Below are 72089 nucleotides of genomic sequence, written 5' to 3' on the forward strand. Positions count from 1 at the left end.
CTGCCATACACTTGGTGAACACCCTGGGGATTGTGGTGAGGCCAAAGGGCAGTGCTCTGAATTGAAAGTGGCTCCCAGCTGGAAGCTTAAGTACCTTCTGGATCGTCTGCACATTTTTATGTAATGCTACACATCCTAAAAGTCTGTCGAGCACATCCAGTTGTCCTTGCTCAGAAAGAGCAGAATGGACTGAAACGTGACCATCCAGAACTTGGTGTGTCAAATTGATTTGTTCAACACACTGAGTTGTAAAATTAGTCTCATCTCCTGTCTTCTTTGGCACTAAAAAAATCTTGAGTAAGTTCCAGATTCAATTAGGTCTGGAGGGACTTCTTGGATGACTCTTTTTTTCTAGCAGCTTTTGGATTTCTAGTGCTGCTGCTTCCCTCTGACTGGGTGGAACATCAGGGATTTTTCTGTGTAACAGAGGTGGTAGGGAAAAGGGAATAATATAACCTCTGGAAATAATTCTCTGCACCCAAGTGCCTTTTGTTATGTGTAGCCAGGCTTCCTGGTGCAGAGATAAGTGACCCCAGACTGCCTCCAGTGGAAGGCAATTGGGCCTCCCTTCAGGAGTGCTGGAAGGGTCTGTCAGAAAAAGATTCTCTAGAACCTTGGTTTTGTGGGCCTCCTCTGCCATGGGGATGTCTTCTACCATTATTGCTCCCTCCTCTGCCTCTGGGGGAACTACCTCCACGTGTGTGTCCTGGAAAGGACCGTGAGATTTCCTGAACCACATTTTTCGACTTCCCTGTTCACTCTTGGAAAAGGTTCTTTAGAGGTAACCACAAATTGAAAAAACAATCAGACTGCAAGATAAAAAGCGTACTCCGGCACTATAAAGGCTGTCCAATACCTTAACTACAAACAACTGCCACGAAATAAAGTTTTGAATAATCCAAAATAAATTTAATGGAACACGGAAAACAAAAATAAATTAAAATATATATATGAATACAGATTAAGCGCTTTCGTCTCCATGTAACGGAGACTTCACCAGAATGAATTGCAAATACAACACGCTTCCTTATATATGCTTCAATCCCCATTTAACAAGGTAATCACTTAATTAAGGCAACAAATGGATGTGGGTGATAAGTTATGTCACAATAAAAGCAAAATACAGAGAAATAAAATAAAATGCAATTGCAACCATGAACTACTAGATATGTATTTAAAATTACATGGTACAACAGCATTAATATGCATATGTTGTGTACAGTATTATAACCACAATAAAACAAACTCTGACGAATATTCTTATTTTACTTTCAAAAACTCCAAAAGGTTTTTGAAACCAAGTAAAAATACTTACTAACTAAAAAATGCTAGCTAACTAAAAAATGTACATATATATATATATATATATATATATATGTTCATATATATATAACACTGTGCAAAATATGCTTGTCTTAAAAATATACACGTAGTAATTATAATTTAGACTGATAAATAAGTAGTTAATGAACATATCCAATTATCATTTCACTAACTAAACAAACTATTTATGTATTCATAAAAAATATATATGTAGTAAATATTACAAAATATATGAATACAAATGTAATAGGTTAAAACCAATGAAACATGAATATGAGATTTCATATAAAATTATATAAATATATATAAATATAAGTAAAAATATATGTCTACCATATATAGTATAAATAATATAAAACAAAAAAGTGCACCTATTGAATCATATAAAGTTCCTAGCATTAACATTTATGATTAAAAATACAAAAAACTAGGACAAGTTAAAAATATATATATATATCATGTAAGAACAATCCCAGGAACATAAATTTTATTTACCCATTCCCTCTATGATCCCTGTTTTTGTCCATATTTGTCGGTTTATATTATTACTTCATTTTATTAATTAATTAATTTATTTAATTCATTTTACTAACATTTTGTTATCTTAGGGTCCATTGCCAAGATCTTAAGAGCTGGGGTGATGGATATGTGGTCATTAAGCCCTTTTCCACAACTGGCATCCAACCTAAGCTGTCATATCATCTCTCTGTATTCAATTCTTGTTTCCCAATCACCCCCACGCTCTGGATACTCAACTTCTTCCAGGACCCAAAATTTAAAATCCGCATTTTGACATATAAGGGCGTGTCTGTACAATGCATTATTATCATTATGCCTATTTATATCCCTGATATGCTCATAAATTCTATTCCTGAGATGCCTCTCAGTTTTTCCAACATAAAAACTATTACAGGCCTTGCATGTGACTAAATAGACCACCCCCTTAGAATAGCAACTACTATACCTTTTTGCTGTTATTCTTATTGGAATACTTGGTATTTTCAACTCGCTAGTTTCCAAAATGTATGGACATTGAGTACATCTACCGCATCTGAATGTTCCCAATTTCTTTTTAGCACCATTCTCCTGTACTTTCTTTTTCTCAACCATGTTTTTAATATTAAAATTTCTTCAAAAACTCAATTTTAGTTTGTTGTGGAACACTTCAGTTTTTGATGCTATACTTCTAAACATGTCCCAAGCTTCATACATACTTTTCTTAAACCACCCAATACCATAAAAATAGGTTGTGGTCATATAGGGAATGGCTTTGCACTCTCTAACTGTCTGGGTGTTATCACTTATATCCCTGTTCACATTCATAACTCCACTTTGCTCAATACCTTCTTGGACTGTAGCACTCAACAGTGGAATATATCTAGTCCCCCTCCCTAAAAATAACATAATCACTTACAGATTTAATCAATTCAGTAGGATACCCCCTTTCCATAAATAAACCTTCTACATGTCTGATCTCATTTAAAAACTCTTGGTCATCAGAGATCATCCTTGCCATTCTTATCATCTGGCCTTTTACAATATTCTTCTTAAGCTGGAATGGGTGATCGCTATCATAATATAAATAGCATTTGAAAAATGCTCTTTCCTAAACACACTGGACTTGTAGCATTTATTCACCCGATCTTTTGTGAGCTTAACATCCAAAAAATTAGTAACCTCAATCTCCACCTGGTGTGTGAATCATAAAAATGATGTAGTATTATTAATGAAACTCATAAATTCATCAATACATTCCTTGGTCCCCTTCCATAGGATAAAAATGTCATCTAAAAACCTGAAGTAACTAGCAATATATTGGTAATAATCAGAATTAAACACATATTCCCTTTCCCAGCATAACATTATCATATTTGCATATACCGGGGCGCAAGCGGACCCCATTGCCACCCCTTCTTTTTGATGGTAGTAATCACCCTCAAAATAGATAAAATTGTATCTTAATACTAGCTCCATACATTCAAGCACATTCCTAAAATCCACTGGTTTGAGCCAGTCCATTTCACCCAACATTTTTTCAAACCATTTAAGTCCTATATCCTGAGGTATTACTGAAAATAGCTCCTTCACGTCAATGGTAACAAAAAATACATCATCTGTATAAACACTTTCTCCTATTTTCTTTAAGAAATCCCACGAATCCTTTAAAATGTGTGGCCATCTACTACAAAATTGCTTTGTCATACCATCTACGTATATAGCCATGGGCTGTGTTTTGGAGCCTTGTGACGCAACAATGGGTCTCAAAGGGGGGGTCAGATACTGATTTGTGTATCTTCGGTATTCCAAAGATAGCTGGGATAACAGGCTTCGGTACTTTGAAATATTTGTATAATGTCATGTCTATCAACCCTGTTAACAAATTGTCTTCCAAAATGAGGTCAATCTTCCTATAATAAATGTTTACCTCATTTTTTGTAACCAGGGTGTAATTCTCATCCTTATCAAGAATATCCTTCATTCTCTTAATATAATCCCATGTATCCATCAATACTACCCCCCCACACCCTTATCTGGCTTCATAATACGTATCTTCTTATTATTACCAAGTTCAAGCAACAATTTCCCTTCGGATCTAGCCAAGTTAGATTTTGTTTTTTCATTTTTCTTATATTCATTTCTAATTTTATTAATAACACACCTTTCAAAATTTTGAATTTCGTAATGTAATGGCGGACTGTGGGTACTATGTCTCACAAACTTATTAACATTATTTTCACCTGTCTTTTCTTTGTATAAATGATTAAAATTCAACTTTCGTGCAAATAATTTAATATCCAATATTAAATTCTCAACCCTAGGCTTACTGGTTGGAACAAAAGAAAAACCCTTTATAAACAAGTTAAAATAATTATTATGAATTATAACGTCAGTATAGTTAAAAATATTAAAGTTATACATACTGTGCACAACCTGTTTTTCATTTAATCCATCCTCCAAAAAACATTGGCTATTATCTGTCTGCACCATGTCATAGCCCGTCAATATTGAAAATCCTGGTCCCCATTTTCTCTACCATTATTTCCAAGATTGTCTGTGGCTACTCGTGCATAGGATGCTCGCTGATTTTTGTTCCTTAGTCTTTCTGACCTTCTTACTTCATCGAACCCCCTAGTGGCATTAGCTCTGCCTACACTATCAATCCTTTCTAATACAGGAAATTGCTCGTTATAATGTTGACTAACATTTCCCTCATTCCAATGGTGATCATTGTACCCCCCATATCTGGTCTGCCATTGTTTACCACCAGAAAAATCAGGCTGGTGGTAAATCCTTCTATTCACCGGACGTATCTGGGGGTTTTGATAACTGTTGTTACGTGTATACTTATTCACTTTTTCACCATTATTATATGCAATACCTGTATTATATTCATTCATATCCCTCTCAAATTTCTTTAACTTCCTGTTAATATTAGTATTAGTAAATGTATCAATATCATGAAGCACCCTATAATACATCTGCTTGTATTCATCCACAGTAAAAAATAAATCACTATTAATTTCTTTGTATAATCTATCAATGTCCAATTTAATTTTTTCCATAACATTAATATTATGCTTCATCATAACTTTCAAAATTTCAAGCCCACATCCATTTAAAATTCCACATATTTCCTTAAAAAACACTTGATCATCATTTATATTATTGGGAAATTTACTTAGCCTTAAGCCTAAGGAATATGGACAAAAACAGGGATCATAGAGGGAATGGGTAAATAAAATTTATGTTCCTGGAATTGTTCTTACATGATATATATATTTTTTTAACTTGTTCTAGTTATTTGTATTTTTAATCATAAATGTTAATGCTAGGAACTTTATAAGATTCAATAGGTGCACATTTTTGTTTTATATTATTTATACTATATATGGTAGACATATATTATTACTTATATTTATATATATTTATATAATTTTATATGAAATCTCATATTCATGTTTCATTGGTTTTAACCTATTACATTTGTATTCATATATTTTGTAATATTTACTACATATATATTTTTTATGAATACATAAATAGTTTGTTTAGTTAGTGAAATGATAATTGGATATGTTCATTAACTACTTATTTATCAGTCTAAATTATAATTACTACGTGTATATTTTTAAGACAAGCATATTTTGCACAGTGTTTTATATATATATATATATATATATATATATATATATATATATACACATTTTTAGTTAGCTAGCATTTTTTAGTTAGTAAGCATTTTTACTTGGTTTCAAAAACCTTTTGGAGTTTTTGAAAGTAAAATAAGAATATTCGTCAGAGTTTGTTTTATTGTGGTTATAATACTGTACACAACATATGCACATTAATGCTGTTGTACCATGTAATTTTAAATACATATCTAGTAGTTCATGGTTGCAATTGCATTTTATTTTATTTTATTTCTCTGTATTTTGCTTTTATTGTGACATAACTTATCACCCACATCCATTTGTTGCCTTAATTAAGTGATTACCTTGTTAAATGGGGATTGAGGCATATATAAGGAAGCATGTTGTATTTGCAATTCATTCTGATGAAGTCTCCGTTACATGGAGACGAAAGCGCTTAATCTGTATTCATATATATATTTTAATTTATTTTTGTTTTCCATGTTCCATTAAATTTATTTTGGATTATTCAAAACTTTATTTCGTGGCAGTTGTTTGTAGTTAAGGTATTGGACAGCCTTTATAGTGCCGGAGTACGCTTTTTATCTTGCAGTCTGAAAGGTTCTTTAGAGCTCAAAAAACACATGCCCAGAGGGTCTTTCTTTCACACACCTGGAGAGTGTGCCTTTTACAGTGGGGCCATACAGGGAAGAGCTGTCAAAGGAAGCACTGATGAACAATGACTTGAACACCTTCTCAAAATCACACAGGTGCATCCAGGCATGCCTTCTGATGGAAATACCTGAATCCACAGCCCTTGACATACTTTCTGCAGCATGTGAGATGAGCCTCATGCACAAATTTGCAATAGATTGAAGGGTAGCCAACTGTGAGGCGACAGAAGATTGAGCCTCAGCAGTACTGGTCCCTGAAAGTGTTTTTGAAAGTTCCTTGAACAAGTCCCTTTGCAGTCTCATGAACTGCGCCAAGTAGTTCAACAATCTGACAGTAAAAGTCCCTGAAGCATAAACTCGCTTCCCAAACCTGTCCAGTGCCCTAGATTCTCTGTTAGGGGGATGGACAGTGGAACTCTATTCCATGAGTTCCTTCTTTGTAGCTACTGGCACTACCATTGCATCAACTGGTACCCCTTTACTCCAATGTTCTCTTCTTATTGGTGGTGCCAGAATCCTGTCTCTTGGGGATTGGCTCAATCATATCAGGTTCCTTCCACGCCTGCCTAGAAAGCAAATCAAGGAGTTCATTGATGGGCAGAGTTACCCAAGAGGTAGATGGGCCAGTCCCAAATGCTTTCAGAAATATCGACTCCTCAGGAGTAGGTTTTTGGGCAAAATGACCACCCTTTTGTTTAAGGATCTCAAGAATGTCTCCAAATGAGATGCCATCGGGTGGTGATTTGGGAGACCCTTCTCCCTCATCGAAGTCAGTATTCTCATTGATAGACTGTTGAGGAGAATTCAAGTACCTCCTTTTGCACTTCCTCTTCCTAGGGACCTCTTCGGTGGGATGATCCAGAGAAGAATCAGAAGAGATGATGATACTATGCTGGGTAGACTGGAAGCTTTGGGCAGGCTGTCCCATGGCACAGAATGCTGGGGATCATGGTGCAAAGTCATCTGAGAGATCGAGGGCAAATCCAAGGTGGAAGGACCTGTCTGATCTGTCAGAGCAGAGAAAACCCTCTTCACAATCTCAAAAGCAGATCAATCTGGACAGAAGGAAGTCAACAGAGCTGAGAAAGTGAGTTTCTGGCTCATCACCTCTCTCCACTTTGAGAGCAATCCATCTGAGGAGAAAGCCAGAGCCGAGCTATCCAGTGTCAAAACTCCAAGAGGAAGAGATGGCTCTGAAAACCTCAGAGTCAGTCCTATCCCCTTGGCTACAACCTGGAAGCTTCGGCTCTGAGAGTCATCCAGATCTGAAGATGCTGAAGCTGGTGCACTCAGCATAACAGTTGGATCCGAAAATAATACTTTCTTCGGATCTGACTCAGACAGACCTGTAACACTCAGATCCAAGAACTCTAAAACCACAGGTTGGGTCAGAGAAGGAACTGTTATTGGTGGAGTGGTAGATGGACGATGTTCCTGACCCTAAGAGGTAGGAACCGTGAGAACACCCTTCTGAATTTGCTTTGTGAAAAATGTCCTCATCATTCTTTCCATGTCTGCTTTAGTGAGACTCCTGGCGGAATGAGAGGATACCACTGAAGGCAACTTTGAGTGCCTCTCTAGAAAAGGGGAGGGCACCCTGGAAGGGACCTGATCCAAGCTTACTGAATAAACAGTTCTTGGTAATGTCTGAGGAACCAAGGATGTCAGACCTATAGTACGTGTCATTGGATCAGAGGCTGTTGGACTGAAAACATATCTGGTCGGATCCAAAGACGGTCGGATCCCAGGAGACTTTGGATCCAATTTTTCCTTCGGCTCTGAGGACATAGATGCAGGGGAATCCAAAGATCTAGACCATTCTGAAATGTCCTTAGTTTTAATTTTAGGAGACTGAACTCCAGATATGGCTTCAAAAAAAGGAATTGGTAACAAACCCTTTAAAATTAATTTAGTCCTTCTTTCGGACAAAGCTCTGGGACTAAATCCATGACAAATGTCACAATCTTGGTCAAGATGTTCAGACCCTAAACAATAAACACACAGAGTGTGGGCATCTAAAAAAGGCATCTTATGCCCACATCTCTCATACTTTTTAAACCCTTTCTCAGACATAGTGTAAAGCAAATTCTTATAACCAACAATAACTGGAAGAAGAAGCCAGTAAGAATAAGGTAAATATTTTTTAAAGGAGAAAAGAAGAGTTAAGTAACAACTAAGAAACTAGAGAGGTATAATACCTTGTAGAGAAAAGAGAAATAGGGTAGGAAAGGCCTACCAACAATGGCAGCAAAGATTACATTATCAAGTGTATAAAAGAGTATAAAGGTGTATAAAAGTGAAAGAACACTTAAGGTATAGATTAAACATCCTAACAGAAACAGTTTTACCAAAAATTAGCATTTAAAGAATACCTTTTTAAGAAAATTCACTTATCTTTATAAATTAGCCCGAGAGCTGAAGCTGACCATGTCTAGACTTGAAAGCGGCAAACGAGATCTGAGGAATGTTAGGGATAGTGCATTATAGGTAGGAAAGGAGATTGAGAGTTTGTCAAAGGCCATGAACTAGTGTAACAGCTGGGTCAAATTCAAATATCACATCTGAACCTAATAGTTGAGGAATGAATGAAAGCTGACTTCAAATTCATGCTTTGTGCTGAATACCCATTGCATTTAATGGTAAAAGTGAACAAACGTTAAAGTGCTAATTAATAGACAAAACCTGCAGAAAATATTAATACTAAGTGATAGTGGTCAGAATGGACAATATCAGAGTTTGTATTGATCCACAAGATTTTAATAAATGGATAAGGAGAGAGCATTAGCCTTTGTGAGCTGTTGAAAAAAATGGTTGCAGCTATGTCCTTTCTCAAATTCTTTTCAAAGATTGACATAGCAACTGTAGTAAGGAGAAAGATGTTTCTTGCTACAGTTTTGCAGTTCTTAAGACTTTATTTATTCATCCTTAATTTGTGAGAAATGCGGGACAGTTTTTTCCTCAACTTGCCAGTGATTTATTTCTTGGTACTCAACTTTGGGTTCAGAGAGGGGTGCCTATCTGGGAACTGCCCAGGGAACAAAATGTGCTAGCTACAGCTCTGGGATGAAGCAAGTTCCAAGCTTTGTATATTCAATATACCTTTAGGTTGCTACTATTCCTAAGATTACCTTTTGAGACCTCATCAGCACTGGAGTGTTGAAATGAGCTGTAGCAATCATGAACAAGGGGCTACAGGGACTTGCTAACACTATTGATGTCATTTAAATCCAGTGTACTACAAAGCAGGAACATGACAGATGATCAAATACGTTGTTGAATAGACTGAGATTGCAGGGTTTGAAACTCAAATCTGATGTATTATGCTGTGACACTACTTACAACCCTTCAAGTTGATGCAACTCAGCAGGAATTAGTAGGAATCCTACTATAGAAATTTAGACTAGTTGCTTATACCTAAAAACAACTGACTGATACTCAGGCATGCTGTCCAAACAGAAAAAGAAATGCTTGCAGGAGTTTCTGGTTGTCAAAAGTTTAATGGCTACACATATGGAAAAAGCATTACTCTGAAGTCAGACAATAAGCAACTTCAAAGTAGAAGCCTTGCAATATTATCAGAAGTATGACCAACGGGTGCAAAATAAGACAGAAAAAAATCATATTGCAGTGGTGTAAACTACTATTGCAACTATCCTGATGTTGTTTTTTTTTTTAGAGATAGTACCACACAGTCAGTAATAATAATAAAATCCACATTTTCCACAAAAAGTATACCTGTATAATTACTGTCTGATAATGGTCTGCAATTTTCCAGAAAGGAATTTCATTTTTTTTTTTTACCAAGAAATGGGAATTTGGAAATAGATTTTAAAGTCCCAAATACCAGCAGAGTGTGTTTCAATGAAGGCAAAGACAATTTGGTAGAAAAAAGTAAAAAAATACTGTGGATGATAACAGAACTTTCAGTAACTGCAGAGTAAAGCAACTACATCCTTTATACAGGCCACGCTTTATTTTTGAAGAACTGTCACTTCTTCAAGAATATTTTTATTTTATTTGACATTTGTTTACAGGAAAGTCTAACTGGGCATAGAATCAATTTTCAGCACATGCCTGAGGAGAAAAGCTCTAGTAAAATTATATTTAATACGTGTGCAGTAATACACAATTTGTAATGCAAGTGTGATGATAGAAGATACATCAGTGCAATACGTACATGATACAAATGAGGTGGAAGCAGGAACAGTACACTATTTACATGTCTTTACACTTTTCTGCAACTAACTGGTTAACATATTTTTTCTACAACTTTAACAATCCGAGAGCTTATTTGTTTACAGAACAGAGTTAATATTAGGCTTTGCAGATGAGTCATTATTAAAAAGAGATGGAGGAGATAGTGGACAGTATAGAAGGTGACAGAAGTGATAGTAAGATGGCAGGAGAAGAGATGAATGGTAACAGAGGAAGAGAAGGGATTATGTCTTTGACTAGTGTTAATATCCTCTCAACATCTTTGCTCAAGAATCAGGAACAAAGACCCCACATCAATAATTTTTTAAATATTACTCTAAACTGGTATTTTGCATCAACATGCATTTTCTAAAGAATGAGTATGATACTCTAAACGCCTGGCATTTTTGACTGTAATCCTCAACCAGAAAATTTAACATTTCGCAAGGGCAGGGCAAAAAAACGAAGCAGTATGAGGTACATCCTGCAAAAAATCAGGGAGAAGTGAGAGCTATGACACAAAGACCAATGTTTAAAGTAATTTATGGAAATATCACTAGCGACAACAGTCACAATCACAGAGAAATGCTGATAAAATATTTATTACACTACACAGTAATTTATCCCTGCTCATCTGTGTAATCAAATACTGCTGAAGGAACAGGAATCTTCTTGGAATAACAAAATACAAAGAGAAAGCATAATGTATTAGCCTAATGTTTCTGTAAAAAGTGAACAGCTGATTCAAGTAAGTCGTCTATGTAGCATATTTAGTAATCAGTATTGAGTTCCTAATTCCCCCCTAACCGAAAAAAAAAAAGACACACACACACACACACATTAAAGATGAATCAACACCTTATTAAATTACATCACTGCCATAGCTGAAATAAGGTGATGTGTTCCAGTCCAACAATCTCAATGTCTTGTTGTATATAAACCACTATCCCAGTTATCCTGAGGTTGCTCTTTTTGGAAATAGTACATCCCAGTCAGTAATAACAGTACTAAAATCCATGTTTTCCATACAAAGTACACTTGTATAATTAGTGTCTGATTATGATCTGCAGTTTTCAGCCAGGGATTTCATGTATTTAATACATTTAAATATTGTTTTAAAGAAGGGACTTATTCTATAGTTAAAGGACAAAGTCACATTAATAGAATGCAAATACTGTTCCTTTAAATAGAATTGTAAGTGATTTGTACCAGATTCTGTGAGTAGTAACCTGTGAATGGAGAAATTTCAAAGTACCATGGACTAATAAGAATTGCAAAAAATGTACAATGGAATTTTGACTTCCAAAATATTTAATTTTAATAAATACATACTGAATATACTGCTATTGCTCTTACTCTGTCAAGAATGCAGAGCACAATACTATATTATATACATCCTTTTCCTACACTGAAATCTTGGATAACACAGAATTGTGCAGTATATACCATTAAATGTATTCATGCACAAGTGGTAACATACTAGACTGTATATATGTTAATCAAACCCAAAAACTGCAATGCTATCGATTTTAAAGTTGTTCCTTTTTCATCTATCTCCAGCACATTACAGAATGCGTGATTTAGTACATACAATAAATATCCTTCTACCCTGCAACTTCTTTTTCCTTCTTGATCCCTACTTCCCCACTACCTACCAACTATAACATACAGATCCCTTTATTTAATCATGCTGCTACTTAGCTTATTCTTTATTCTTCTCCTGCTACTGGGCCATCTTTCATCCTACCATGACTTTATAATAGCTCTCAACATATCTCCCAACCTATTCATACTTCCTCCCTTCACTCTCCACACATTGCTCCAAACCTATTTAATGATTCCTCTCACCTTTACTTGAAATACAGACTGATTAACTCCATTTCAGTTCAAACCAAAACAAAATTAAGTGGAAAAATACTATCCAAAAACAAGTATCAATGTTTGTCTTTCGGCTTTTCCCGGTTAGGGGTCACCACAGTGGAACTCCGGTCTGCTAATGATTGGCAGTAGATTTTAATGAACGCCGAGGTGCCAGCTCAACATTCAACCTAGGCACGCCCATTTGCGCATGTCTTTCGAACACCCAGCCAGCTGCGGGGAGGACATGCAGACTCCACACAGAAGGCACTCCCCGCACTCCAGAGAATCGAACGGGAGAACCTCTTGCTGTGAGGCAACAATGCTACCGCTGCACCACCGCGGATGATCCAAAAACAAGTATCAATAATTCCCCAATATAATAAAATCCTTCTAGGAGGAGGCATTCACCCTAATCCTAGCCCCACCTATCACAATAAAAAAAGCGCTTAAACTCTCAATAAATCTAGTCCACGCTGTACTGGTGTTTCTTGTGTTCCAGCTCAGATTGTATTTTATGTGTTTTGGTTACCTGGTTTGTGGAGATGTTGTTAGCTGCTGCTGGTGTTGGACCTGATTCCCAGTTGCCAGGTGGATTGGATGTGTTAACTAACCAAGTTGGGTTATTAACACAACTTCTAGAGCAATTAACCCAACAGGTTTCTGTTATGGCAGCTTGAAATAGTATGGACAATGATATGGAGTCCCAGGCTGCATCTATCCCTCCTGGACAAATTACTACCACTAATTTAGTAATTAATTCTTCTGACCACAAGTTTTTGGCTACACCGAGGGTCGTTGGCCATAACCCTTGTGGATACAATATCAATCTTTCTGCTTGGCTTAAACAAAGCTTGTTTTTTTAACTGTGGCATTTCCATTGAGAATGGAAACATTTAGCATTCCCTAGATTTATTACAGGATAAGCTGCTAAAGATAAGAAAACATCGGGCTGAAAACTGTTATTTTAAAGAAAGTATTAAGGCTCAGAGAGTCCTGAAGGGACTCCATCATTAGAAATTTCCGAACAGTTTGATTGTTAATTCCCCTTTGCATCATGAGTTAGTGGAGGTTTTCAACCATCAGGGTAGTAAATTATTGGAGTTCCTTATTAAATACAACCAAAAGACAACTGATAAATTAATGGAAGAAGCCACTAATTTGGAGGGGGTTATAACAAGTGATTTACTCTTTGAGCAACATAAAGTCAGTTTTTCCAATATTTTTACATCTGTGGATAAAATCATTACGAACATTCAAACAAGGAAGGAGAGGAAGTTTGAATGTGAGCAGGTTGAGTATTCCAAAGGCCAAAACCAGCTGGTTCTTTTGTTCCACCCAGTGAGAATTTTTCCACCTATGAAAATCTTGTGATAAAAACGTCATGCATAATAGTTCAGCCCCTTTAGGCTTGAGTCTTCCCAGGTGGTCAGAGAGAATCAAAAAAACGCCGTTACAACCAATAAACTCAGATGAATGCAACCGAGAGTGGGAATGGTTCTCACTCTCAGCAACATTGGAAGAGACTGGCTTGAATGTGGAATTAACAGTTTTTTTTAACCCGATGAGGCTGATTTGCAGACAAATGATACAGGTTGATTGAGGACTGTCACGAACACCCGAGGTGTCTATTTTCATTACAACTACACTGAGAACTCATTTGGCACAGGAATGACTGATTTATTAAGTAGAGATTTTACTTTTATTCCTACGCCCAGCTCTAGAATTGACAACCTGGTCACTGATTTACATTTTTTTAAGAAAGTTGAATATCAAAATATTATTTAAGGATAGAGATTTAGACAATGGTTAGGATGTTTTTAAAATGGGTAGTTTGTTTACCCCCCCACCCACCCACCCACTTGTATTACTTTTAGTTGTCTTTGAAAAACTATGTGAGTTTGAGATTAGATCCTTGCTATGTAAGAGACGTATCAGGTCAAACAACAATCTTTTAGATACAGAGTTGAAGCTTCTGAGTGAACTGAGCAAGGATAGAAAGACTGAGGGTGATGAAACCTGATAAGGGTGGGGCTGTTATTATGGATAATGTTGACTCTTTAAATAAAATGTATATTTTTTTCATATGATGGGAATTTTTATGAAGAAAACTCCCTAAATATGGTACACATTTCCTATGCTAAGATTGATTGGCTACTCCAGGACATGTTAGACAAGAGTCAAATAACACAAGAAGAATGGTATTTTTGGAGGTGAAACATCCTAATATACCATCTATTTTTGGGCTACCCAAAATTCACAAAGATTTGAGGAATCCCCCAATGAGACCTATAGTTAATGTGTTTAGTTCCAAGACCCATCCCTTAGCTATATATATATATATATATATTTTTTTTTTTTTGGGACCTAAAGTTGCAAAAAGCTTTGGATGGTTATACCCATATTTGTAAGAATACTTGGGAATTTTTAGATAAGTTGAGGAAAGTGAAATATGGGGATGATTTACTTTTTTGCACAGTTGATGTAGTTGACCTTTTTAATGTGATACCCCACTACACCAGCTTGGATTGGTTTCATGATTTTCTTGTTGAGTCGGATGCTTTTTCTAATAATGAAATCAACACTCTAGATACTCTTATGGAGGTGGTGTTAAAAATAATTTTGGGTACATTGGGGGGGCATTGTTTTTTACAAAAGAAAGGTGTTGCTATGGGGCAGCATGTGCCCCAATATTTGCTAATATTGTGATGCTACAATTGATAGAAGAATGTTTTAGGGCAATTTGAGTCGTCATAACCTTGGGAATTGTACATCCGTTTTTTGGATGATGTATTCATTGTGTGGAAAAAGTCTGAAGGGGAGCTACAGTTATTCATTGATTACTTAAATCAGACCACCCCCTTTCTTAGTTTTACTTCCAAATGGAGTCACACTGACAGTTCTTATCTAGATGTGTATCTGATGATAGATACCTGTAATAACAGACTGATAAGTAACATTTATAGAAAATCTATAAATCCAACAGCCTGTTATATTATGACGGCTCCAATCCTGATTATCAAAAAAGGGGGATTGTCAAGGGACAGTTTGTGCATCTAAGTAGAATGGTCTCCGAGGATGATACTTTTCGCAAGGTGGCTGTGATCCTGATGATCATGCTTACCTCTAGGGGTTACCCCCCCCCAACTTTGGTTCAAGACATCTATGTGGAAATAAGTCAGAAAAGGGCTGGTGGCCAATATGTGCCCTTCTTAGGGCTAATACTGATGATGGACTAGTTCTGGAGAGGTTAGAGAGGACTAATAAAAAGGATTTTTCTTTGTCCTTTATAACTACTTACACCACAGACTGTCCTCATTTTTTTGGAATTTTAAGGAAGAATTGGAATATTTTTTCCTGTTACAATGAATTTAAGGATATATTAAGTAATGGCCCTAAGTTGGTATTTAGGAAAGGGAAGTGCCTTAAGGAAATTTTAGAGGGTGTTACCCAAGATGATTTATTAGGAACATCCAGAAAAAATGGTACATTTAAATGTGGCTTTTGCAATTAATGCAAATATGTTATTGTGCAAAATAGGATCATTATTAACGGGGTGCATGTCGATACTAAGTTTTTTGTAACTGTAATTCAGTTGGTATTGTATATCTGACCCTTTGTCTGAAATGTAAATGTTTCTATGTGGGTAAGACCCAGAACATTTTTAAGGAACGTATCTATGAGCATATTTCAGATAACACCAATAATGCACTTGCAAAACACATACTTAACAACCCTGGGCATCATTTTGGATTTATGGGGTTGGACAGTGTAGTTAAAAATGGGAGAGGTGGCCTATGGAATGACCTTATTGAGTTAAAAGAGCTTAGATGGCAAATTAGATTGAATGCTTGTGTTTACCCTGGTCTTAATGACACTTTGTCTATTAAGAGTATCTTGAAGCTTTGTTCCTATGTTTTGTAATAAGGAAAAAATGTATTACATTATTTATATAGGTTATTTTTTATACACATATTTTTGATTTTATGTACATTATTGTCTTTTAAAGAGAGTTTGTACTTCTTGTTGCTTAACTTTTGTGATTTAAGTTTAATTGGACTGTTTCAATTATTGGTTGTTTTGATCATGTGATGATTTCTAGGAGGCGTATTTAAAAGAGGGTTTGTCTATATTATAGCCTGACGAAAGTACTTAAACTCTCAATAAATCTAGTCTACGCTGTACTGGTGTTTCTTGTGTTCCAGTCCAGATTGTATTTTACACAATAAACATCAAGACAATTCTCTTCCACACACTACTGTAACAATAAAACAGTCAACCCTCAATCCAGGTAATCTAACTTTTGCAAACATAAATGTTAGAAGCATAAGAAATAAAATTGCTGAATTAGATGCCTGGGTTACACAACATAAGCATGATATTCTCACTGTAACTGAAATTTGGCTTAAACCCAGCATAAACAACTCTGAAATTACACCTCCTGGCTATAATTTCATCCATAATGACCATATAAAGAGGAAAGATAGTGGTATTGCTTTAATATTTCCCAACTACTACATTTCCCCTTACAACAAACCAATACCAGAATTCAACTCTGCAGAGTTTCTTACTGCTTTCCTGATATTAAACAATTATAAACAAATATGTATTACTGTTCTTTACATCCCTCCTGAAGACAATACAGCTATACTAGAATATATCCTACATTGGATATCCATAACAATTCCACAAGAAATAATACTAATAGATGATGTGACTGTCAATTGGTTGGACAAAAACTCTAACTTCCCTACAGCTAGCGTGAAACTGTGTGGTTTCACACAACTAATTAATAGCCCCACACATTATAGCAAGACATCAAATTCCTTATTAAACTGGATCCTAGTATCCAACCCTAGCAAATGTACCACTTCAGGTACAATGTTTGATTGTCTCAGTGATCATCTCCCAATTTATACAACCAGATAGGGGTCTTGATGCAGAGATGATACAATCAGCAAGCAAAGGAGAGTAGTATTGCTGGAACTGAATTCATCCTCAAGTCTAGGTGAGTACCTTCATGGGGTGGACCTGTTTCTTTACAAAATCTCACCAAGATGACACTGATATATAGACTGTATTTTATATAGCATATATCATGGACAGAAGTAGGTTAAAAAATTAAATGGACAACTGGGCGCTCAAGTCCCAGGATAAAAAACAGCCCAATCCAGATAGACGCACTGGTGCCAGGCTGGAAAAAAATGGCAGTGTAGAATCCTCAAGACACAGAAACATTCCTACAATAGGGTTAGGTCAGCTCAGGGGAAGGATGGCCCCCCTATTGTAGAAGAAAGTAGTAGTACAAAAAAAAAATCGCAAAAACAGACAGGCCAAAAATGATCCATAAAGATGATAGAGTGGACTATTGATGATAAGAAAGAAATTATGTATTGTTACTATTATGCAAAAAGCCCAGAATTTCCAGATAGAAGACATTCAAAAAAATTAAGAGAGAAATTATGGAAAGAAAAACACTCGCACAAGAAAAACTGTCAAAAGCTTCAAAGGCAAATTTGTGTTCATTAATACAACAGATTCAAGAAAAACATTATATAGACCAAAAAACCTTGGGCCATTTGGAAAAAGAAGGGACTGTGAAAGTGCAAAAATATAAAGAACAAAACCTAGACATTTTTGAAAGGTATAAAAAAAGAAACATAGACATGGGAAAGAAAGAGAGACCTGATATGGTATAATATTTATGCAGAGGAGAAAGCCAAACGAATCAGTACAAAAAAAGCAGCTCCAAAGATATTTGAAGAGAAATACAGGCAAAGGCACCCAGATATGGAACATTTCACAATACAAAAAAATAAGATCACAAAGGGGAAATGTAGAACAGAAGGATTAGTAAAGTAGAAGCTAAACAAATAGAAGCTGAAGTTATCAAATACCTGCAAAGTGTAGGATTTAGTGTAGAAAGTCTAACACAGGTTATGTCACAGTATGATGGAACAATGAGTCCCCAAAGGAAGGAGAAACAGGTGGAGCAGGAGACATCTGGACATTTGCACGGTGCAGTGGTGGCATTGTCACCTCACAGCAAGAGATTCTCCGGTTTTATTCTCAGCTGGAATGCCTTCTGTGCGGAGTCTGCATGTCCTTCCTGTGTTCATCTAGGCTTCGTCCGGGTGCTCCGGTTTCCTCCCACTTTACAAAGACATGCATCTGGAACATTTCTTCCCAGGCCTCCACTGAAAATTGGCTTTGTTCCAAGTCAGACTTTCCCAGTTAACAAATGTTAAATAAAATAAAATCTGAAGAAGAAATATGGACATAGGAAAGAAAAATAAATTTAACATGGTGCAATACTTATGCAAAGGAGAAAGCAAAACTAATCAATAGAAAAAAGCAGCAGCAGAGATAGTTGAAGAGCAATATAGGCAAGGGTATCAGATTATGGAAAATTTTACAATACACAAATTAAGAAAACTAAGGCGGAAAGTAGAAAAGAGTTTGCAGTGGAGAAGTTCAAGATATAGAAACCAAAGTTATGTATTACCTATTAAGTGAAGGATTTAGTGTAGAAAATCCAATTCTGGTAATATCACAGTATGATGGAACAGTGAATCCTCAAATAAAGGAGAAGCAGGTGGAATAGGAAGTGTCTGATCAGTTGCCACATGAAGATACTCTGCAGCCTTCAGTCTGAAGCCAATACAAAAGTTCAGTTGGAGCTGTACAGCAAGGGAAGTAACAGGAAACATTGGCAACTCTGATGCAGTCAATGTTGTGGAGTGATAGGCCAGTGAGTTCCCATTTAAAAGAGCAATGGATGATGCAGGACGTAGCTGAAAATAATATGTCACAAGAAGATGTTCTGGAACTTTCTGTAGAATGCCCACAGGAAACGGAGAATAAACAATGTGCTCTCACTTTAGAAGAAAAACATCTAAAGGAATAGTTCCTTGATTTAATAGAGCCGGATAGAAATATTAAGAGCAGTGAAAGAAATGTATTACAGAAAGTGCATAAAGACCTAAAATGTTATAAGTCTGATAAAACAAATGCACACACTAATCCAGACTATTAACAGAAATTCATGTAATGTAAAAGAAGTAAATAGAATATATTACTGCGCAGCAAAATTAATAACATATAAAGTCTTACCACAAAAATACAGGACAAAAAGGGAAAGAGAGGGAAGATATCAAATGCCATCATGGAAGTATTGCATAGAAAAAACTATAAAGCAATTAAGACAAGAAGTGTAGTTAGAAGAGTAGAGAAGAGGAAAAAGATCAACAAAAATACTTAGAAAGATAGATGTAGTAAAAGCAATGTGCAGTGTGAGAACAGACAAGGATCTATCGTACACTATTGCAAATAATAAATTGACAATATCAGCACAGACAGAAAAACTTAGAAGATATGCAGATAAATATGAAGGAAAAGTACAAAATAAACAAACAGCATGTCCATGGAACCACTCAAAAACTTAATAAAACCAAAGGCTTCACGCTGGTAAAATTCACAGTAGGGCAGTAATATCACAGTACAGAAGAGAAATGTCTCTTACAAAGTTGTACAAATTAAAAGCAAACGTTTATTACAAAACATTCCAAATAAAAGGTCAAGTGCTTTGGTCCCTTTAATGTTGGGACTTCTTCAGAACCTCAACATCATTACAAAATAGTTACGTTCCTGTTACAAATCAAGTAACTAAATCACTTTGTTCATAAAATTACTTGTACACTTTTAAAGTGACCGCATAAAAAGTCTCCATTTATTAAACAACTTATATTTCTCAGAAAGGTATAAAATGTAAAATTAAATTTGGTTAAAATAAGCATGTAACTGATGAACACACAATCTTGTAAAATACAAATTGTGCTTCAAAACAATAAAATACAAAATTGATTGCAATGAATATTATCTGTCCTTAATTTCTATATTTCCTTTCTACCCTAGACATTAGATTTTGCAAAGTGTGCTCTAAAATTCTGAAACTAATTAATGCCATCACTTATGGCTTCTTACAACATCTTACTATAATACCTGTACTCTAAATGTAAGAATGGGAAGAATTAATAAGTGTTCATTGATCCCTGGTGGTACTGTGGCATTGAGTTTAAATTGCCAAAACAATTCCCTTCTTTCTAACTCTGATTACCACCATCCACCACTTGGATCCCTGGGAATCTCAGATTTAAATTTGGTACAACCTGGGCAGGACTGAAAATGCTTGCACAGTGCATTGTTGATGTTACCTCTAGAAATAGCATATAAATGTTTGTATATTAATTTCCTCAATTGTCTCTCTGTTATTCCCACATAAAAAATATCCACAGTGTTGACAGAAAGCCATATATATTACCCCTTTGGTGGCACAATTGTCACCCCTAAGTGAAACATTGTTTAATTTTTGTGTAATCAACCCTGTTCCTTCCAAAAGAAAGCTGCGCTGTTTACACGTCCCACACATACTGGTACCCTTCCTTTGTGGTGTTGTGTTGTCTCTTATGTTCAAATCAATATTTTAAATTCCTACCTGTTTATAAACAAATAGTGGTTCAGGTCCTAAGATCTCCAAAATCTCTGGGTTTCTTTCAAAAAATTCCTAATTCTTCCTCATAATCGTTTAAGTTACATACTTATTTTAATCAAATTTAATTTTACATTTTATACCTTTCTGAGAAATTTAAGTAGTTTCCTAAAGGGAGACTTTTATACATGGTCCCTTTGAAAGTGTACGAGTAATTTTATGAGCAAAGTGATTTAGTTACTTGATTTGTAATAGGAATGTAACCATTTAAACATGAAAATGTAATGATACTGAGGTTCTGAAGAAGTCCCAACATTAAAGGGACAAAAGCGTTTGACCTTTTATTTTATTTGATTGTTTTGTAATAAATGTTTGCTTTTAATTTGTACCACTTCATATGAGACGTTTCTCTTCTGCACTGTGATATTACTGCCCTACTGTGAATTTGTACAGGATGTGAAAAGGGATGAAGTAATGGCCAGAGAAACTGAAATAAAATTAAGAGAAACTCCTAAATGGAAAACCCCAGGCCTGGAAGCAGTACTTAACTTCTGGCTAGAAGTATTAACATCATTACACAAAGATTTAGCCCTGAGTAAGAACTATTTATATGTGCACTCTGAAAAGACACCAACCTGATTAACAACAGGAAAAATGATAGTCCTTCTTAAGAGCAAACCTGCAAGCTATCCTAAAAACTATAGACCAATAACTTGCCTTCCAACGATGTATAACTACATACTGGAATTGATGTTAACAGAGTTTATAGTCACATTTAAAATAAAACTCAATCATGGCAACAGAAAAAAGGGTAAAAAAGAAAGTCATATGGAACAAAAGATCATTTGTTGTTAAAGTTATAATGGAGAATTGTAAAAAGGGGGAAGAATCTAAGCATGGCATGGATCGATTACAACACAGCATTTGACAGCATTCCACATTCAAAGCTAAATGAGTGCTTACAAATGTACAAGACACACCCTACATTGATCAATTACATTACAGTGACCATAAAACAGTGACAAACCACTTTGTAGATAAGCCACGATAAAGGACAAATTATTATCCCAGGGACAAAAATTCAAAGGGGGATATTACAGGGTGAATCTTACTGCTGCTCCTTTGTCTTGCCCTTAACCATTAAGCTGTCTACTCAACAGATTAGGTCATGGTTAAAATTTGGTTCCCAGACAAAAACAAAGTATAAAGACATCTCATCTTCCTTTTGTGCCTGATTTAAAACTGTATAGTTATCAGATTAGATGCTGAAAGTACAACTGGATGAGGTTAAAACTTTCTCAGATGATATAAGAATGTCATTTGGTCTTGATAAATGTGCAAAAAGCAACATTTACAACGGAAAAGCTACAGCACTAAGAAAATATCAGTCTGGGGCAGGAATGTGATATAAAGGAACTTAAATGTGGTGGGGGTGTATAAATATTCGGGAACTGATGAAGGATGGACAATAAAACATGAACAAATGGTACTGTATCAGTTAGAATTTAAAATAAGAAAAATGTTTCACACTTACCAAGTGATATATAAAAATCAGTTTGTACAAGATTATATATCCTTCATTCTGAAGGAGGTATGGGCCTCCTTAAAACTGATTACATGTAGAGATACGCAGTCATAGGACTACATAAATTTTGCAGATCTCATCAGATCTGAGCATAGCGAAAGTTCTGAAACATGAAGAGAGCAAATCTAAGATGACTTCACTGCTTAGTTTAGCAGAATAATAATATCGGTGTCAAATGGAAACCAAACCAGAAGTAAACAAAACTCAGGCAGCAGCTGAATGTGCCAAAAGCCAAAAGAAAGAATATAAGGAGAAGGACCAGATGAGTAGGCAAAAAATGCGGAAAAGGCATAAATATAGTTGCAAGTACAGAAAACTCCTGTAACAACCTCATGTCGATCAGGAGCCGATATAGGAATGGTTAAGGAAAGGTGAATTTAAACCAAAAGAAGAAAGATTAATATTAGCGGCCCAGGATAGTGGACTATGTACACGTTGGTTTACAAAGTCCATTGAACATGTGGAAAAACAGACAAATGCAGGTGCTGTAAAACAGAACTGGAAACAATTGCACATCTTGTTGCTAGGTGTGATACACAAATGGCATAGGACCTGTATACTGAAAGACATAATAATGAGAAAGACTATTGCATTACGGATTGTGCAAACATTACAATATTGAAGTAGTTGAGAACCATTAGAAACATGAACCACAAAGCATTATAGAAAATGATGAAGTTTATATCACATGGGATCACACATTACCAACAATTCAAAAAAGAGATGTGAGAAAAACAGATATAGTAGTCCATGAAAAGAAGACAAAATTAGCATTTATCATTGAAAACTGCTAAACCCAATGATTACAGTGTCTTATGTACAGGGAGACACACAGTCTTAAAATACCAGGATTTGCAGGCAGAAATTATGGCAATGTGGAAGAAGGATATCCAAACAGTTCCAATAGTAGGAGAAGGAATAGGTCTCATAAAAAAGAATTTACAGTCTTATTTAGATATGCTACAGACACATGTAACTCCATATGAATTGCAGGAGGAGTCATTTCTAGGCACATTGCGGGTGCTGCATAGAGCACTTTTGGCTAACATCAAAGACTGTAACAATACTAATTTCACAAACTGTAATCATACTTTGACTTAGGAATGGGGCCCATTCTTGTCATGGTATTAGAAACCCAAAAGACTTGGAAAATTAAACCAGACATCTCACACCTCCATAGGTTCATAACCCAGAGGGACAGGTTCATAACCCAGAGACTACCCGTGCTCTGGAATAGACTTTCCATACATGTCAAGCAGACTACCTCACTGGCTTTCTTGAACAGAAATCTTGATGAGTGGATGGGAATAGAGGCACTGGGAACTAACATCGGGCGGCACCATGCCAGGGCACTTCTATGGGCTAGGCTTGCAAAGGCTCCACGGCCATTAGCCTAGTACAAACCTATGAACTTAAACAACACGTTTCTAAAACAACACTTAACCTTTCCAAGTTTAACTCAGAAATGTTGATTACTAATCTATCATCTATTAACTGGAACTTCCTAAAAATGCCCCCTTAGATGTTGCTGTAAATGAATTCAATACAACTTTCCTGAATATCCTAAAGAGATTTGCACCTCCTAGAAGGATGAGACTAAAGACAAATAATGCAATTTTGCTATCCAACAAGAGTAGAATGCTAATGCAGGATAGGAAAAAAAGCATGGAATGAATGGCAAAAATATAAAACACCACAATATCTTGAAAACTTCAGAATGCTTCGCAATCATAATAAAAAGCATATTAATGAAGACAAAAAAACTATACTATAATAACTTTTACAATAACAGTAAGCACAACCCTAAACAATTGCAGACAGCCATTAAAGAAATCTGGCATCCTGGCTATAAATTCAACCTTAAGCCCTCTCCCAATAACTCAGCACTTGAAACTGCAATAAAATTCAACTCTTATTTCATAGATAGTATAGCATCTCTAACTAAGGATGCCCCAATATCTAATCCTAACTGTGCCCAGCAGCCACGTATCACTACATCCATTTTCACCTTCAAATCTATGCCTACATCCTATATAAAATTGCTCTTAAACAAACTCAAACCTTGCTCTACTTCAGCTGATGACCTTCCAAAAGAATACCTTAAAATAGCAGCTGATAGCATTGCCTACCCTGTCTTAATCCTTATTATTAGGTAAATCAAGGAATCCCACATTCCCTCTCTCTGGAAAAAAATCACACATTATCTCTCTGCACAAAGAAGGAAATTCAACAGACATTACTAACTTTAGACCTATAGCAATCATATCCTTCCTCTCCAAAATACTTTAAAACTGTATTCAAAAACAATTGCTAAACTATCTCCTACAGGAAGAACTCCTATCCCTCACTCAACATGGCTTCTGTCCTTCCCATAGTACTAACACTGTACTTCTAACCAATATACATACTGTCAATAAAGCTAGAGATAATGACAAACTAGTCTCCTCCTTATTTCTAGACTTGTCTAAAGCGTTTGACACGGTTTGTCACACAAATGTCTTCATTAGGTCTCTCTCAGCTCACTCTTCAGTGGTTCAAAAGCTATCTGTCCAATAGGTATCAGTCAGTAAAATGGCACTCCACCCTCTCTCCATATCTTACATTCATCACTGGTGTACCACAAGGCTCTGTCTTTGGTCCCCTCCTCTTTAACATCCTCACCAATACCTTCCACACAGCAGGCCTCACTAATACAGTACACAGATGACTCCACACTCGCACATCTGGCAACATGGCACACCTCTAAAATTTACTCAGGAAGCTTTAACAGCGACTGAAATATGGGTTTGTAACTCAACTCCTGCTAGACCCTAAAGAAAACAAACTACTACTTTTTCCCCCAAATCCCTCTCTCATGAAAAAACAAAATTTAAAGTCCTCTCTCTCTCTCTTGATAATACAACCACTGAATTCACTTCTCATAGCAAATTATTAGGGATGATAGTGTATGATAATCTTAAATTTGACCTGCATATACAAAACTGCACAAGAAAAACTAATCAAAAACTAGTTATGCTTTATACAGACAAAACGTTTTCCCCGAAGCAGCTAAAGTTGCACTTGCCACTACTTATCTCCTCCCCACACTTCTTTATGATGCTTCCATCCTTACTAACCTTCAGGCATCACAAAAATCAAAACTTGAGCAATGCTATAACAAAGTTGGTAAATTTGCAGCAAATACCCCTTGCAGAACCCACCACTGTATAGCACTAAAAAGCCTAAACTGGTTAGAACTACTCCATCAACTAACATACGCACAGCTTCTTACCACCTATAAAATTATCCAGAATCCATCTGCTTGTCCAGCACCAAATAGACAACTATGTTCCTAGCTGGTCATTATGATACAATGACCAAAACTCCTTGCCTGTCTACAAACCTATCAAATCTCCTGCCATTGTCTGTACTCGTACCATGTTGTTAAAGCCTAGATCTCCTTATCTCTATCCATCAGTCAATACCCTTCCTCCTATTCTTAAAAAACATTCTAAAAGACTTCCTAACCAAAAGTTGGCTCTGTTCTTGCTTAGCACCAGGATAAATGATATCCCTAGATATGAACAAATAACTGTTCTTACCTTACATCTCCTTACTCTCCCTTCTTCACTCACTTCCTTTCTTCTTTTTTTCTTCTTTTCTTCTATCAATTCCTCTCCCCTGGTGCTCTCTCTAAATATACCATAAGCCTGCTTTTTGCTCACTTCATGCTGCAATTCATGTTTGCATTATACTAACTTATATTAACTAATATATTACATTATATATTATTATATATATATATATATATATATATATATATATATATAAAATATATATATGTATTATATTATATATATTATATATTATATTTAATATTAACTAATTTCATATGATACACTCTGTTCTTTATAAACCCTCCTTCTGTCCATCTCTATCTTCCTTAGTCTCCATCTACATCCCATCTCGTACCCTCCGTACTTCTAACCAACAATTACTTGATATCTACCACCCAAAAAGGTCAGTAGGCAAACTACTCTACAAACACTCCCTTGCCCATGCTTGGAACAAACTTCCCCTTGATTTACATTCAATCTCCCACACCTCACACTTTAAAAATGAGCTAAAAGCTTATTTTCTCAATTCCAGAACCTGCCCTTGCCATAACCCCACCTAGTCTTCCTTCCCTTTATGTACCCTCAAAAGGACCATACTTAGTACCTCTTTACACCTCTCTCTCCAATGTGTCTATTATGCATTTGCATAATTTTATACAAACAAAAAAAGTTTATTGTTGACCTATTGAACTATATCAATGTAAAATTATGTTACTTAGCTTCTTTTTAATGCAACTATAACTTTATGTATGTAACCCAACAAATGTGAATATTTTTGCTATAACTGCTATTATATCAATATTGTTTAAAATTGTACTTGTTTAAAAATGTACTACTGGAGCTTTTCTCCTCGGGTCTCCACTGAAAATGGGCCACAAGCCCAGTAGGACAAACCCGGTTAACAAATGTCACTAAATAAATAAAATAAATAAACTCACCTTTAATTTTTCTATAAACTGGTTAAAATTTCTGTAACTATTAAATCATTGTTATATAAGTTGTAGCTATTCTTAACCAATGTTTTCATATTATGTCTAAATTGGTATAATTATTTAAACTGTATCTGTTTTTTGTATTATTTTTAAAGACTGTAAGATTATTGTTCTTAAAATGTTTTGCATACTTTGGAGCTTTTCTCCCTGGGCCTCCATTGAAAATGGGCTCCTACCCAGTTGGACTTTCCCAGTATAAGTAAATAAATAAATATTTGACAGATATTAATGCATTCAACATATTGCTGTCTTCCTTATCGTATTTGCAAATGTATATGTATATGTGTAAACTGGTATAATGTTGATGTAATTTTTTCTTCAAATCTCAACATTTGTATGTATAGTAGATTTTCTCCCCAGGCCTTCAGTGAAACTGGACTACCACTCAGTTGGGCATCACTGGTCGGTCACCAAAATAAAAAAAATAAGTAAATAAATAAAGTAATTTGAATATTTGCTTACAAACTGGGAAGGCATACCATATGATTCAGAAAGAGCTACAGTGAGTGCAGACCTTACCACAAGCTCCTAACCATTCATGGTAATCCTTTCTGAGTCAGAGACTACCATACCGCACTGATTTTCCACAAATGGACGCATTAGCACAGAGGGAGGTTCTGCCAGTCATGGTGCACTGTATTAATGCAATCTGGGGGACCACCTAATTCTATTTAGCTATATGATTTCCCCTGAAAATGCCTGCCACTGCCAATTCACACTGCTGAGTGATTCAGAGAATTGTTTGGCTGCATAAATTATCATGGTCAGCCAAAAAAATTTAACTCGGCCAAATGACATAGGTCACACATCTAAAGCAATGGAAGAAACCACAGTGTAGTTAATACTGAAGTTCAGCAGAGACTTAGGAGTAGAAAGGTTGTGAGTGTGTGTAAATGGCAATGTGTGTGTATGCCTCTGTGTGTATGTCTGTAGGGGCATGAATGGTCAGTTGACTATGTGTGTTTGTGTGTGTGTGTCTACCTGTCTGGTCACAGTAAGGGTTTAGGTAGAGGATCAAGAACATGGATGTGTGTAAGTAAGTGTCTGTGTGCATGTGTGTCAAAGCATGTATGTGGGTGAATAGGTGAGTGTATTCATGAGTATGACAGACTGTGGGGGGGGGTGTTATACTGAATGGATGTATCTGTATGTGTGGGAATTTCTGAGTCTGTGAGTGTGTATGTGTGTGTGTGTGGAGGGTGCCTATGAGAATGAAATGCAAGGACTGCCAGAGTACACTAATGCAGCAAAGTAATGTTAGCATGAGTGATATAAATCTGAAATTCAGATACATTTGCAAATTAGCCAATAATGAGGTCTTTCACATTGTAGATAAAGCTGTCTCCGAATGCATTTTTCACAATCTCATAAACTGATCTACCTGTAGTAGGCAATTTACACAACCACAGCCACTTTTCTCTGAATCCCACCACTAATATTTTCTCAACAGATTTTGCTAAGAAATAGCAAATGCAACTTATTTTATCAACATAACTTTTTATGAGTGGAAACAAAGAGAAGATAGCAGTGACAGATACTTCACAGCTTTGCTGTCCACAGTTGTATTTCAGATAGGTATAGCAAGCTCTGGTATTTAATCACAGACCTCATCACTGTATTACAAAGTCAGCCAAGCATACATTTCATCTCACAAAGAAGAAATAATAAGAGATAAGCCTACTTTCCTTCTAACTTGCAGTTGTATGAAAAATGATATTCTCCCAAATACTTTTAAAGATCAAGATATGGATCAGTACTTGCTACACCAAGCAAACATGATCCTTTGACTTGTAGAAATGAAAACCATTTCTTTGGTATGTATTGCAGCATCCCTTCTATTCGACTATCTCATACCATGGCTGCATTTAACTGAATCTTACAAAAAGGCTTGAATGAGACTAGTTTCCTTGCAAGTCCATTGCCGTTACTCTGTTAGCAATGCTGTCCTACTTTATGCGCTGTTATGGAATAGGCTGGGGGCAGCAGACACACCCTGTCTGTAGGGATATAATTTATGTTGTGTTCTTTGTCTTTAATGACTAACAGGCGGAAGCATTAACTTGTAAGTAAGAAATATGTAAACAGTGAGATCCTAGAATGCATCTCTATTTTATAACCAGTAATGAAATGCAGATGACAAGAGAAAACAGTGTCACCAAAGCACAGGTGCCAGTCCACAGATATTAACACTACTATATCTGCAAGTCATTACATAAGTAAGAGCACCACTCAGTTTTAGTGTCTTGGAATCAGAAACAAGCTATGACTTTAGAATGTCAGTTAAAAGAGAATGCTGGATTTCTAACAGTGTATTTTTTATTTTTACTTTGGTGGAGGTGTAAATCACCCTTTTTCCTCTGCTGCCTTAATTCTGGCTCATCACAGGTAAAGATGTGGAGGATGGACATAACATGAGAGGTACTGTGAAGCAGCCATTAAACTGGCTCACATATGTAAGCATACTTGGAAAGCACAGTTGTGTAAAATATTACCATAACAGTATATGTCCTTGCCTTTGCTGCTGCAGTATTCTTAACATATGGAGATTCCCTGCTGTGGAAGCCCAATGTCTGACCAGTCTACCAAAGACTTCTGATGCTTTAAAGGTACACCAAACGTCACCCAAATCCTCCTTACATAGTGTAGGACATAAAGGTGATGTTCAGGCCTACCATAGTCAGAACTGATTGCCCCAGTAGGAGCACCAGTCCAAGGAACCCAAGAGGTAATCTGTACAACCAGGGAGGCAAACAACTAGGGGGAAGGAGGGAGGGAGCAAATACTGCAGTAGTGAAGGAAAAGACATCTACCATTATGGTAAGATTTTACACAACTGTACTATGTCTTTACATTCACTTCTGCAGTATCTTAATAGGGTTGCCAGCTGTCCGGTTTTTGACCGGACTGTCCGGTTTTCTAACAAATTGTCCGGTTACAAATTCCATTCCAAAACCGGACATGTGAAGTCCGGGTTTTTGGTTATGTTTTTAAATTTTGCGGCACTGACGCTGATGTCATCACGTGCGCGATGATGACATCACGTCCCTCAGGGCTACCAGCCTGTCGGAATTGAGCTCAAGGAGCTCACTTCCGGTAGTGTGAGCGGGAACCAGAAGCCAGCATTTAACTTTTCAAACAGGGAAGGGGAATGTAGCGTTTTCAGAATGCAAGCGAGCATCAGACAGCAGTTCGACTTTGGATGTTATTTAACTTCGTCAAACGGGGAAGGCATAGCAGAAGCCAGCATCGCTATGGCTGTTGATATACTGGATGGTTTAACTCACAGACATAACATAAGGTACAGTGTTACTGTCTGGTTACTTACTGGCTAGGTATACAATTGTTTACAGATTGATTGCTTTTGCTTAGTATAAATGGTATTCCCTTCTGCTTGTTCTAATCCTGCCACTCTTGTAGTCTGTCATTCGGGTTCCGGGTACAGTGTTACTGTCTGGTTACTGTTACTGGCTAGTAGGTATACAATTGTCTAGTCTACGGATTGATTGCTTTTGCTTAGTAGATTCCCAGATGAGATAATTCCTAGTATAGCATACTGAATGACCTGAACTAAATGGAACCGAAGAGGTAGAGACCATAAAGAAGAATACCCAACGTCTAGCTAAATTATCCAAAGTGACAAAATACTAACCTCCCAAGCAAAAAAGAAATACAAATTCTTCAAAAGTAGGCCCCTAAGAACCGTATACTTAAATCCTTTCTTTCTTTACTGTCATCTTTATTATCCTCATTTGCACTTACACTTGGTCTCCGCACTCCAGTTTGTCAGTGATCAGCTTTCCTCCCTTACAAGTTTATTTTTCAGACCAAAAATAACTGCAGTTGCATTTATGCTATTTAAAATGTATTCATAACAAGAAATAATGATCTAAACAACAACAACAACATTCATCTGCATTTTCTAAAAAAAAGGGAAAGATCATCTATTAATACTTTTCACACACACACATTCCTTAAACTTTGATAACATATATTGTCACTGCTAAAAAAAAACATAGTACTATCTGTTTCTGGGCCTAAGCAACAGTTATTTTTAAAGCAATTCAGAGGTGTTACTAGCTAGTTTTGTATCCCTTATCGGGTACCTCCCCCAATGTTGTGGAGTAAAAAAAACGCAGTTCCTGTCAAACTGCTTGCTGCAAATTGCAGTTGGTACAGTTTATGCCACAAATAGAGAACTACACTACTTCAATATAGACCAGAAATTCAGTAAATGCTATTATGCACTGAACACTGATCGAGATCTGTCAATAACATCCCTGACACTTTGGGTGCAGGACAATTGTCCCCTTCACCCCACCCTAGTTCTGCTTCTGAAATTATGCCATAAATGTCCCAATCAACTGTAAAAGCAAACAAATAGTATTTATATAAAAGAAAAACTTCTAACACCTAAATAATTAACTACAAATTAAACCAATTTCTCCATTTTATGCCATGATAATTGTCTACTGTGATAATTATTAAGCATCTCTAAAATTATAACTTAAGAACCAATATGCAGTTTGTGACACCCATGCACTGGTCCAGTAATCAAAGAGCCTCAATCCTCACCACTAGCACCAGTGAGGGTCCCTTGAATGTTTACATGTGGCACAAACATGTATTTTATTCAAATCCATATTATACAAAATGTATTTGTTTAGTTACTTGGACTTTTCACAAGAACCTGTTATAAATACTTTCAAGAACTAACAGTTTATCACTTAACTAGGAGCGCGAAGTTCCACAGATGTGTATTCAGTGTATTCCTTGCAAAAGGGTGTGGGCAGAATGAATAACAATAATAAGAAAAGACATTCCATTAAGCGTCATAAAAACTAAAAGGAGGAAAACGTATTAATAGCATACACTGCAGACTAGCAGGTGAAATTCCTCTGTTTCTACTTAGGATGCTTAGACTTCACTCCCACCCCACCCATTGCAAAACATAATTGAAAGATATGTAATGAGATGCATTTATTTTTTCACAGTTGGCCTGCAGAACCCTGCATGAAGAAAGCTACTATTTCTTTTGTTGGCAGAGTGTAGTGACAGGAGGGAGACCTCTAGGAAATGGCAGAAATTGGGGTTTTGACCATGTAGTCAGTTTTATTACTGGGCTCATTATTGCTCTCCTGAAAATAAAGATATGTGTTTTTTCATAATTTGTGTACAGTTTATATTACCAAGCACATGGGTACCAATTCACCTCTTCCCAGTTTAGCACTTCAAGCAAAGAAGACTGCTTACATCTGAGTTCAGATAGCATTTTTATTCCATTTGCTGCATCATGGCAAGGTGCATGCATGTGTGTTGGTTGACTAGGTGTCTTGGGCTACTCTTGGTTGTAGTTAGCCGAGCATGTACTGTATTTTGAACATTTTGTTGCCATTTACTTTGTAACGAAGTGTGGAAAGCTTTCATGTCCACATGGCCATTTAGGAGTTTTGAGATCAATTATAATGCATACAGCCCAGAAATGGAAATTGTTGTTTTATTCTTTAAATTTAATCTGCCCAGTCTTCTTATTGATTTGTTTAGCAAATGTGTATCAGTGGTTTGTACTATAAAATTTGAAATAAATGTTTTAAATTAAATCAAAATATCTGTAATCACTGCAGAAGTAAAGAAGAAGACAGTATGCAGACTGAAAGTTTTGAATAGTGTTTATGGCAACTGGGGAGAAATCGGCTGAAATCAGGCATCCAGAACAGAAAAAGAGGGTATTCCCTCTGTTCAGCTGACGTCACAGTGATGTCACAAAATGGGAGGGGCATGGTTGGGAGAGGGGTGGGAATGGGTGGAGTTATGAGTGATGTGAGGGGCGTGACCTTAGTCCGGTTTTAGCCACAAAGAAACCTGGCAACCCTACATACAAGAGACTGCCAAAGCTCAACAGGAAACTATGGAGGGGCAAGGAGTAGAAGAGTCCCCTAAAAAGCCATGAAAAATGGCACTAGCAAAACCAGCCCTAGCTCTAAAGATACCATCCAACTTGTAGTACTTGGTAAAGGTATGCACAGAAGTCCAGGAAGCTGCTTCAAGAATAGAATTAGTATCTAAGCCCTTGAAAAAAGCACCAGGGGAAGCTACAGTAGAATGAGCCTTGACTGAAGAGTGAAGGCTCTAGCCATGAATAAGAAGTGTAACAAAAAGAAATATCCTTAGAAATCCAAGAAGAAATAGTTTGCTTAAGTACAGCATGTCCCAAAGACCTAGGGTGAAAAGAAACAAATAACTGATCAGATTTTCTAAAAGCCTTAGTCTTATCCAAATAAATGCTGATTTACCTATGTATGTCCAAAGTATGCATCACCCTCTCACTGTTAGTTTGCAGAGAGGGGAAAAAAGCAGGCAAATTAAGAGACTGATTAAGTGATAGCTCATTAACCACCTTAGGCATAAAAGAAGGGTTAGTGTGCAAGGACATTCTGTCCTCATGAAAGATCAAAAAAGGAGCCATAAGGGCCTGTAACTCAGAAACCTGTCTGGCAGAAGTAAGAGCTAACAAAAGAACAGTCTTGCAGAAACAATGTTGCAAGGAAGCTGAAGCAGCAGGCTCGAAAGGTGCCGGAGTCACCTTCCACACCAGAGGATCTGGGACTCAAAACAGAAGATGTTGTCTGTTCAGAGGGGAGGCAAAAAGATCCACTTGAGGAGTACCCCACTGGTGGATAATGTCCAGAAACACATCCCTGTGAAGCAGCCATTCATGGGACTGAGTTAAGGACCTGGTCAGAGTGTTGGCCACAGTGTTTTGACCGGAAGGGATATAAACTGCCTGAAGAGTCACTTGATACTTGACAGCAAGATCCCATACCAGAAGTGCCAGCTGGCAAAGAAAATAAGATCTTGTTCTTCCCTGTTTGTTGATATACCACATCACTGTCTTATTGTCTGTGAACATCTTGAGAGGCCCTGGAGAGAAAAGGGGATGAAAGGCCTGAAGAGCAAGCAGAAGAGCTCTCAACTCTTTGACACTGATGTGCTCCTTCTGCTGATGAGGCGACCACATGCCCTGAACTTTTAGGAAGCCAAATGTCACCCCCCCCCATCCCATGTCTGAAGTGTCTGTGAACAATTCCTGACAGGGAAGAGGGGGATGAGAAGGGATCCCTGGATTCAAAGACAATTGCTGAATCCACCAGTGAATTTCCTGTCTGAGACAAGGAAGAAGAGGAACTACAAAGTCTAGAGGATGTGTAGATGTGCATGTTGAAGCCACACTGACTTCAGAAACTACTTTTCTCATGTGAAGATTGGCCAGAAGTAGCATCAGAATGGTGGATGCCGTGAAACTCAGAGCTCTCAGAAGCTCCCTGGAGATAATGGAAGCCAGAGGAAGAAGAGAGTGAAAGAAATGAGAGTTAAGGCCTTTGGAGGTGGCAGGGAAGCCAGCACTGGGACTGTCTAAATTCTGCAACCCAGAAAGCAATGATCCTGAGAATGAGTCAGAGAAGACTTTTTGAAATTTATAGTGAACCCCAGACTCCGAGGAAGGGAAATGGCAAAATGAAGATTTTGCAAAAGGGTCTCTGGAGAGGACTACTGAATCAACAGGTCATCCAAGTAAGGAAATATTTGGATCCTTTGAAGCCTGCAAAAAGCAATCACAGGAGCAAGGCATTTGGTGAACACTCGTGGGGCAGTAGAAAGGCCAAAGGGCAAAGCAGAAAACTGAAAATGCCAGGAAGCAACAGAGAAATGCAAAAACTTCCTGAAAAGTGGATGGATCGGAATATGCAGATAAGCATCCTTGAGATCCACAGACACCATATAAGCCCGAGGTAGCAAGAGAGGAAACAGAATCTGAAGGGACAACATCCGAAAGAAAGACACTTTTAGAAAAGTGTTTAAATGAGAGATGTCTAGAATAGGTCTCCAAATGCCCTCTTACATGGGCACTAGAAACAGTCTGGAGTAGAACCCTTTCCCTATTTGGTACACAGGCACCTCTTGAATATTACTCTGAGTCAAGAGATTTTGAAGAACCTCTGGGAAAAAGGGAAGTCTTTCCCAAGGAGGCTGAGGAATGCCCATAAAAGGAGGATGGGATTTCCACACCATGAAGTACCCCTGATGAATGAATGAAAGAGCCCAAGAATTCTGAGTGATCTGAAGCCAAACAGGAAGAGGAAGAGAAAGGAGAAGAGAAAGAGGAATGTAGCTGGGAAGGGATGGATAATCATACAGCAGCTGGTTTGTCCAGAAAGGAAGGCTTTGGAGTCTAAAAACTGAGGAGCCATAACAGGAGGACCCTGTTTGCCACTCTTGTTACCTTTAGTAGAAGATGGGGCTTGCCTATTATCAAAGGCAGGCTTAGTGGGGTAGTTCCTCTAAAATTTAGGCCTTACCCTTATCCTGAAGGGACTTAAACAAACCAGCAGCAGCTTAGAATCCAGAGGAGCATCCATCAACTTAGTTTTAACGCCATCAGGTTGAAGCCTAAATCAAGAATACCTCCTCATCGCTGAGCCAAAAACAGCAGCCCTAGAATAGGCATCTGCCGCATCATAACTACATTTAATAGAATGACAAATGACTTGAGAGGAAGTGCCTGACAAAGAAAGAACAGAAGTTTTACCTTCAGAGCCTGGAAAATCAAAAATAAGTTGGCAGGCCTGAGAAAGAAAAGCCAACACATACATATATATATATATATATATATATATATATATATATATACACATATATATATATATATATATACACACACACATATATATATATATATATATATATATATATATATATATATATATGGGTCTGATAATTAATAGCCCTAAAAGCTAGGGTAGCAGAAGTGTAAAAATTGAGATGGTTTATCAGAGGCTACAGACACTACAGAGTGGTCAGCAGCAGGACACATACAAAAAAAAAATCCTTAGGCATCCTATCAAACCTGTCAGGTTTTTGGAACAGGGGCAGAGAATCAGGCACACGAGAGGCATTTGAAAAAGCATCCAGCAAAGCACCCAAAACAAGAGGAACAGCCGCAGGCTTAGGAGATTCCAACTGCAGCAATTTATAGTACAACTCATGAATATCAGAGACCTGAGCACAATCCCACTAAAAATATTCCATCATTATGGACAGTGTGTCCTTTAAGGAAATTTCCTCAAAAGGAACATCAGGACTAACAGATTCCTCTCCTCTGACCCATAGTTCAAAAGAGAAGGAAATTGAGTAGAATAAGTCAAGGATTCATCATCAGAATCTGACTCACCCTCAGAAGAATCCTGTTCTCTAGGCCTTTTAAGGGGAGTAGAGGACCAAGGAGGAGCAGAAACCGAACCCCATGAGGAGGCTTTAAGGATATTAAGGCAGTGAATAGCCCCTGAGTAAAGGCCTGCCACTCACTAGGAGTAGAAGATATATGTTTAAGTTTTTGTTTCTTTTTTAAGGGAAAGCCCCCTCCCAAAAAACTGAGAAGGCTCAGACCCAGGACGACAATCGAGAACTGTAGTAGGAACTTCTTCCCCATCTAAAAACAGAGGAACTCCCCTAGGCCCCTCGGAAAAAATCCACCGTGGTTCCCCCTGAACTTCCGGGACTGATGCCTGCAAATTCTCTTTGGAAGTGCTGCCAGCTGGATCCTCACTAGCCTCCAAAACAGTCGTGACAGAGAAATCAGACAACATAGACCTTGGGAGAAACATCTGGCAGAGGCTGGACAGTGGAAGATTCTGGTCATACCTTTTTCACATTCTTCTTCCCTAATGGCTGACCCTTAGGGGGGAGATTCCTTCAATTGTATCTTTAGAGAGAAGCTTAAGATGCTGGCTCTCAAGATACAAAGAAAGAGAACAAAAAAGTCTACTGCGAAAGGTTTTCGGGACAAATGCCTGACAAACTGAACAAGACATATGGTCATGAGAAGCTCCTAGACAAAAACAGACACTTATTGTGGTGGTCTTTATGGGGAATCTGTCTCCCTACACTGGCATTTACCCTTCCTGGATGACATTAAACCCAAGGAGCACAAAACAAGCCTAGCCCATAGAAGTGCCCTGGCATCATGCCGCCCAATGTTAGTTCTCAGTGCTTCTATCAAGTAGAGCCACTGGAGTGATCCCCAGGGTGAACTTTCTACTTCCCATCCACTTATCAAGATTTCTGTTGAAGAGCACCTCACTGGCCCTCTTCAAGAGAAATCTTGATGAGTGGATGGGAAATAGAAAGTTCACCCAGAGGATCACTCCAGTGGTTCTACTTGATAGAGGCAATGGGAACTAATGTCGGTCGGCACGATGCCAGGGCACCTCTATGGGCTAGGTTTGTAAAGACTCCAGGGCCATTAGCCTAGTACACACCCATGAACCTTATGAACAAGACATACAAAAACAACCACCCCCCCAATGGGGCACTTACCTGCAATTGCAAGAAGTCAGCAAAAAGGCATAGGTAGTCACTTGAGAATGAAAATGAGTTCATCTGGCAGAAAACTGATGCAGGTAAACAGATTGATGGTGAAAAGATAAGGTCAGACTGGCAGCAAAGGAGTTCTGGCTATGGCAGGCCTGAACATCATCTTTATGCCCTACACTACAAGAGGAGCGTTTAGGCGACATTCGGCATACCTTTAAAGCAGCAAGTGTCTTTGGTACACTGGTCAGATGTTGGGTTTCCACGACAGGGAATCCCCATATATTAAGACTACTACAGCAGTGAATGTAAGGACATCTTACTGATATGGCACATCCCTGTGGAAATGGTGCAGCTGAAAGCCTGACATTTAGAGGTGAGGACTGTGAATAACAAATGCACTGCGTGCTTATACTTTGTATGACTTTACCTATACTGTAAGCACTCAGTTATATGCAAAGCAATGCTAAAGTAGTTGTCAAATCTGGTTGTAATACAGCAACCTGGTGAAAAGCTTATGACAAGTCTATGTAATGCAGTGTGCCATTACTGTTTGGCAAGAATGGAAAGAAGTCTAAACAATGGGGAATAATAGACTAAAATACATTTAAAATAAATAATTAGAAAACATAAGTAAAAGATCTACATGGAGTATAAACAGATGTGATATCTGGGGGTCCAGCAACTCTCACAGCTAATAACAGCTTTATCAAGTAGTCTTGGATGTACTTCATTTGTTTATTCACTGTCAGGTATTACATTTGTTAAAAGAGGAACATGCGCTTACTTTAATGCTTTCCCAGAATACTTACAATGAGTTTTTTTGCTTTTTTTTTCTGTTTAGAAGGGCTTCAGGGAAACCAATGAATAACCTGCCTGTTGAGATTTAAGCAGTAATTTGCATTCTGTGATCCGTGAAGGAGATATACTAAGATGTGGCAACTGATATAATGCATTTCCTGCACCTAAAACAGGGTGTGGCCTCCTGAGTAGGTAGTACCTCCTGCTACTGTATGATAACAAACAGTACTCACAGACTGCTGGCTAAGGTTAGACAGGACACAAAGGGCGCTGGTCCTAATGCCAATGATGGCAGGCAATACTCTGTAGTGATAAAATACCACTGGCACCAGTTGCAATTGGCTGAGTTTTCACATCAGAATATTAGGTTTGACTACTATGGATAAAAGATAACTTGTATAAAAGCAGAAAGAACTGAATTTTACTGGACAAAGAGACTGGGTTATACACAGATCTTGCACAGGTACTTCAATAAAGGAAAATAAGTCTAGAGAAATAATACAGAAGACGGATTCTGTAAAGACCATCCAGAGACTAGAAATCACTAAAGTACATGGAGCAATGGAATGGGCATTCATGAGAAGTAATTCAGAACCTGTGTTCAGAGAGGTAAGATATTTTCTTGAAAAAAAGGAGCTCCGGATCTTGGATAAAGCAGTGTACAGAATACCAGGATACATCACAACTACAAAGGCCAAAGAACAATCAACAGGTAGCTTTTACAAGTCTGGATGCTATATTGTGTCAAAAGAGGCCTTGCAAGTAAAGCAATATAAGAGAAACAACTACTGAGGAACATAATCTGTTTAAAGGCTCAGGAAGACAGTGGCAGAGTTGGACCAGTAGGGAAGTGGGATTCTGTTCAGGAAAGTTGGATTAGACTTCTCAGGTTACCTGATCAGTGATGGCAATGTGGAGGGAGAGTAAAGCCTTGCTAGATGAACTGCTCTGCCCTATCTGCCTTCACTTGTTCCAGGACCCCATGACCTTAGACTGTGACCACAGCTTCTGTCATTCCTGTATTTCTCAGTTCTGGAATTGTGGGAATGGCATCTTCTCCTGCCCAGAGGGCCGAGAGACATCTTCTCAAGGCAGCATGCGACACAACAGAATTTTGGCAAATTTGGCAGAACGGGTTCGCAGCATCCAGGAGACAGACACTGAAAAAGTAAAGGAGGATGATCTTTACTGCCAAGTACATGGTGAGAAGATGAAGCTTTTCTGTGAAAGTGAACTGCATCTTATTTGCCTAGTGTGTAGGGATGGACCTGACCACCACAGCCATGTGTTTATACCAGTAATGGATGCAGTGAATAAATACAAGGTAAGCATTCTGAGATTCTAGTGTAACAAATGACATTATTTTCTTTAAATAATACTGCATGCAGTTTACTGGATCTCTTTATCATAAAGTGATACTCTGAAGAATTGTAAGGGAAACCCAGCACACTTTTAATATGAAAAAATACAATACCGGCTTCTTATAGCATGATTTATTCATGAGACAGAAATCCAAAAACACATTACATATTTGGTTTTATTAAATGAAATACAAACAATCTTCTACAATTCAAGCCAGTAATTGGGCAGTTATGTGAAAGCCTGTATATACTTCATTAAAACTAAAATTTTCCAGGTGTTCTAGGCATTTTTGGTTTTGCGTAATTCTACAATAATTGCAGATTGTATTCAGCATTAGGAGAGGTGGTGTTTGATTTCAGTAATTAGCTTGATATTGGTGAAACATGGAGGAATGACCATATTAGAAACAGAAATCCTGTTTGTCAAATGAACAGTGAAACTGTGATGGTAGGACTTCCTTACCAGTATTTTCATAAAAAGTAGAATGCATGAGTAGAGGCCGGTAAGCTGTTTAGAATTTTGCAACCTAAAGAAGAATAATTGCTGGAATGAAAAATATCCCCATCTACTTGTGAAACATAAGATGTAGCAATCATTACATTCAGTTCACAGATACAGAAGGTAACTGTCTACCACTTGTGAAACTTGGGGATTTTTATACCAACCTACATGTTACAGATATTTATTTCTACATCATCCAGAATGAACTTTGGGGGGATGATTGTTATTTGCTGCACCTGATGTATCTGTTACTCTTACAATGGGGTGTCTTGCTTTATTTACAGTAAAATGTGCTCCAAATGTTGCATCCACCTAGAATGCCAGAATTGTCTTGGACTCTTGTAAGATTAGCCCCACTGACATTGCTGACTATACTGAAACTTGTACAATATATCCATTTGTGACTATTATTTATCTCTTTATATTAAAAGGTTTGATCCTAAATTAGAATTTTATGTTCCGATTTTATATCATCAGGAAAAGAATTTATTGTGTGATAAACAAATCATACACAAACATATAAAATCAACAGGATACTGTCTACTACTAAATATATATATATATATATATATATATATGTGCTCAGCAGAAAGATTTGATTATAGTGGTCTTCTCTTCTTCTCTCCTTTCTTCCCCAGTATACAGTTTTCTGTAAGAAATTTTTAATATTTCTTCCCTTATGTGACTTATTTCTGTTTTTGAAAGGTTAAGAAAAAAGGATTTTAACAGCAAATAAAAAGAAATTACCATTCTATAAACACTGGTTCCACTATGATCTTTAGAATATGAGCTCTCCTAAAGGGCTCCTCTACAAGTGGTAGACATGAAATTCCTCGAGCGTCAGTAGCTCAAAGGAAAAAAGCAGAACACATTGTTGATCTAGGTTTTCCATAAGATGTCACTGACAATGCAATTTCTAACTGTGCATCAGCAATGATTCAATTCTTTGGAAAGATTTTGCTCTTCTTTGGTTTGGTGCAACTGTGCAGTTGGTACATATATGTTTGGTGGGGTGAAGGGAGCTTGCCCCCTGCAAAAAAATGCTTAAAATTATTTGTTTCACCCTTTTGTATTCAGACTTTATTTTTCATCATTTCAGCTTCCTGGCATTGCTTAGATCAGAATTTCATAGTAGAACCCCTTGAAACAGAAATGGTCTGTCCTGTTTGCATGCGACTACTGCCCCATATGCACATATGGCCTAAGCATAGGCTCTCACACAAGAAGTAATTTCATGCAAATACATTATCTACAAAGATATTTTGTTATGCAAGGAAACAAGCCCCCTGGAACCCTGCCCTCCTTGTGGGGTTTTACCCCCACACCCTCTTACCTTATTATTCTTCCTCCATAGTTGCTCCAGGTTAGAGAAAGGGGACCATTTAAACATTTTTTAAAAAAATGTTGCTCTTTTTCTGAGATGCTGCAATTTCGGGGTATGTGTCCACACACATTGCTACAATACACAGCAAGAAAAAAACAATGAGGAAACAAAAATAAATAACTTGTGCACATGAGGGGGAACTGGAAACTTATCTGAAATATATTACTCTCTGGAAAGATTCAGGCAAAGAAATCATCACCCTTATAAGAATACTGTAACAGAAGCTCTATATTGAGGGAGTAGAGAACTTTGGTATGAACATTTGTGACTGTGCAGACTTTGATGTATGAAATGCATAAACACATAAAAATATCTGCTGCAAAGACTGAAAGAATAATGCAGAAAATATGACATATGGAAAGCACTATGCATCTGTGCACAAACCCAGGACTTCTACCACTTACACCAGCATTGAACTACTACTCTTATTTATTCCCATGAAGGTTTTTTCTTCCACATCCCCCTTGTGAGGAGCTTCACTTCCTCATGGACCTTAATACAGATATCTCTATTGTCCACACACTATGGAAACAGGGACTAACCATCACACTGGTATTATGTTGCACTGTGACCCCTTTCCAAGCACAGACTATTTACCTACTCACTATATAACCTGTCTGATTCACCATGATGCTCTCAGTTGTGACCCCCACACAAACAATGTTACCACACACACACACACACACTCAAACAACTTGTACTTAAACACTGTGCAACAGATTTGGGCATGTGTTTATGTTCACCTCAGTTATACCAAGGTGGCTATGAAACACACTGTCAATTATTTATCAGATGTAAATTAGATGGAAAATGAAGCTTTTTCTTTTCTTTTAAGAAATAAATATGTTTCAGAAAAAAACGTTATGCAATTAAGATAGGGGTTGAGGTTATAAATACAGAACAAAGGTAAGGAAATACTCCTGTCACAAAAAGCGTGGTTGATTTCTCAGGTAGGTTTTCACTGCTGGTCTTTGCACTGACAGTCAAGAATACATGTAGTAGCAGTATGCAGAAGAACTATTAATGGCTTAAAAAGTAGAAAGAGTACAAACAGTAAGAAAATATAGGATCTATTGACCATCTACTCTCCATTTATGTCTGTATCTTACAGGGAAATTAGAAGTTATGTACTCACCATAACGTTCCATCTGAGTAGGTGTATTCATTTGTCTGCAACCTGTGGGTTATGGATCCGATATCGGATCCGAACCGGCATGGTTTTCCAGCTATGGATCCAAGCTCTCAGCTCCTCCCCTCACCCATAATGCCCTGCTCTACCCTCATGACCTCAGATCGAGTTTGCCAAAGCAACAATACCCTAAAAGGGTAACAAAGAATATGCAGGAAACTGAAAGGCCAGGGGATAGGAGGGGGATGGTTGCAGACAATGAATACACCTACTCAGATGGAACGTTATGGTGAGTACATAACTTCTAAATCTGAAGTAGGATATTCATTTGTCTGCAACCTGTGGGACAGAGTCCCCAGCTACCTGAATCTTGGGCGCCATCATGGAAGGATATTCCGAGCACCGCTGAGCCAAAGGATGCTCTACCCCTAGATGCAAGATCCAACTTATAGTGGGAAATAAATGTATGAGATGAAGCCCACGTGGCTGCTGCACAAATATCATCTAGAGGAATCCTAGCCTTGAAGGCTGCCGAGGTAGATACTGACCGGGTTGAATGGGCATGAACACCCCGGTGCGGGCCTTCCTGACGCTTGATAAGCCAATAAAATGCACTGTGAAATCCAGCGGGACAGAGAAACTTTAGAAATTGGCTTGCCCAAATTGAATTTTGCAAAGGAAATAAACAGCTGGTCGGATTGCCTATGACCAGCTGTCCTGTTGAGATAAAATCTAAGTTGCCTGTGAACATCTAGGGAATGTAGCTTATATTCACCTTTGTTTTCATATTTAGGAAGAAAACAGGGAGGTTAATGGATTGATTGATGTTTGCTTCAGAAGCGATTTTAGGAAGGAAGGACGGATTGGTCCTGAGGGAGACACGGTCCGGATGAAATACCAAGTAAGGAGGTTTAGCTGATAAAGCTTGAAGTTCAGAAACTCTCTTGGCTGATGTAATGGCTACCAAAAGGCTGTCTTGTAGGACAAGAACTTAAGATCCACCGAGCGCTGGCTCGAAGGGGAGCGGTCAAGGCCTGTAGGACCAAAGAAAGGTCCCAAGGAGGAACTGCTTGTTTTATAGGGGCCTGAGAAGAAAAGTACCTTTAAGAAATGTTTTACACAATTTGGCTGACATAAGAGGATTAGAATCTTGACCAATGTGATAGTGAGAAATTGCCGCCAGTTGAACTTTGACTGTGGAACTGCTGGCACCATCATTAAAGAGAGAGGTTAGAAAATCAAGCACTACAGGGAGAGGAACCGTGAAGGGATTCAGGCCTTGCCGCCCCACACAGAGAAACGTTTCCATTTGCTTCGGTAAACCTTTCTAGTGGATGGTTTATGAGCCGCCACCAAAATAGCCTTTACCGGTGAAGAAATACCGGGAGTCCTTATCAAGAGTGGAACTGGAGCAGCCAAGCGGTCAGCTTCAGGTTGTCCAGGTTCGGAGGAGAAATGCAGGATGGATGGGAAATCAGATCCGGGATGGGATCTAGAATCCAAGGAGGATTCACCGAGTGAGACCTTAGGAAGGGGAACCAGATCTGTCGGGGCCAGAATGGAGCAATGAGAATCATTCTGCAACCCACCCGAGAGGCTTTCTGAAGAACTTGCAGCATCAGAGGCAAGGGTGGATAGGCATACAGAAGACCGGGTGGCCAAGCATGCACCAGAGCGTCTCTTGGGGTACCTCCGGGAGGAGGTATTAGAGCGAAAAAACTGTCGCACTTGGTGTTTGAGGGAGAAGCAAAAAGATCGCAAGAAGGGGTTCCCCACCGTGCGAATATGCCCGCTACTTGACAATTGAGAGACCACTCGTAAGGGGTCAGAATGGTGCGACTGAGCTTGTCCGCTAGGATGTTGGACCGACCGGAATGTGCGCTATGAGAAAGCGATTGGTGGAGATTGCCCATTCCCAAACTCTCATGGCTTCCCGACAAAGAGGGTAAGACCTTGTTCCCCTTGCGTGTTGATGTACCAGACAACAGACATGTTGTCCGATTGAATCGCAATTGTTCCCAAGGGAAGAAAGTCCTGAAGTGCTAGCAACGCTAAGAGCACTGCTCTCATCTCTAGAACATTGATATGCAGTAAGGTCTCTGAATCGCTCCACGTGCCTTGGACTGTCCGCCCAAGTGCCCCCACCCGAGGCGGGAGGCGTCCGTGGTCACCGTGGCGAGAGGGGAGAAGCACAAAATGGGCCCTGTGGAGATCCGGGAATGGAGCCACCACAAGAGGGACCGCTTGCAAGCCTTGCTGATCGCTATGGGATGATGCATGGGAGAGCAAGGTATGACCACTGTACTAAGAGCGCCCACTGCAGAATGCGATATTGAGCCTGGCAAGAGGAAGAAGTGCTATAGCCGGCCATGGACCCTAGAGCCCTCAGGACCAACTCCGCTGGAACAGAACTTGAATGGAGAATGGCCCGCACCTGGAGCTGCAGATTTAGAACTCTGTCCGCAGTGAGGAAGGCTCAGTAAACTCCTTGTGTCTAGTCTGGCCCCTATGAAATCTAAGAGCTGTGTGGGCCAGGTTGGACTTTTGTATTTATTGTGATGCCCAGAAATGGAGCAAGATGGAGAAAGGAGTCTCGCCAAGAGAAGTAGATGCCTTGTTGGGGCGGTAAGGAGCCAGTCGTCCAGGTAGGGAAAGACCTGCACCCCTGAAGCCTCAGGTGGGCCGCTACCACTGCTAGTACTTTGGTGAACACCCTGGGGGCTGTGGTGAGACCAAAGGGAAGGACCCGAACTGGTAGTGACTGGCTCCCAGCCGGAAGCGGAGAAACCTCCTGGAGCGCCTGTCCATCAGAATGTGGTAGTACGTCCTTGAGATCTATCGAGCACATCCAGTGATTTTCTCCCAGAAGGGGAGAATAGATTGCAGAGTGACCATTCGAATTTTTCTTTGGGGACTGCCAGATTCAAGAGAGAGAGGTCTAGATTGGTCTTAGTTCCCCGTCTTTTTGGCACTAAAAGAATCTGGAGTAGAACCCTGATCCGATCTGGTCTGGGGAACGGGCTGGATGGCTCTTTTCTTTAGCAGATGGCCAATTTCTGCCAAAGCGGCCTCCCGTTGACTGGGTGGGACGTCTGGGAGGGACTTCAACTTTGGAAGGTGAAGGAAAGGAATGCGATATCCCCTGGATATGATTTGGAGAACCCAGCGGTCCGATGTTATGGACTCCCATGCCGCTAGGTGCCCCGAACGTCCCCCGACTGCCTCCAGAGTAGAGCAGTCGGGCAACCTCAGGGTTGCTGCTGGGCCGCTCAGAGAAAGGTTCCCTGGACCAAGTTTCTGGGAGCCCCTCTGCCTCTAGGGCGGCGCCCTCCTTGTCCTCCTCTGCCACGGAAGGACTGGTTGTCCGAGCAGGCTGGGACTGCTGCGACTTCGGAACCACATCTTCTTCTGACCCTTTGGTTCCTAGAATAGGGCCTCTGGGGTGCAGAGAAGCGGATTCGACGGCAGACAGCGTCTTCCGTCCTTCTCGCCTGGGTCAACGCCTCGCGAACGGTCTTGCCAAACAGAGCAGAACCATCAAAGGGCGTCGCAAACGACGCCTTGAAGGGCTCAGAAAAATGAGGACGGAGCCAGGCCTGACGCCTAGTGACCAGTCCTGTCCTCGCAGCTCTAGCGGCGCCCGCTGCATGGGAGAGTAGCCGATAGAAGTATTTGTAACTGACCTAAGAGTGGCCATTTTGGTGGAGTGCAGAACTCTGTCCTCCTCCGAAATGGACTCAGGGGATGCAGCATATTCCTTAATAAGATCTCGCTGCATCCGAATAACATGTGCCAAATAGTTCAGCCCTTACCGAGAAGGTCACGAACTGAACATCCGCTTCCCCAAGCGGTCCATCATCCGAGACTCCTTGCTCGGTGGGTGGACTGAGGGACTCTCCTGAGCCAGTTCCTCTTGTGGCCGCCGCCATCAACATGGCATCTACAGGAGGCCCCTTACTCCAATGGGTCCTGTCGGAGGCGGACTAAGGATCCTATCCGTCTTTTGGGAATTGGCTCCACGGTGTCCGGTTCCTTCCACACCCTGGTGGTAATAAGGTCCACCAGGGGTCGGCAGGGGACACCCAAGAGGTAGACGGGCCCGTTTCAAATGCCTCCAAGAACACGGACTCGTCCGAGGAAGACTTGGGGGCAGACCACCCCCCCCTAATACGGAGCATTTCCATGATGTCTCCAAAGGAGACATCCTCGGGGTGACCGTGGGGAGCCTTCCTTCCTCCAAGTCCGTGTCTTCTGTGAGAGACTCGGGAGTCAATGTGCCTCCTTTGCACGTATGCGAGGGGCCTCCTCTGGGGGGCAGCCAGAGGAGCCCTCGCAAGCAGCAATTTGCTCCATAGGAGCAACTTGGGGCACAGAAACGGGCTGTCCCAGGGCCGGATGGTGGAAGCCTGGCCCAGTGCAGAGGGAGCGGACGGAGCCGAAGCAAGTGCCGGGGTCCGGAGACCCTCAACAGAGCCCTCTCCACTACATCAAAGTCAAGGGAGCCGACCACCAAAGGATCCGACAATCGCCCTCGGATCCGAAGAGTGGATCGGAGCCGGCGCCAAGCACTTGATCCGGCGACAGTGCGCCCGACACAGACGGTGCCGGCGAGCACTGATCCCCGGATCCGGCTCGGATCCAGGCTCGAGATCGGGTCCGACGCACTGAGGGCAGGGTCGGGTCCGAAGTACCAAGTACTATCGGCTCCGACCTTCCCCGCCCGAAGCTGCTCGGGTCCAGTTGCTCAACCCGGATAGCGGGTCGGAGAAGGAGCAATAGGCTTAAAAGGGGTGCAGGTTGAGCTCCCCGAGGGGGATACTGAAACTTGTACAATATATCCATTTGTGACTATTATTTATCTCTTTTATATTAAAAGGTTTGATCCTAAATTAGAATTTTATGTTCCGATTTTATATCATCAGGAAAAGAATTTATTGTATGATAAACAAATCATACACAAACATATAAAATCAACAGGATACTGTCTACTACTATATATATATATATATATATATATATATATATATATATATATATATATGTGCTCAGCAGAAAGATTTGATTATAGTGGTCTTCTCTTCTTCTCTCCTTTCTTCCCCAGTATACAGTTTTCTGTAAGAAATTTTTAATATTTCTTCCCTTATGTGACTTATTTCTGTTTTTGAAAGGTTAAGAAAAAGGATTTTAACAGCAAATAAAAAGAAATTACCATTCTATAAACACTGGTTCCACTATGATCTTTAGAATATGAGCTCTCCTAAAGGGCTCCTCTACAAGTGGTAGACATGAAATTCCTCGAGTCAGTAGCTCAAAGGAAAAAAGCAGAACACATTGTTGATCTAGGTTTTCCATAAGATGTCACTGACAATGCAATTTCTAACTGTGCATCAGCAATGATTCAATTCTTTGGAAAGATTTTGCTCTTCTTTGGTTTGGTGCAACTGTGCAGTTGGTACATATATGTTTGGTGGGGTGAAGGGAGCTTGCCCTGCAAAAATACTTAAAATTATTTGTTTCACCCTTTTGTATTCAGACTTTATTTTTCATCATTTCAGCTTCCTGGCATTGCTTAGATCAGAATTTCATAGTAGAACCCCTTGAAACAGAAATGGTCTGTCCTGTTTGCATGCGACTACTGCCCCATATGCACATATGGCCTAAGCATAGGCTCTCACACAAGAAGTAATTTCATGCAAATACATTATCTACAAAGATATTTTGTTATGCAAGGAAACAAGCCCCCTGGAACCCTGCCCTCCTTGTGGGGTTTTACCCCCACACCCTCTTACCTTATTATTCTTCCTCCATAGTTGCTCCAGGTTAGAGACCATTTAAACATTTTTTTAAAAAATGTTGCTCTTTTTCTGAGATGCTGCAATTTCTGGGTATGTGTCCACACACATTGCTACAATACACAGCAAGAAAAAAACAATGAGGAAACAAAAATAAATAACTTGTGCACATGAGGGGGAACTGGAAACTTATCTGAAATATATTACTCTCTGGAAAGATTCAGGCAAAGAAATCATCACCCTAATAAGAATACTGTAACAGAAGCTCTATATTGAGGGAGTAGAGAACTTTGGTATGAACATTTGTGACTGTGCAGACTTTGATGTATGAAATGCATAAACACATAAAAATATCTGCTGCAAAGACTGAAAGAATAATGCAGAAAATATGACATATTGAAAGCACTATGCATCTGTGCACAAACCCAGGACTTCTACCACTTACACCAGCATTGAACTACTACTCTTATTTATTCCCATGAAGGTTTTTTCTTCCACATCCCCCTTGTGAGGAGCTTCACTTCCTCATGGACCTTAATACAGATATCTCTATTGTCCACACACTATGGAAACAGGGACTAACCATCACACTGGTATTATGTTGCACTGTGACCCCTTTCCAAGCACAGACTATTTACCTACTCACTATATAACCTGTCTGATTCACCATGATGCTCTCAGTTGTGACCCCCACACAAACAATGTTACCACACACACACACACACACACACACACACACTCAAACAACTTGTACTTAAACACTGTGCAACAGATTTGGACATGTGTTTATGTTCACCTCAGTTATACCAAGGTAGCTATGAAACACACTGTCAATTATTTATCAGATGTAAATTAGATGGAAAATGAAGCTTTTTCTTTTCTTTTAAGAAATAAATATGTTTCAGAAAAAAACGTTATGCAATTAAGATAGGGGTTGAGGTTATAAATACAGAACAAAGGTAAGGAAATACTCCTGTCACAAAGAGCGTGGTTGATTTCTCAGGTAGGTTTTCACTGCTGGTCTTTGCACTGACAGTCAAGAATACATGTAGTAGCAGTATGCAGAAGAACTATTAATGGCTTAAAAAGTAGAAAGAGTACAAACAGTAAGAAAATATAGGATCTATTGACCATCTACTCTCCATTTATGTCTGTATCTTACAGGGAAAGGAATGTTTTCACTTCTGAGGCAGGAAATGACCCTATCAGACACAAAATCTAAGCAAAAGGAACACATTTCCAAAGTAAAGGTAGGTCTTGTCTATCTGAATTAAAAAAAAATTGCTGACTGATTTGTTGTTTCTGCTCAACAGGCTTTAGGAGAAACCATGAAATGAGAACCATTATCTTAATTAATTTAGGTGATTTGTTGCAGTGTTTTACGCTTCTGATCTCTGAGGTATCTTTTTCCCCTAGCATTATTAGTTGCTTACATCACATATATCAGCTTATCTACCTGAATGGTCCACCAACCTGATTCCTAATGGCTAGGAGACACAGCAACTTAAACAGCATGGCATGTTAATGAATGGACTGTGCACCACAGATGTCATCTCATGTATATTTCAGTTTTATCCACTTAAACCTTGAAGGCATTGTACAATAATATACATATGTCTTCCCCAGCGGTGCATTATGTGTGCCAGTATATACATAGCTCCTGCTAGCATCTATCTACCAGTCATTTCCAGTACAGGAGATACTAACTGCATCTTCCTCTCACGGAATACAAGGTTGACATATGCATACCTCTTCACCATCCTCTGTATAGTCTCAGTCTATTCAAAAATTAAGGATATCAGTGTTACAGATGAACCTGCATTTAATGCACCAGTTATCCAATCAGGATAACTAGTTTCTTATTTTTAATCTATGGCTATAGTATTACAAATAACTGGTTACCTTAACAGCAATTTTATTAAAGAGCTACGATCCTCATTATCACCATTACATACCCTTCTTGTGGTTCTACTGCCTGACAGCATGCAAAGGTCTCATTTTTTTAATTGTTTTTGCAGATAACACTTAGTTACTGCATTAAAAACGGGTGAGGTCTGATAAAGATTATCTTTTATAGTCTTCCATCACATTACTGCAGGGCCTGTCCTCTGCAGCCATATTTGTTTGAACAAGTAACTACTCTTGCATTAACTGCAACAAGGTACTTTGGATACTGTTAACAAAGAACCCTTTTAATTGTAATGAGAAATGGAATTCTATTATCCGTTTCATAGCAGTAATACAATGATCTTGTGAAGGTTGCCAGATTTTGATGATGTCTGGTTAATATCTTAAAATATGATACTCATACTCGATATTCAATATAGTCCAGTAAATCTTTCTGGTTACTGCAAGTGAACTAATCAGCTTATCTTTCACAATGATGGCTAACATACCCTAGCATCACTGGCAGTAGCTCAATAAGATGTCAACTCACTTCTGATGCTGGAAGATCCAAAGGTTGTGTGTTCTAAGCCAGCTGTTTTATGTCTATTTTTTTTGTAGCTAGTGGCATAGTTTCAGAAATAGTCTTCAGTTTGTCACAGGGTTGAGTAGACCAGGAAATATCAACCGCCAATGTTCCACATACTTCCTAGAGGATGTGACTGCAGCTAGTGGAGGTTACAGGTACAAACAATATAAAAATAACTGCAAAAATGAGTTGTCATGGCAAGTGTGATCAGAAACATATGCATGGACACTTAGAAAAGTATTGTCCACTGTCAACACAGGAGTGTAGAAAAACGCTAAAATGTGTCTGGCTATGTTGAAGCTCCCCCAAAGATGGGCAGAGGGAAGGAGCAGGAAATAATAATAATTGCTTTCTAAGCATCAGCCATAAAGAGTGGACAAAGGAGATACAAAAAAATCAAGTGTGGAAGGGATGTGGCAAATAGCTTTTCTGGGAAAAATAAATAAATAAATTCAAAAGGTCATGTGTGATGCCTAATGACATACTTGAATATTCCATTAATCACTATATACAGCAGTATGTACTGAAATTATGCATTTTCAATGACATGTTAAATCAAAGTGTTGACTGCCTTTTCTGATAGACATTAAACATCTAATGACATTCACTGAAAATATTAGAACTTCTTTTACTGAAATGTTTAGGTTTGTTTTTATTGTTTTATATGTTTCACTATACTTTATAATTTCTTCTTCATTCATTAATTTCTGATATGATGCGAAAATCTTATTTCTATTGGCTAACACTTCTGAAAAGTTACAGTTGCAATACTTGTAAATATATTCATTTCACTAATGCGTTCATTATGTCCTGAAGCAGGCTGTAAATATGTTTGATGATTTTGTAACTTGCATGACAGCCAGTGTTTCTACTTGTGAATGTACACATTTCTGTAAGGGGAAGACTGAGCAGTCTTTATGCATCCAAATGTTACAACCTTTAAAAGATATAGCAAATTATTGCCTTAAAAATGTATTTGTATGGCATTGTCCTGCCTGGTATTTATAAATTCAGGTTCTCAGATACTATGTAATTATGATTGTGGTTATAATAAGAAGTTCCTTTTTGATGAAAACAAGTGGCGACTATGATTGTCACTAAAAATTACTCTTCAATGCAAGTATCCATGTTTAGCCTTTGCTATGTTGTTGTGATGCAGAGAAATTGAAAAAAGCCTGTTGCATGAAAATGCAGTCAGATATAATTTTAAAAGGAATGCTGTCAGATTTATTGTTTTGTTTAATGCTGATTGATTAATCAATTATTCAATTACCTATTTTATACATAGTTCAGTTTGAAATATCCTATATAAACGGGATGCTTTCTTTCAACTGTGTCTCGAAAAAGAGCAAGTATAGTTTAAGAGCACGTATTTTAATAAACTTTTAGTTATGCATTTATTTTTAGCCTTCTGTGGTAATTTGTTGCAGTTTCTTCTTTATTGTTCATTTTTATTTTTGGATCAGTGTTCCCACTGTCATTTTTTCTGTTGTTTACATAAACACACACACACATATACATGTGTGCATGTGCATATTTATCTCAAGTCTCTCACACCACAAAAATGACTATGGAAAATCTGAAGGGCTAGCAGTCGCTTTCATATTTTTAATCAGAAGGTTTGCACATATTTACTTAAAGAACTTCAATGCAAAATTGTAAATATTAATATTTTTGAATCATGTATGTGTGTATCTGCTTGGTAGTTCTCAATGAAAAAATCCGGACTTTTGGGTGACTCATCAGCTGTAGGCTGAAATAATTCTTACTTTGTTATAAGATTGCTGAGTAACTTGTAGGGAAAGACTGAGTTGAAAATAAGCTAGTAAATGGACCAGAAGATAGATGGTACAAAGAAAAACTTTGCTTACAAGGCTTGTCACATTTATGAAAAGAAATAGAAATTGGCAGTGTATTATTTGTAATTTCTACCAAGCTGCTTTACAAAGACTCTGACAACTTAGATGTATGACCAGCCTCCATGTGGTCTTTACTAAGACTGCCTTCTAGAAAGGAGCGTATATGGCATTCATCTTGTATTGTTTAAAGACATATAACAATGGGTCTGTATTAGTTTGCTGAAAAGCAAACACGTAATCATTGATCCCTATTCAGTGAAAATCGCTTCCGCGATTTGATGAATTTTCCAAGGGCAACGAAATACTTGCCCTGCAGCACAATGAACAAACATCTCCCTAAATCGAACCCACCAAAGTGGGGGGCTTTGCCTCCCCCCCCTCAACTATATATACCAACTCTGAGATTGCACTACAGTGGAGAAAAAGGCAAAGTTGTGTAGTTAGCCAACTACTTCTTTGCCCTTGGTAAATTCAGCAAATCATGGAAGTGATTTTCACTGATTAGGGGTCGATGATTAGGTGTTCACTGAAATACACTTTCGGCGAACTAATATACACTCATAACAATATGTTACAGTTTTCCTTTGGAAGCATTAGAATCTTATTTGTTCATTTTGTTGACATTTAATTCATCAAACGTGTTTGATTATACTGTGTATATTTTTATGTCTTGTATATTGGATTTTGCTTTATAGCTGGTGGTGTGTAATGGAGTTTCTGAAGTTATGAGGCTTACAGAACAGGGTGATGGTAAAATTCTGTTTTTGAAACCTTTCCCTTTGAGTCTATGCAACATTAGAAGTAGTTTATTTATATATATATATATATATATATCAAAAACAAAGCTATTTCCAGCATAAAATACCAATAACCAAACTGCCAAACTGGAAAAATACACAGACCAGGAAACTTTCCACTCGTTAATCTACAGGTCACAAAAAAAAGTGCATTAACGTCTCCTCAATACTAAGTACGTTTTCGTCTTTTACACCATAAAGACTTCATCAGATACACTCGATTTTAATGAATTGCATTTATATATTGCACAAGTTCAAACATACACCAATCATCCTGTTCCAATTAATTTAAAAACATCCAGTAAAACAACTTTGTCCCGAGGTTCATGAATAATTCATTCCTTATTACCATATTGTTACTTCCTTCTACTTAGGTTTTATAACATGTATCTTGCTGCTAATTTTTCGTTACCATCCCATAAACTTTTGAAAAAACAGATCTCCGGGTCAAAAGAACTGTTATTAATAAACATTGTAAAACTATTCAAAACTGTAAAAAGTTTCTTTAAAAACTTCTTTAAAAAACTGTTTATGAATTAATTAAGAATAAATATCTGTAGTTTAAAACCAAAAAAATGTTTACATCCACTTTCATTTCATTATGTCGTGTTATTTCTTTAAATACTATATACATACTGAATAAATGAATAAATATATGTATGAAAATCAATAAAAAACTTTTTTATGAATAAAATGTTTTGGACTCTGAAAAAATATTGTACTTGTATGCTTGTTGTTTGCTATTTACTATAGACAATAGAAACATGTATTATGATTATTCACAATTTAGCAGCCCTTAACTTTAGAATGGGTAAAATAGACATATACTCATTCAACCCTGGCTTATTCCCTGCATCTAAAGTCAATTGCACCACAGCTCCCTTACTTCTATTCTCTCTTCCCATGGTCCACCCCTACCGTCACATTTAACTTGTTCTAATACTAGAAAAACAAAAGTGGCTTGTGCACGGGTTGTTAAATGCTTGTAAAGTGCATTAGTTTCTTTTTTAATTGACATTTCATAATAGTGCTCATAAATCCTTCTCTTGAGTTTTCTCTCTGTTTTACCTATATAGAAGGATTTACAAACTGTGCAAACTGCAAAATAAATAAGCCCTTTTGAATCACAATTAAAATATTCTTTGTTGACCAACCATTTCTTCCGACTTTCTAAATAAAATTTCTCCTTATTCATAATATATTGGCATTGACTACACTTGCCACATTTATAGGTTCCCACTTTATTTCTAATTACTTTCCTTGGTTTATTTTCTAGCATTAGTCTCAAATTACTTGAATTTTTGTATGTGATTTTCCTTGGGCCCTTGGGTATATTTTCTATATCAGTAATAGCTATGAACCGTTCCCATTCTTTCAAAAACTTTTTCTTAGTTATGTTATTAATCCCATTATATTCTAACACCAAAGTTTTTTCAAAACTGATGTTAGAATTGTCTTTCTGTGGGATTTTTAATTCATTTATGTTATTTCCTATGATTATTGGTTTAAACCTATCCCTTCTCCCTTTTAAAACTTCCTCTTTTATGTCAGTAATAAGGTTGGGTGGGTAACCTCTCTCTATAAACATAGATTCCAGGAGGTTACATTCCATTTCAAAATCTTCATTTCTGCTAGTCATCAGACTCCCTCTAATAAATTGCCCCTTTGCAATGTTTCTCTTACAATGCAAAGGGTGCGCACTATTAAAATGTAAAAAGGAGTTACAAAATGTTTTTTTCCTATGTATCTTTGTTTCTAATTTATTGTTTAGTTTATATATTTCAATATCCAAATATTCCACTTTATTTTCTGAAATGTTGTAAGTAAACCTTAAAAATGGACATGTAGTATTTAACCATATAAGAAATTCATTCAATTTTTCTTTTCCCCCATTCCAAAAAATTATAATGTCATCCAAAAACCTACGGTAAAGATTCCAATATTGCTTGAATTCTGTTGTCTTTATGTTTTCTTCTTCCCATTGGGAAATAACAATATTGGCAAACGTGGGGGCACAAGCTGCCCCCATAGCTACTCCTTGTTTCTGTTGATAACATTCTCCCTTGAAATATAAAAAAATATTTCTCAATACTATGTCCATTAACCATGTACAAATCAATTTTTCTTCCAAAGTTAAATAATTTTCTTGGTATATAGCATCCTCAAACATCCTTATTCCTTCAACCCAAGGAATAGAGGAAAATAAATCTACTATATCTATAGTCACAAAAATCATATTCTCATCATATATTTCTGGAGTAATAAACTTTAGTAGATCCCAAGAATCCTTTAAAATGAACATTTTTCCCATCCATATACTTTTCAACTTAGTATCTAAATACTTAGCTAAGGGTTGGGTCTTAGACCCCTCAGCAGAAACTATAGGTCTAAATGGTGGGTCTACCTCATTTTTATGAATCTTGGGTATTCCAAGTAAAGATGGAATACGAGGTTTTTCTACTTTTAAATACCTGTAGGTGTTGAAATCTATCAATTTTTCTTGCATCATATCAAATAAATTGGAATCTATTTTACTATATGATATATTAACTTCATTTTTAGAAACTAAAGTATATTTTCTTTCATCACATAGAATATTATACATTTTACTTTCATATTGTATAGCATCCATAATAACTACCCCTCCCCCCTTATCAGGTTTCATAACTCTAATAGAGCTTTTTTTTCTTAAATTATCCAAACAAGCCCTTTCTTCATAACTTAAATTATCTTTATGAAACTTATGATTATATTGTTCCTTCCTGATTTCTTTTTCTAGGATCCTTTCACGATTTTTTAATTGGGGGTGTAGGGGTGGGTTATATGTAGTCCTCCGTTTCAACATATTATTAGAATTAGAATTAGAACCGGGTAATAAAATATCTAAGTTTACTTTTCTTAGAAACATTTTTATATCCATGAGAGAATTAGCTATGTCCCCTGTTTTAAAGGGAATAAATTTCAATCCTTTTGACAGTAAATCAAAGTGCTCTTTGTCCAGGGATATGCCACTGAAATTATATATGGAAAAATTATTTAAAGTACATTTGATGTTGTTCTCAACAACTATATTCTGGGTAATGGGGGTGGGTAGGGTTTCTATTAGAGACACGTTTAATAACGTCCTCTCTCTCTCCTCCCCTGAAAATTCTGCTGCCCCTGTTGATTTTCTAGTCTATTCTGTAACCTCTCTGATCTCCTCAGGGGTGGAAATTCTTGATCATAGTTCATCTGATTATTATCAACATCATTAACAGTGTCAAACTCTTCTACATCCCCACCTTTACTATTACTATAATGTCTTTCCCTGTCTCTTCCATAATTTTTTACTGGTGGCCTCGGATAACAAGTTTCATTCTTATATTCCTTTATATCCCTTTCCATTTTCCTTAATTTTCTTTGTATGACTTCATTACATCTACTGTCCACATCTTTCATAATGTTAAAATACTTATTTCTTTCATCACTCATGGTAAACATCAAATCATTCCTAATACTTGAATCAAGTTCCAAAATATCCTTATGTAGTGCTTCCATCACTCTATTATTTTCTTTTATCATCAATTTTAAAACATTTAAACCACAATTATTGAAAACATTTAACAATTCCTTATGGAACCCAGAGCCCAAAACAACATTATTAGGAAATTTCCACAGTCTCAGTCCCTTAGGGACAATTCCCTTATTTACACATTCAGCAAAATATTCATTTTCAATTTTTAAATTCCTAAATTTCAATGTTAACCTAAATAGTTCATCCAGCATATTACGGTAAGTAATGTTACTGGCTTTAATGTCTTTACTATTAGAATGAAGTCTTAATTCACATTTATTGTTTAACCATACTTTTAGGTCTTCATTTAAAGCATGGTAATCAGTACCTGTGTTTTGCCTACAGGATCCAGGTAAAATCCTTGTTGCACTCCCTTTGCCCAACTCAGTCTCATTATTAACAGCTTGCCCCGCTAGTATATTCGGTGTTGCTAGCGGATTGAAAGAATCGCTTTTCGGGTCATCAGGATCGCCGGCGTCTAAATTCGCGCCCATAAGCTCCCTCCTGTCCCCACTTTCTTCCTCGTTATGCCTTTTTGTTTTTTCCGCCATGCAAACCCTCCGTGGGCTGCCTTCTCCATGTTTACGTACCAACGCTAGGCTTAGGGGTGTCAACAAGTCAATTAGCTCCGTGAGCTGGCCAATCAGTTTACGTGTAGCGCCCAGCTCTTCCTGTCCCTTAGGTTCCGTGAGCGGAGATGTTTCCATAGTCCGTGATAGCCAAATAAGTCACTTAGTAAACCAAAAACAAAGCTATTTCCAGCATAAAATACCAATAACCAAACTGCCAAACTGGAAAAATATACAGACCAGGAAACTTTCCACTCTTTAATCCACAGGTCACAAAAAAAAAGCGCATTAACGTCTCCTCAATACTAAGTACGTTTTCGTCTTTTACTCCATAAAGACTTCATCAGATACACTCCATTTTAATGAATTGCATTTATATATTGCACAAGTTGAAACATACACCAATCATCCTGTTCCAATTAATTTAAAAACATCCAATAAAACAACTTTTGAAAAAACTTTGGTGTTAGAATATAATGGGATTAATAACATAACTAAGAAAAAGTTTTTGAAAGAATGGGAACGGTTCATAGCTATTACTGATATAGAAAATATACCCAAGGGCCCAAGGAAAATCACATAAAAAAATTCAAGTAATTTGAGACTAATGCTAGAAAATAAACCAAGGAAAGTAATTAGAAATAAAGTGGGAACCTATAAATGTGGCAAGTGTAGTCAATGCCAATATATTATGAATAAGGAGAAATTTTATTTAGAAAGTAGGAAGAAATGGTTGGTCAACAAAGAATATTTTAATTGTGATTCAAAAGGGCTTATTTATTTTGCAGTTTGCACAGTTTGTAAATCCTTCTATATAGGTAAAACAGAGAGAAAACTCAAGAGAAGGATTTACGAGCACTATTATGAAATGTCAATTAAAAAAGAAACTAATGCACTTTACAAGCATTTAACAACCTGTGCACAAGCCACTTTTGTTTTTCTAGTATTAGAACAAGTTAAATGTGACGGTAGGGGTGGACCATGGGAAGAGAGAATAGAAGTAAGGGAGCTGTGGTGCAATTGACTTTGGGAATAAGCCAGGGTTGAATGAGTATATGTCTATTTTACCCATTCTAAAGTTAAGGGCTGCTAAATTGTGAATAATCATAATACATGTTTCTATTGTCTATAGTAAATAGCAAACAACAAGCATACAAGTACAATATTTTTTCAGAGTCCAAAACATTTTATTCATAAAACAGTTTTTTATTGATTTTCATACATATATTTATTCATTTATTCAGTATGTATATAGTATTTAAAGAAATAACACGACATAATGAAATGAAAGTGGATGTAAACATTTTTTTGGTTTTAAACTACAGATATTTTATTCTTAATTAATTCATAAACAGTTTTTTAAAGAAGTTTTTAAAGAAACTTTTTACAGTTTTGAATAGTTTTACAATGTTTTTTAATAACAGTTCTTTTGACCCTGAGATCTGTTTTTTCAAAAGTTTATGGGATGGTAACGAAAAATTAGCAGCAAGATACATGTTATAAAACCTAAGTAGAAGGAAGTAACAATATGGTAATAAGGAATGAATTATTCATGAACCTCGGGACAAAGTTGTTTTATTGGATGTTTTTAAATTAATTGGAACAGGATGATTGGTGTATGTTTGAACTTGTGCAATATATAAATGCAATTCATTAAAATGGAGTGTATCTGATGAAGTCTTTATGGTGTAAAAGACGAAAACGCACTTAGTACTGAGGAGACGTTAATGCGCTTTTTTTTTTTGTGACCTGTGGATTAAAGAGTGGAAAGTTTCCTGGTCTGTGTATTTTTCCAGTTTGGCAGTTTGGTTATTGGTATTTTATGCTGGAAATAGCTTTGTTTTTGGTTTACTAAGTGACTTATTTGGCTATCACGGACTATGGAAACATCTCCGCTCATGGAACCTAAGGGACAGGAAGAGCTGGGCGCTACACGTAAACTGATTGGCCAACTCACGGAGCTAATTGACTTGTTGACACCCCTAAGCCTAGCGTTGGTACGTAAACATGGAGAAGGCAGCCCACGGAGGGTTTGCATGGCGGAAAAAACAAAAAGGCATAACGAGGAAGAAAGTGGGGACAGGAGGGAGCTTATGGGCGCGAATTTAGACGCCGGCGATCCTGATGACCAGTTTATTCTTTTAATCCGCTAGCAACACCGAATATACTAGCGGGGCAAGCTGTTAATAATGAGACTGAGTTGGGCAAAGGGAGTGCAACAAGGATTTTACCTGGATCCTGTAGGCAAAACACAGGTACTGATTACCATGCTTTAAATGAAGACCTAAAAGTATGGTTAAACAATAAATGTGAATTAAGACTTCATTCTAATAGTAAAGACACTAAAGCCAGTAACATTACTTACCGTAATATGCTGGATGAACTATTTAGGTTAACATTGAAATTTAGGAATTTAAAAATTGAAAATGAATATCTTGCTGAATGTGTAAATAAGGAAATTGCCCCTAAGGGACTGAGACTGTGGAAATTTCCTAATAATATTGTTTTGGGCTCTGGGTTCCATAAGGAATTGTTAAATGTTTTCAATAATTGTGGTTTAAATGTTTTAAAGTTGATGATAAAAGAAAATAATAGAGTGATGGAAGCACTACATAAGGATATTTTGGAACTTGATTCAAGTATTAGGAATGATTTGATGTTTACCATGAGTGATGAAAGAAATAAGTATTTTAACATTATGAAAGATGTGGACAGTAGATGTAATGAAGTAATACAAAGAAAATTAAGGAAAATGGAAAGGGATATAAAGGAATATAAGAATGAAACTTGTTATCCGAGGCCACCAGTAAAAAATTATGGAAGAGACAGGGAAAGACATTATAGTAATAGTAAAGGTGGGGATGTAGAAGAGTTTGACACTATTAATGATGTTGATAATAATCAGATGAACTATGATCAAGAATTTCCACCCCTGAGGAGATCAGAGAGGTTACAGAATAGACTAGAAAATCAACAGGGGCAGCAGAATTTTCAGGGGAGGGGGGGCGGGAGAGGGAGAGGACGTTATTAAACGTGTCTCTAATAGAAAACCTACCCACCCCCATTACCCAGAATATAGTTGTTGAGAACAACATCAAATGTACTTTAAATAATTTTTCCATATATAATTTCAGTGGCGTATCCCTGGACAAAGAGCACTTTGATTTACTGTCAAAAGGATTGAAATTTATTCCCTTTAAAACAGGGGACATAGCTAATTCTCTCATGGATATAAAAATGTTTCTAAGAAAAGTAAACTTTTAGTTATGTACTCACCATAACTTCAGATGTTTGGGATCCATCTCGCCTACAATTCTGACTGATGGGTTCGGAGCCGATCCCTCGGCTCCGACTCGGCACGCTTATGCCAAAGAGCGAAGTCTCTTATTGGCTGAGCTTACTATATCCCAGGATGCACCACTACCAGTCCCCCAGATCTAGTTTGTCCGCATACATGCACACACACGCTGCTTATATAACATCGTCAGATGAACAAGATAAAAAACAGTAGAACTCAAAACCGTTCAATCTCTTCTGATCTCCAAGGCAGGGGGAAGGAGGGTGGGTATTAGGAATGTAGGCGAGATGGATCCCAAACATCTGAAGTTATGGTGAGTACATAACTAAAAGATGTTATGTGATCCTATCTCGCCTACATTCTGACTGATGGGACAGCGTCCCTAGCACCTGAATCCTGGGTGGCTCACTGGAAAACACTCCTGAGTACCGTGGAACCAAATGATGCTCGCCCTTTAGATGCCACATCCAGTTTATAGTGGGAAATGAAAGTGTGCGGGTTGGACCAAGTAGCCGCAGCACAAATCTCAGAAATAGCGAGCTTGGAATGAAAAGCAATAGAAGTAGCCATAGCTCTGGTAGAGTGAGCTTTGATAGATGTTGTAAGTTGCTTATTTGAAGAGGAATAAGCCTGAGTTATGCAATCTCTAATCCATTTGGAGATAGTAGCTTTAGTGATGGTTTTACCCAATTTATTATCTGAAAAGGACACAAACAATTGGTCTGTTTTTCGAATTTGTTGAGTCCTGTCTAGATAGAAGCGCAATTGCCTGTGAACATCCAATTTATGCAAGGTGTATTCCGCTTCATTTGAGAATTTTGGAAAGAAAACTGGTAGCTCTAGAGATTGTTGGAGACAGAGATTAGAACAAACCTTTGGAACAAAAGATGGATTAGGCCTAAGTGATACTCTATCCTTGTGAAAAATCAAGCACGGTGGTTTGATAGATAGGGCTTGAAGTTCTGAAACTCTTCTTGCAGAGGTAATTGCAACTAAGAAGGCAGTTTTCCAAGACAGATATTTTAACTCACATGTAGCAGCTGGTTCGAAGGGGAAGATGTTAAGGCACAGTACTAAATCAAGATCCCACGGAGGCGCAGGATGAAAAACTGGGGTCTTAACAGCACCGCACCTTTAATGAAAGTTTTACATAATCTGCTGCTCATCAACGGAGGATCTATGGATTCGTGAAATTTGGAGATAGCTGCTAGTTGGACTTTAATAGTAGAGACTGAAGATCCTTGAGTAAACAAGGATGTTAAAAATTTCAAGACCTCTGGTATCGGGCAGTAATAGGGTCTAAGCCCCTGAGTTGAGCCCAGATAGCAAACCTCTTCCACTTACTGAGGTACAATTTCTTAGTGGTGGGTTTGTGGGCCGAAGATAAAATGTGAATAACTTCCGGGTCTAAGGTGTGATTTCTGACTAAAGTCGGAAGTGGAGGAGCCAAGCTGCTAATTTCAAAGTGTGAAGGGACTGGTGTTGTCGTCCCGACTGATGAATCAGCAGGTCTGGAGTTAGATCCAAAAACCAAGGACCGTCCAGAGCATGTTTCTTTAGGTAGGGGAACCATACCTGACGGGCCAGTCTTGAGCAATTAGTATCATTGTGGACCCCAATTGGGAAGCTTTCTGGATGACTTTGGGGAGGAGTGGAACCGGAGGAAAGGCATAAAGTAGTCCTGTTGGCCAAGGTTGGGCTAGAGCATCCGTAGCTGCCTCCCCCTGACGTGGAGTCAAGGAAAAGAACCTTTGCACTTTGTGTTTTGTGGTGTTGCAAACAGGTCGCAGCACGGGGTCCCCCATCTTCTGAAAACCTGAGCTGCTACAGTTTTGTTCAGGGACCACTCGTGAGGAGAGAGAATCGTCCTGCTCAATCTGTCTGCCAATATATTGGATTTCCCTGGAATGTGGGTCGCTACCAGGAAGCGGTTGGTAGCTACAGCCCATTCCCACACCCTCATGGCCTCTCTGCAAAGGGGGTAAGATCTGGTCCCTCCTTGTTTGTTTAGATACCAGACCACCGACATGTTGTCTGTGTGGATAGCGATAATGCCTTGAGGGAGAAACTTGTGAAGGGCCTGTAGGGACAGAAGTACAGCCCTCATTTCCAATACATTGATATGGAGAAAGGTTTCGTCTGGAAGCCAAGAACCCTGAACTAACCTGCCCAGACAATGCCCCCCCCCACCCTGTCTGGGAGGCATCCGTTGTCAGGGTGGCCACCGGAGGGGGGATAACAAAAGGTCTTCCCTGATTCAGATTGGATGGCTGAAGCCACCAGCGGAGGTCCCGTTTGCACGTTTCTGTAATCAGTATGAGATGATTGAGGGGGAGATTCTGAAAAGACCATTGTGTCGATAACAGCCACTGAAGAATCCTCATGTGCAATCTTGCCAGTGGAACTAGGAGAACCATGGCAGACATCGAACCTAAAAGTTGCAGGACCATCCTGGCTGGGGCTTTGGATCTTGGAAGCAGGGCTTGGACTTGACCTTGTAAAGTTTGAATCCTTTCGGTAGGAAGGAAGATGCATCAATTTTGAGTCTATCTCTGCTCCTATGAATCTTATGCGCTGAGAGGGCAGCAAGACAGACTTTGACCAATTGAATGTAATTCCCAGGGAAGCACCCAGGGAGATGGTGGCTTTTAGGTTGTCTATTAGTAGATGCCTGGTGGTGGCAGTCAGGAGCCAGTCGTCCAGATAGGGAAACACTTGGAATCCAAGACTCCTCAGGTGAGCAGTCACTACTGCCAAACACTTGGTGAACACCCTGGGGCTGTGGTGAGACCAAAGGGCAGTGCACAAAATTGGAAATGACTGTCTCCCAGGCTGAAGCGCAGATACCTCCTGGACGCCTGATGTATCGGTATGTGATAATAGGCGTCCTTGAGATCTATGGAGCACATCCAAACATCCTTCTCCAACAATGGGAGAATGGATTGTAAAGTGACCATTCGAATTTGGACTTCATGACGGACTGGTTTAGTTTGCTGAGATCCAATATTGGTCTCAGGTCCCCTGTCTTTTGGCACTAAAAGAACCTTGAGTAATTTCCGGATCCGATCTGGTCTGTGGGGACCGGTTGGATGACTCCTTTTTCCAGCAGCTTTGAAGCTTCTGCGGCTGCAATTTCCCTTTGACTGGGTGGTGGGTCCGGGATTTTTTTGGACGGTGGGGGTGAGTGTGTGAAGGGAATGGTGTAACCTCCGGCAATAATCCGAAGCACCCATCTGTCCTGAGTGATAGACTCCCAGGCTTTTAGGTGCTTGGCAAACGGCACCCGACTGGCTCTGGAGCAGCACAGCCGGGCAATCCCTCATGAAGTGTGGGAGGCTGAAGAGCCACGAAAGGACTCGTGGTCTCCAGAATTGCGGGGCCCTCTGCCGCCTCTGGGACGGCGTCTCCCAGAAAAATTTCCCCGTCCTCTGCCTCTGGAAGGGGAATCTTCCTGCTGTTGAGGAAAAACTTCTGTGATTTGGAACCACATCTTCCCTCCTCTTTTAGCCTTGGGATAAGGCCGAAGGGAGTGGAATAACGTGCACCTACAGCAGATAAAGTTTTTCCCTCTTGCTCACAGCGGTAAGAGTGTCTTTACCTTAGGTCCAAACAAAGAGGACCCATCAAAGGGAGCGTCGGAAGGAAGACTTGAAGGCCTCCAAAATGACACAAACGGAGCCAGGCTTGTCTCCGTGAGCTACGCCTGTGCCTGCCGCTCTGCCGCCCTTCGGCCGCATATGAAATGAGCCTCATGGACGAGTTAGAAATCGAGGTAAGGATAGCCAACTGAGAGCTAACCGACTGGGCTAGCTGCTCAGGTAGGTTACCTGAGAGGGAATCTGACAGCTCCTTGACCAGATCCTTCTGTAGCCTGGTAAAATGTGCCAAATAATTCAGGGACCTTAGAGTAAAGGCCGCTGAAGTCAGGGTGCGCTTCCCGTACCAGTCCATGCTCCTAGACTCCTTATTAGGAGGATGGACGGACGTTGAAGCCTCTGCCACGTCCTGTTGTGTAGCAGATGCCACCACCATGGCATCTACAGCCACGCCTTTCGTCAAGAACTCCTTCTCGGGTGGGGCAGACAAAAATTTGTTGGGGCGAGAAGGCACTGGTTCCACAGTATCTGGATGTTCCCACGCCCTCTGACAAACCAAATCCAGGAGCTCGTCGAAGGGCGGAGACACCCAGGAGGCGGAGGACTGAGCCCCAAAGGCCTTGAGAAGCACTGACTCATCAGCAGAGGGGGGTTTGGATATCCAGCCACCTCGTTGCTTAAGGATCTCTAAAATGTCTGCGAATGAGACATCATCCGAGGACGACTTTGGGGACCCCTCCGCATCATCAAGATCAGTGTCCGATGTAAGAGACTCGGGGGAGTCCACGTGCTTCCTCTTGCACGATCTCTTCCTTGGGGGCTCCTCCGAAGACAACTCCGAAGAACCCTCAGGAGGAGGGGAACCCCCAGTGGGGGTAACCTCAGGCCCCGGGGCTCCGCTGCCTAGGAACAGGGGAACTGCCAAAGACCCAGTCTCCATGCCCAGGGAAGGTGCCAGTAAAGCCGTAGAGATGGCCGAAGAAGACTTGGCCAAGGCACTCCTCATAGCTCTGAAAGCCGGACCCCCAGAATCCTGGGAGTGTCCGGTCCCCGGAGCCATGATAGCAGACGGAAGTCCCGCAGCCGAAGCACCAAGAGGGAGGCTCGGAACCGACAGCATTGGTCCTGAAACGTCACCCCCGGGTCCGGCCAAAGAAGTCCGCGTGCCAAACTCGGACCCGAAGGCCGGGGTTGGAGTAAGGGTCGGAGCCGACCCTAGGATCTCCACTGGCTCCAACAGCACCTGCTCCAACGGAGCCGAAGCGGTCGGAGGAGGAATGGCAATGGAATGGGCTATCGGCTCCGAAACCAATTGGGTTGGAGCCGAAACAAATTTTTGAAAGACTGGGGACTGGAACAGTCTTTGGAGCACCCTGTCTATGTCCGAATCTGACATCCTCGATGACTTAGAGGAGACCGAACGGGTTCGGGTTGGCCTCTCCAACGGCCTCAAGGGGCTAGGGGACCAGCTCCGAGGCGACTCGATAACTATCGGCACCGAAGGAATGCACAAACCAGTTTACATCGGTGCCGAGGAGGACTTAGGCGCCGAGGAGGAAGTGTCTGAGCGGACAACCTTCATCGGCTCCGAGATCAGTGGAGCCGATGAAGGTGACCCGCCTCTCGATGCCCCAGCCATCGGCTCCGAAGCCAGAGGAGTCGAGACTGGAGGCATCGAGGCAGACCGTTCCGCCCTCGGCTCCGAAGTCCTTGGAGCCGAAGGAGAAGCCTGCCTATGTCTTTTGGCGGTCGGGTCCGATGGACTGGTCGGAGCCGACGCCCTTTTCTTTTAGCAGGAGAAGGAGAGGATGCTAAAGCTTCTTCAAAAGAGGGTTTTATAAGGCCTTTCAATATAAGTTTATTTTTCCTCTCTTGGAGGACCCTCGAGGAAAAAGCGTGACACACGCTGCAGGACTCCTGCAAATGTTTGGCGCCCAAACAATATACACAGAGAGAGTGGTCATCCGTGATAGACATTTTAAAACTACATTTAGTGCACTTCTTAAAGCCGAAGGCCTAGGAGCCTGAGACATTATAATTAGAACTCAGTAACTCTCTCACAGACAAAACTCTTTGAAATAGACTGACACTACAAAGATTAACTTGCCGTTAAGAATGACAGCCCGCAATTAAAATAAGGCCAACTGAAGACATACAACAGTGAATATATCTAAGGAATCCAAGAACCCCTAAAGGTTCAAAGGATTGACTGACAGGAAGGCCCTACAGATCAAGGGGGCCTGTAGCCAGAACAAACACCAATCACACACAAATTTTCCACAAAAAATTTTCAAAACACACACAAAAGCACAGAGTAGCTGTTAAAACAGCTTTTTGTTAAAGAAATAGCAAATTTCTGACAGAAAAAGTTAGTGAAAAGACACTACTTAGCTCAGCCAGCTCGAGACCACGTCTTTGCTAGTTAGCAGCAAACGAGATCTGGGGGACTGGTAGTGGTGCATCCTGGGATATAGTAAGCTCAGCCAATAAGAGACTTCGCTCTTTGGCATAAGCGTGCCGAGTCGGAGCCGAGGGATCGGCTCCGAACCCATCAGTCAGAATGTAGGCGAGATAGGATCACATAACATCTTAGATATTTTATTACCTGGTTCTAATTCTAATTCTAATAATATGTTGAAACGGAGGACTACATATAACCCACCCCTACACCCCCAATTAAAAAATCTTGAAAGGATCCTAGAAAAAGAAATCGGGAAGGAACAATATAATCATAAGTTTCATAAAGATAATTTAAGTTATGAAGAAAGGGCTTGTTTGGATAATTTAAGAAAAAATAGCTCTATTAGAGTTATGAAACCTGATAAGGGGGGAGGGGTCGTTATTATGGATGCTATACAATATGAAAGTAAAATGTATAATATTCTATGTGATGAAAGAAAATATACTTTAGTTTCTAAAAATGAAGTTAATATATCATATAGTAAAATAGATTCCAATTTATTTGATATGATGCAAGAAAAATTGATAGATTTCAACACCTACAGGTATTTAAAAGTAGAAAAACCTCGTATTCCATCTTTATTTGGAATACCCAAGATTCATAAAAATGAGGTAGACCCACCATTTAGACCTATAGTTTCTGCTGAGGAGTCTAAGACCCAACCCTTAGCTAAGTATTTAGATACTAAGTTGAAAAGTATATGGATGGGAAAAACGTTCATTTTAAAGGATTCTTGGGATCTACTAAAGTTTATTACTCCAGAAATATATGATGAGAATATGATTTTTGTGACTATAGATATAGTAGATTTATTTTCCTCTATTCCTTGGGTTGAAGGAATAAGGATGTTTGAGGATGCTATATACCAAGAAAATTATTTAACTTTGGAAGAAAAATTGATTTGTACATGGTTAATGGACATAGTATTGAGAAATAATTTTTTATATTTCAAGGGAGAATGTTATCAACAGAAACAAGGAGTAGCTATGGGGGCAGCTTGTGCCCCCACGTTTGCCAATATTGTTCTTTCCCAATGGGAAGAAGAAAACATAAAGACAACAGAATTCAAGCAATATTGGAAACTTTACCGTAGGTTTTTGGATGACATTATAATTTTTTGGAATGGGGGAAAAGAAAAATTGAATGAATTTCTTATATGGTTAAATACTACATGTCCATTTTTAAGGTTTACTTACAACATTTCAGAAAATAAAGTGGAATATTTGGATATTGAAATATATAAACTAAACAATAAATTAGAAACAAAGATACATAGGAAAAAAACATTTTGTAACTCCTTTTTACATTTTAATAGTGCGCACCCTTTGCATTGTAAGAGAAACATTGCAAAGGGGCAATTTATTAGAGGAAGTCGGATGACTAGCAGAAATGAAGATTTTGAAATGGAATGTAACCTCCTGGAATCTATGTTTATAGAGAGAGGTTACCCACCCAACCTTATTACTGACATAAAAGAGGAAGTTTTAAAAGGGAGAAGGGATAGGTTTAAACCAATAATCATAGGAAATAACATAAATGAATTAAAAATCCCACAGAAAGACAATTCTAACATCAATTTTGAAAAAACTTTGGTGTTAGAATATAATGGGATTAATAACATAACTAAGAAAATGTTTTTGAAAGAATGGGAACGGTTCATAGCTATTACTGATATAGAAAATATACCCAAGGGCCCAAGGAAAATCACATACAAAAATTCAAGTAATTTGAGACTAATGCTAGAAAATAAACCAAGGAAAGTAATTAGAAATAAAGTGGGAACCTATAAATGTGGCAAGTGTAGTCAATGCCAATATATTATGAATAAGGAGAAATTTTATTTAGAAAGTAGGAAGAAATGGTTGGTCAACAAAGAATATTTTAATTGTGATTCAAAAGGGCTTATTTATTTTGCAGTTTGCACAGTTTGCAAATCCTTCTATATAGGTAAAACAGAGAGAAAACTCAAGGGAAGGATTTACGAGCACTATTATGAAATGTCAATTAAAAAAGAAACTAATGCACTTTACAAGCATTTAACAACCTGTGCACAAGCCACTTTTGTTTTTCTAGTATTAGAACAAGTTAAATGTGACGGTAGGGGTGGACCATGGGAAGAGAGAATAGAAGTAAGGGAGCTGTGGTGGCAATTGACTTTAGATGCAGGGAATAAGCCATGGTCGAATGAGTATATGTCTATTTTACCCATTCTAAAGTTAAGGGCTGCTAAATTGTGAATAATCATAATACATGTTTCTATTGTCTATAGTAAATAGCAAACAACAAGCATACAAGTACAATATTTTTTCAGAGTCCAAAACATTTTATTCATAAAAAAGTTTTTTATTGATTTTCATACATATATTTATTCATTTATTCAGTATTTATATAGTATTTAAAGAAATAACACGACATAATGAAATGAAAGTGGATGTAAACATTTTTTTGGTTTTAAACTACAGATATTTATTCTTAATTAATTCATAAACAGTTTTTTAAAGAAGTTTTTAAAGAAACTTTTTACAGTTTTGAATAGTTTTACAATGTTTATTAATAACAGTTCTTTTGACCCGGAGATCTGTTTTTTCAAAAGTTTATGGGATGGTAACGAAAAATTAGCAGCAAGATACATGTTATAAAACCTAAGTAGAAGGAAGTAACAATATGGTAATAAGGAATGAATTATTCATGAACCTCGGGACAAAGTTGTTTTATTGGATGTTTTTAAATTAATTGGAACAGGATGATTGGTGTATGTTTGAACTTGTGCAATATATAAATGCAATTCATTAAAATGGAGTGTATCTGATGAAGTCTTTATGGTGTAAAAGACGAAAACGTACTTAGTATTGAGGAGACGTTAATGCGCTTTTTTTTTGTGACCTGTGGATTAAAGAGTGGAAAGTTTCCTGGTCTGTGTATTTTTCCAGTTTGGTATATATATATATATAAATAACATACACACACACACCACACATGCGCACGTGCGTGTGTATATATATGTGTGTGTGTTTTTATATATATATATATATATATATATATATATATATATATGTGTGTGTGTGTGTGTATATATATATATATATATATATATATATACATATATATATATATATATATATATATATATATGCATATATATATATATATATATATATATATATGGGTCCCCTTCAAAACATCTAACACCCATAACATCTAAACTCCGTAACATCTACAACCCATAACATCAAATTTTATAACATCTAAAATATATAACATTGAATAGTGTATCATCAAACATGTAACTGTTATAGTTTAATCTGTTAATCTTGTGGTATCATTATGAGATGCTGTAGTTTTTATTTCCACAGTTATTATTTATATAGTGTAGGAATTTATTCCATTTATATACTGTTTATTTTGCCACTCAGTATGTGGTTTTTAGGCCATACAGGTAAGTGATATAGACGTTGTGTGTACAGTCTTTATGGTGATCGTGACACAGTGGGGTTAGGAAGTTTACTTTTTCCCACTGTAGTGCGATCTCAGAGTTGGTATATTTAATTTACAGGGGTGTGGGGGGCACAGCCCCTTACACAGGGGGGTGCAGGGGGGGCTTGCTCCCCTGCAGAAACGTAGGAAAAAGTGTGTTTGTTAATTTGGTGTCATTATATGTGGAGGGGATGTTATTTTCATGTGATTTGTAGTGTTCGATGTTGTGGTGCAAATTTTAGATGCTATGAAATTCGATGTTATGGATTTTAGATGTTATGTGTTTAGATGTTATGGGTTTTAGATGTTTTGAAGGGACCCATATATATACATGTATATAATATATATATACATATATATAATATATAGATACATATATAATATATAGATACAAATAGAATGGGGGTGGGGCAAACTTCCGACACTGCAGCAGTAGTAGGTTGCACATTTGCAGAATAAATGTAACGTTTCAGTCTTTAGTATCATGACAGCTCAGACTGCCCTTATACTTGGCCCATTTGCTCAGTAGCTTCTAAAAATAAAATATTTAAAATTATTGTTTTATGGTTGTTGGAGACTGGTGAAGACACAAGAGAACTATCTTCTTCATTTTCCCACGTGGCACTTATACCACTGTGCTTTCTTAGCTTTTATCTGGCTCTCTGAATTAGACATTATAGCCTTAAAGAGATATCTTCAGCTTCATCTATACAACTGACTATCTTTCCCTTGAACCATATAGTTACTCAGATTAGCTGCTCAGCCAATTACAACAGGTTTAGGTTGCTGATCCTGCAAAGACTGCTGCAGTCTTACTCTTTCTCCTTGCTACAACTCTGATACTCATCTGGACTGCTTGCCATAGTAGTAATGTTTCCATTGTTTTTAATTTTTCTAGCATATTGTTTACTTTACCTTGATTCTGCAACAACAGTAAAAATGTGGACATCTGTAATTTGCTTCTTAATTTTCTTTTCATTTGTAACAGACGTGTCACTCAACAACTGAGTATTTGTTTATTCCAAAGCTGTAAGATGACAATCCCCATAGCTACTACTTATGGTATTTTTCATCTGGTTCTTCATTGTTTGACTAGTTCTCTTCACCTTTTCCTCACAGTCACATGCACTTGCAGTTATACGCTCGGGTACCACTGATATGAACATCTCTTAAATTCCATGCACTTTAATTGTGGATCACTGTCTGACATGAGAAAATGAAGCATATCTTCACTCAAGAAGTCTGACTTCAGTCCACTTATTACACTGCTCCTGTAATGTCTGTTAATTTAATCACTCCAGAGTGCACGGAGTAATTATCTACAAATACTGCATACATGGTTTCTTTATAATGAAACAAATTTGTACTCACTTGACTTTATGGATGAAGGCTTTCTACATTTATAGGATGACCAAGAATCTCATCAGTTACCTGGTCTTGTCCTGGATGTGATCAGTGTGAATTATTACTATGGCATACACTACACATATAGTTTTGTACCACGTTCTCTGTCTGTTCTGATGGTTCTACTATGAAATGCCAGCATCCTGAAAGTTGACATTTCAAAAGAATGAAAAAAAAAAGCCTGAAAACCAAAAGGGCGAAAAAAAAGAAATGATGTCTTACCATAAAGTTCCATCTGTGCTGTCGATCTTCACTAATCCTTGACGGTGGGGCTCAGTTCCGACCCTCGAAACCAACTTGGCCATTTACTCCAGCTCGCTCCTTCTAAACTCTCAAGCCAGGCACTACCCATAATGCTCCTCTCAAAATTACCTCAGATCAAGTTTGCCCAACATAGTGGTAGACAGACAAGCAGAAAGTATAATCAAAATA

Source organism: Protopterus annectens, chromosome 9.part0 (assembly GCF_019279795.1).
Source record: "Protopterus annectens isolate FY-2018-M chromosome 9.part0, PAN1.0, whole genome shotgun sequence".
In the NCBI taxonomy this organism is placed as follows: domain Eukaryota; kingdom Metazoa; phylum Chordata; order Ceratodontiformes; family Protopteridae; genus Protopterus; species Protopterus annectens.